The sequence below is a fragment of the Lissotriton helveticus genome, chromosome 11 (genome assembly GCF_964261635.1).
Source record: "Lissotriton helveticus chromosome 11, aLisHel1.1, whole genome shotgun sequence".
NCBI lineage: Eukaryota > Metazoa > Chordata > Amphibia > Caudata > Salamandridae > Lissotriton > Lissotriton helveticus.
Window position 1 is genome coordinate 814,842,556 of NC_136072.1, and position 72,089 is coordinate 814,914,644.

Below are 72,089 nucleotides of genomic sequence, written 5' to 3' on the forward strand. Positions count from 1 at the left end.
ACATCACACTCTATGTATTGTTGCCAAAACTGGATCCGCTGTTTTATGGGCTGTGAGGGCTGATGCTACCAAACACAAACTCCTTCGTAGAGCTGCAGGACTCCTTGGATAATTGGCGGGGAGGGAAAGAGCCGTTGCCTGTCCCTGCTTCAACAGTTCAAACAGCTTGTTCATCTTCTCTCTGAATAGGCTGGAGCCATCGAATGGCCTATCTGTCAAAAATATCCTGCACATCGCCTGAAAATTTGGTGGCCGTAGGAAGGCATGCTTGAGAGCGATGGAGGAGCCCATTGAATGTGCCACCAAGGCAAGTGTCCAGACCTGACCTGAGAATTTATTTAGCTGCATCCTGCCCATTTCTGACAACCATTGCGAATTGAGGATTGCAAATGAGCTGGCAGATTTTGCATGATCATCTGTACCATTTCCCACACCACATGGGATGGTAGACAGGTCACATTTTTCACTCAACCATCTAATCCACATTTGATAGGCGAAGGGCGAGGCTCCCTGATGAAAAACCTTTTTTTCCCATGGCCTGTGTCATTTTCAGGTCAGAGCCCGGTGGGAATGAACCAGGCTTCTCCTTGGAGCTGGGTGATGCCTGCATGTGGGATAGTAATAAGAACTTTGGGTCCCTGGGGACTGGGCGATCGTTACAAGCAAACTGATGGTTCACTTCCAAGGCAGAAGATGGCTTGCTCCACGCAACTTAAATGGGCTCCATCAATGCTTCATTGAAAGGAAACAAGGGATCCAAGGCTGAGGTTGCAGGCCACACAATGTCAATGAGAATGTTTGCTTTGTTGTCTTCCATGGATACGGCAATCTCCAGAACCATAGCTGCTAAGATGGATGTAAATGACACTACTTTACCTGAGGGAGGCACAAACGGACACTCTATGTAAACATCTGGGGAGGTATCTAGGTTATTCGCATTTTGCAGCCCCAGATAGTCGGCAACATCACTGTTTGTAGGAGGAGATGATTTCCCGCCTCACTGCTATGGCCATCTTGATCATCATATGCCACAATATCAGGCATCTGGATATGATTTGAGTCTGAGCCAAATAGGTTGTGTAATTTGTCACAATATTCATCCATTGGAAAGGGTCTTTATCAATACTCTTCCACAAGCCACTGAGCCTGGTGTCTAGAATGCATCAGGATTACTTTTGTCTTAGGAAATGTAGTTGCCAGATGCAGCGATTTAAAATACGGTGTCAGTACTTCTGAGACAGCGCTAATGCTAGTGGGGAGGGGGTGGGGGGCATCATCAAGGCATTTGGCGGAGGTACGGCTGAGGCTGGCGCCAGAAAAAATCTAGTGTAACCTGAGTGGACCAACTGTTGACTTCATGGGGCCCAAAGACACACCACCAGGAGTGTGGTGGAACTTCAGGGAGAATGGGGATGTTGCATGGCCGCTTGGGCCAGAGTCAGTGTCAGGACGACATCGACCAGTTCTGGCTCCAAAGACGAAGCCTGAGGTGCTGATTTGTATCACCAGTCCGAATGGTGCTGTCCCGCATCAAGACAGAGCCAAACACAACCTCTTGCGCATGAGAACTATTTCAAATTTTCCATATCTAGTCTGGTGCCTGAGAGATTCAAGGGGTGAGGAATCTGCAGGTATAGTTATCCATCAGTAATCTGCTACATCCTTAGCACCAGTGATAATCTGTTCCGAATCCATCACCAACATCTTTAAAATATTTACTCTTATCTTTAGTCAAACAATCTGAGAACTGATCTAGGTAACCCCAAGGGGATTTTATGAGGTGGATCAGCAATGCCTTAGGGCTAGCAGCAATGGGCATTGTAATGAAGATTGCATAATCTTTATTTCGTACATCTTCCATACTATTGGGATTCTTATCAGAAGGAGCAGAAAACAAAAAGGAAGATGGGTATATCTTACGGACAGCTGATACAATAATCATCCTTAAAGAAGGACTACGGGTTCTTGTGAGGTTCCCCATGTTTCAATAGGTTCTGCAACTAGATGGACCAGATACTCAGGTGAAGTATTGGATGGAGAGTTTCAAAGATAAATGAAGTCTGTGCTTGAGGGACTGTGCTGTTTGTGTTGAGTTTCTGGGAACCATGGGCCACATCTATGGCCTGGTGTGCACCGCTCTTGCACCACACAATGTGGTGTAAGAGCAACACAAACCGTAAGTCACATTTTGAAGCCATGGAAAGCCACTTTGCATGGCTTTGATTAGCTCCAAAAATCTGGAGTAAGTAAACGCAAATCGCTGTGTTGTGTTACTTTGCCCTGGGTAGGCATTCCATGGGTGTTGTGCGGGTGTTCCCACGCAACTCCCATGGTTTTTGACGCATTCACAGATTTACAAAGTCTTGTAAACCTGGGATTTTGCCAAAAAGAAATGCCTCCCAAAGAGAGGCGGAATGAGGAGAAATGTGTTTATTCCTCCTCGCTAATTCCTTTTGAATGCAGCACACATAGAAAAAGGAAAAAGCCTCTCAAGATTGTTTTTGTACAGGAAGGTGCCCCTTTCTCCACAAACAACATTCGGCCTACAACAGACACCCTTGCACCATGGTGCAAGGGTGCCTGCATTGGCGCTAGTCTGCCATAACAGTGCCAGCCCATGGAAAAAGGACAGGAATGTGCTTTGTTTTATAGATATGGCGCATTCCTGCTCTTTCCCTGTGACGCAGGGCAGTGCAGCAAGGTGACTTGCTATGCTGCTCTGCACTTCAAAATTCCTAAATATGGCCCTATGTTTGTCATTAAATCACAAGGAGAGGGACAGGGGGCTTGGAAGGTCCAGCATACGGGCCCGACTATAAGGTAAAGACAAAGAGCATGATGTTCCCGGGGGGTTGGAAGGAGGGAGGGGTACCAGGCCACATGGGTGAGAAGTTGTCAGTGGGTGCTTAGTAGGACCCAACCCCCTAGGAACAACATACTCTTTGGGGCAGATTTACAAGCCCCTTACACCAATTTTGCGTCACTTTTCCCATGTTAAAACTTACGCAAAAATAGAACAAGGGGCTTGTAAATAAGCCCCTTTGTCTTTAACCTATGCTTGTCATACCATTTATAGCACAGGCTGAAAATGTCATGAACTGCAAGGACCAGAATGCAATACGGCACCTCTGCTGGGGTTCCATCAGTGTGGTGCCACAGCATACTGTTAATGCTCCTCAGGGAGCAGAACTTGACCTGATGAGACAGCAGCAGCATTTCAAGCACCCCAAATATGAACTGCTGCCTCCTGTTGAAGATGGGCAATCGCCCAGAAATGTATGTCAAGAATTAATCGAAATGCTAGCAGTGCCTGCACCAACACATGGTGAACACTTCCAAACTTCTGGGTTACTGAAAATATTATACACTGTACAGTCGTGATGTGAACCTTGGCTACGATGCCTGCAGTGTGCTCCCTCCCCCACTGCACTGTTATAGCTCCTTTGGGACTGATAATGCTGCCAACACTTGGACGCACCTGCGCACTAGGGAGTGGTAATTAACCAAATTAAATACTAGCAATTTTTCAAGCACCACGAATCTAAACTGCTATTTTCTGTAGAAGATAAACAATCATCAGAAACACATGTTCAGGGATACAGGCACTGGCTTTGGTACCTAAGATTGAACACTTCCTAACTTGTAAGTTACTAAAAATATGAACTGCAATTACCAGAATGCAATGGGGAAAATTTGTTGGTAAGCCAGCAGTGTGCCCACCCCCTCTGTATTGTAAAATAGAATAGACATGCCTGCTGGCAATGCCACTGATGGAAAACATGACCCAGTAGCAAGTGATTTGCAATGCCTCAGAAGGGATTGTATACCAGGAGACTTTCTACCACCGTCTAACTAGGAGGACGATGCTCTGACTTCCTACTGCCTCGTCCAAAGTGAGTCTCCATCCAGGTGGGTGGACCCCAGATATGGCAGATGAGGGGCTGGAAGGTAAGACTGTTACCTATGCAGGGCGATTCTTACACTTCTGGCGCTTTGGAAGGGCCCTCCCAACATCAACACACACTTCCATATCTGAACAGTCAATGTTAAAGCACTTCGATGCCCACTCAGGGGTAGTAAGCGCTACATAAATACAATTACAATGTTGATACCTTAATTCTGGGAGACTCAAGAAGGTATAAGGTTGGATCCTAAGCCATCTTGCTGGGCTTAGACCAAGAGAACAAATAACTCTACTAAGGGAGGAGCATGTGAGTTTTACAAACAGGTCCAGCTAATGCAATAGGAGAGACCTTTGAATGCTCCTCATTGACCAGGAAAGCATGTCCTCCCAAATATCAGCCCTCAAATACCGGGAACACAATCGATATAAACAGTAGATGAAGATGCAAGCTTCAACAACCATGGTAGCTGCCATTTCAGAGATAGGGCAGGATGTCATGCCTGTGAAAACTCTCAACCAGCAAATCATATCATAAATTACATGGGACACCTCTGGTTATCATTGTGTATGCTTTTTAATGCTAATAGGTTGAAAGTATCCGTATATACACTTCAGAGATTTGTAAAAAGTGGTTTATTAGTTCCCTTTTTGTATACAAACAAATGGGATAATGTTAGTCAATAAAAATACACATATTTCTGCCAAATGGCTCAAGGGTCATTTTGTGTGACCCTAAAACATACAATAGACTCTTTTTCTGCAGTCATTTGCCTTTGAATGTGGTTTTTTTTTTAAAAATCCAGACAGGCGCACATCCCCATTGTTCTTGCATTCAGGTACAGCACAGTGGGGATGGAAGGAGGGAGCAAGAAGACAGATTTTCGGTGCACTCGCCAGGATCCTATGCTGTCTTCTGCTGTCCTTTCTTTGCGAGCAGAGCCTTGTGGATGTGAGGGATCACCCCTAGGAAAAAGAGAGAGCAATGCATTATAAACAAAAGTACAGAGAAATAGGCAGAGCAGAGCAGAGCCGTCCGACCTGTGCCAAGCAAAGATGTTCTGATGGCAAATGAGCCACAAATACTTTCAGACTTTTCTAAACCTCTAATTACAGTACAGCATGCAACCTCGGAAGACAATGTTGCACTCATTTCATAGCTGTGTTTCCGATGATCAATAGACGGGGAAACATTGGTCCAACCTTTACTAAGGGCCTAATTGTGAATTTGGCAGTCCAATGGACCGCCAAACCCACGGTGCAGTGTGGCTACTGCCGCTCCGGCGGACAGATCGCCGTATTCAGAGTTGGGCGGTCAGACCGCCATGGGTCCGCTGCTACCACCAGGGATCCACAATCCCTAGTGGTCTTGCATCAGTCTGAGGCCCACAATATGATGGCGGTGCCGTTGCGGCACGGCCAAGCGCATCACGAATTTCCTCACCACCACAGTTTTCATGGCGGTGAGCCTGTCATGAAAAGGGTGGCAGTGAGAAAACTAAGGGGGCCCTGTGCTTCAGTGCCCGGAAATGCATACAGAGGGGCACATGTTTTGCCCCCCGCCTGCATGCACCCCCCAGTTCCTGCATGGCATTGACTTCACAGTCCATGCCGTGCCGGAACACGCTTTGGTGGTTCCAAGATGATGCCTTTCTAAGGTTCACATATGAGCCTCAGCATGGCCCTGCCATGGGACCTCCAAGGCAGGACTGCTTGACCTGGATTCCGGTTGGAATCCAGCCGGCTGTCTCTGTACGGGTTTGGTGATGTAGCAGCGGGGCTCTGGCGTAGCGGCCGCTTCCACACTGCCAAACTCGTAATCAGGCCCCAGGTCCAAAAAAGCTAGCAAGAACATTTTAATATATGGCCAGTTATCTTAACAAAGCAATCAGGAATGTAGCAGCACATCCGGGGTAAGACCTGATGGCCAGGGCTGTGAGTGTTGCTAATTTCTCTGATCGAGTTCAATGGAAGAAAGACTAGGAATGGTTACTGTGAGAAGAAGAACCAACACCCTCTGTCCCAATGCTATGCATACTCCTTTTTGTTGCCTGTGGTAAATCTATTTTAATTTATATTATTATAAAATCGAAGGTGGGAAGAGGGTTAGAGAATGCAAAACACTTGGTGGTGTGTGCTTGCAAGGTGTGTCAGTAGGTGAGCAGAAAGCTGGAGCACCATGAAAAGGACCTTCCCACCGACCAATCAGATTCAATATTTTTCTCCCTCTGTTCTTCACCTTCCCGTCTTAGATTCAGGGGTGTATGGGGAGGCTGAAGGCCTGACGCTTAAAATGGATTCCTGAGCAACAATGAGTGTCGCTGATTGGTAGACGTCCAGAGCGGCACTGCAAAGACTCATTCTGGCAAATTCGGAAGTGACAGAAGGAAGTTTAACTTTCTTACAATGCTACCTCTCAATTGGAGGAAGCTTCAGGACACTCATGAATACTGAATAGCGTCAACTTCCAGCGACATGCCAGGATACTTTACAAGAGAAAGTTTGTTTTCTTTTTAAAGGAAAAAAAAAACAGCTAGAGCCAAAACGTGAAATGGCAGATGCCTCTCTAATTCTCCCTATCACCACTGCTACTTTTTTAATTAAACAAAATGAAAAGAGGCGTGCAAAAAAACGTGTTTTCTTTACATAGAGAGAAAAGCTGCATTGTGTCTTTAAGGACCAAAGCTAACCATGCTGATGCTGATCCTGAAGACAGAGTTTTGCATTTTACTCGTAGTTACTTGGAAGCTTTGTTCAGGTATCTAGATTAATTGTGGAGGACCAACTGTATTTGAAATTATTCATGTGGTTAACATTACCACTAAAATGTATAACAGAATATTAAATATACAGTAACATGATAATAACTCAAAAAAGTAAGTAATATTTTTCTAAAGAGCGTGAATGTCGAGGCGTCTTAGCGCTAATAAGTGCTATCACTAATCAAGGGACCAGGAAACATACTTCAAACCATGGAAACAAAGAGCCACCCCTTCAAGGATTTTCTAAAGACCAACCTGCTTGTTTGAGACCTCAGTGGGAATGGCATGGTGTTCCACAGCTTACAGGTCAAGTGGAAAAAACTTCTGCCCCCTCCTCCCCCAATTTGCCTTTTTGTCCTTGGGGATGACCACCAATCGGGCGGTGGATGATCTTAAGTCACATTGAGGGACAAGACACCTAAGTGACTTCTGAAAGATGTCAGGGCCCGCATCATGGAGGGCCTTGTGTACAATACATAAGGCCTTACATTTTACCTTTGCCTGGACAGGCAGCCAGTATAGGTCCCTAGTACTCTTTGATATGGGCTTAAAGTTTGGAATTTTTAATATTAAGCCGGTCACCCCATTCTGCAGAGACTGGAGCTTCAAATGCAAACACTTTTGTGCTCCCAGATAGAGAGCATTACAGTAGTCTATCTTTGACAGAACCAAGGCAACTATTACCGTTTTTTGCAAGTCTAATGGTATGGATAGAAAGATCTTTTTTTAAATCTTCAAGGTATAAAAACAAGAAGATGTAATATGATTGATCTGTTCTGAGAAACACAATTGATCATCGAACATAACTTCCAGATTTTTTACTTTTCGAACTGGGGATGGGTATGGCTCAGAGATGACCAGCCACCATGAATTGTTCCAAAAAGAGTTTACAAATGTGAGTAGTGAACAAGAAAAAGTCACTTACCTTTGATAAAGAGCTTTCTGGATACAATATCTACCTGCAGATTTCTCACCTGTTGAATATCCCCTGGCACCCGACTGGATCTGGGCACTTTTCAGAGCTCTCCATCAGCGGTAGGGGTGCAGGCTCTGTCTTGGCACTGCAAGTGACACCAGGATGACGTCACTAGAGTATTATAAATCCCACCCCTGCGCAGTCAGTTCACTACTTGCTTTACTGTACCCTTAGAGGCAGAGACGAGGAAGTGACATCAATTTTGAGGTAATCCACTGCTCCAAGCTAACATCAAATCTTATTTCTGTTGGCCAATGACCATCCTCTAGCAGGGGGAGGTGGGTAGGATGAGTTAGGAACCTGCAGGTAGATAGAACATTCACCAGAAAGATTACCAAAGGTGAGTAACTTTTTCTAGATTCCTCACCTGTTGAATAGATGCCAAAGCAGTCCCTCCTCCCAAGTGATGGGTCTGAAGAAATGGCCAGATGAAGAAATCCTGGAGCACAGAGAGTGCAAAATGGCCACCCTCTTCACCTCTGAATCCAAGCAATAAATCTTAGTGAAAGTGTGAAGAGATGCTCATGTCACCGCAAGGCAAATCTCAGCCACAGAGACACCTCCGGCAAGTACTGAGGTCGAAGACTTCGCTCTGGTGGAATGAGGGCAGATTCCCTCAGCTGATTGATTCTTGACAAGGGCGGAGTATATTTTGATGCACAAGAAATAATGAGCTGTCTTGGTACGTCTCAATAACACTAACGATGCACAGAGAGTGATATTGAGGACAGAGCTGTCTCCAAGAACTGTATGGAGCGGACTGCTGTCCTCTACCACTAGTGCACTACTGGCGTATTCTCCTGTAGGCTTGTGACTAACCTCAGGGCGCACTGCCCTCAGTGGAGAGACTGCATTGTGAGGAGTCAGGGAACTAAGTTGTCCCAAACTCCTGAGGCATGGCAGAATCCAAACCAATAGTTTTCAGATTATTCTCTTGTGTTATCATACTGAGGAACTCATCAGAATGGGTCCTAAAGAGGCAGTCTCAAGAAGGACTTTGTTGGGCATCTGGTTTCAAAACTCAAAGATGGAGCCAGGATGAACGACTCATGCATATTCTGTGTCAGTATTCATGACTGAAAATAACTGCTGCATCCATAGCTCCACTACAAATGTGTTCACCAATCACCATCACTATCATTAAAAACGTTATTAAAATTAGGACACAAAACCTATGTGAAAAAAGTAAGATGTAGATAACTCCTAAAAGGCCCTTGCACCATGTGCCTATCTCCAATGTTTTAGCATTGATGTTTTTGTTCGATTGAAGTGAATTCATTCAACCTTTTCCTACTCTTCATCACAAGAGAAAGCTAGCTTATCTGCCTGCTTTCATGACATTCCTGCCCTTCTACTTCATGTAACTATATTTCCATATATTGTACTTGCCATGTCCAACACTGAGGGCCTGTTTCAGATCCTAGAGGAAGGACTACAGTACATCTGGGTAGAAGAGGATTTTACGATCTCCACCATGATGGACGGTAGTCTGTCCTACTCAGAGGTGCCCGCCTGGGCAGTGGTCAGTGGTCATCTCTGTCTTTTGAAATCAAACACTGAAACCATACAAAAAGTACCAAACTTTGAACATCAAAGTGGGCATTAGTTATAGAAAAACACAAAACTGATGACCCACACACCCTGGAGTTTTCTTCCAGGGTGTTGGTGTCAGGATTTTCCTGGTGGTGGCGGACAGACAAAAAAAAAGTCAGACCATTGGTTCGTTATAGAGTGGGTGGTGCGTTACTACTCTGACAGGACCTACTTTGTCAGACTACTGGAAGCAGTTTTCTGTGGACAGAGACTGACAGAAAGCTTATGGTCCACCCATCTCTATATGATCCTGGCAAACAAGGTATGCCTTTGTAACCTGTCCTTTACACTTTAAATCTAACCTTAATATATTATCCAGAGTTACAAGGTTGCTTTCAGGAGCAACACGTTAATGGGTGGACAAAAAAAATCCTTCAACCTTCACTGCTCTATCTGCCTCTTCCAATTCAGCCTCAAGTTCATTACTGTGGCTGACCACATCTTTCACAGAAAAGTAGGGCGGCTCACAGTCATGTCACATGACATCAACCAGTTATTAACGGACAGATTGGTGTATGCCTTTTAGATAAGCCATAAATACAACAGGACAGATTTATTCAAACGAAACAAGAAGGGAGCACGTACCGCCACCGGCGATGGTGGCCTTAATGAGGGAATCCAACTCTTCATCACCACGGATGGCCAGCTGCAAGTGACGCGGAGTGATACGCTTCATCTTCAGATCCTTGCATGCATTTCCTGCAAGCTCCAGCACCTGGCAACAGAGGAGACAATGCATGATCTCTGGCTGTTCATATTTAACAATGCGGTTGAGGTGGGGCTCACAAAGAACAGCTCTCCTCCAACAATGCACCCTCACATCAACGTTCACCTGACAGGGAATAGCTATGGACCTCACTACTTGTCACCTGGGATGAAACTGTCTCAAACATATCTACATCAAAGTTAGGGAAACCTTCTGCACATCTTCAGGACACCTATAGGGCATGCAGTCACTGAAATGCTCACAACTCCAAAAACATCGCCAGTTCTAAGATAGTCAACTCTCCCTACTGGGACGCAGCTGCAGTTAGATATTTATCTTGCTTTAAGTAATGTAGCTTCAAGTACAAATCAACCTTTGAGCATATGCATTTGGTTACCTGTAGTGATCGCCTACAGTAGCAGATCAGTCTCAACGCATTTTGTCGGCATAGGTAATTTACATTTTTGAGCCCCTCTTTTCCATTTTTGTGTGTAACACACCAGACTTATTGAAAACCACCACAGGGATATATGTTGGTGGTGTCTGGACACCCCAGTCATAGAGCACTGTAGGTGACCTGTGTGGCCTTTGTATAGAAACAGCCATACTACAGATATACCACTTGAAACAGACCCATATGTAGAAAGAGGAGGCCCTATATACGCCCATCCACACTGTTTACCCAAACACCCTCCCCCTATTCCCAAATTAGTGAGGAAAATGTGGCACAAGACAGAAGAGCCTAATGTAGTCAAGCAACGGTGGGAGAAGTCGCCCTCCTGAAACATCCTTTCCCCCTTATATGGTGAAAACTGACTGTCTAGGCAAGATTAGCACCTGCATTCAATCAGGTGAGCATCATTACCATCTCCCCTTCTATCCCTCAATTTTCCAAATATCATTGAGATTTTTGCTTTTGCCTAGAGAAGCTTAGGAAGGAACAGTAACTTCCCAAAAGATAGCTGAGGCCATGGCACTGCACAGCAGAAACTAGAATGCTCATTTAAAGAGGGGAGGAGCTCCATCCTCAATGCAAAGTAGAGTATTGGTCACATACCTATAACTTCAGTTCTCCAGCATTGGAATCCTTCAAATAGTCATGTTTAAATCATTTTCAGCCATCAGGCTAGAAAACTCTGGTAACCTTAAATAACAGTAAACAATGTTAAAGTGCGCATCGGCCTCAACAACAGTGTGTGTTTAAGTAACACATCAACCTCATTTGAAACAACCCAACCTTCAGCCAATGAGGTGGAAGTGCTGAGCTCTCCTACTGATAGAAGTGAGCCTCTGACTTGGGAGGATCCCATTTGAACACATGAAAGGTACTATCCCGGGAGAACTGGAGTAACAGGAAACTCATTTATTCTCCAGCACTGCACCTTTCATATATTCACATGCATTAATCAGAATAGCAAGCAGGGCAAAGATGTAATAGATAAAGCGGGAAGCAGGCTCATCTTTACTGAAATATATTTGGGAGGACTGCCTTCCCCACTGCCCAATCGGCAGCTACCATGACATCTAGGCAGTAGTGCTTGGTGAACGTGTGCCTGCTCTTCCACTTGGCTGCATGGCAGATGTCTTCAGGGGCACAGCGGTATAGAGTGTAGCTGCCATCGCCATGTATCCCAGGAAATGCGCCCTCGCTCTGCCCTGGAGTGGACGCTTTGCCTTGTTGTGGCAGAAGGTGATGCAGGCTGACAGTCAATGTGCAATACTCTTCCTGAAATTGGGTCTTTCTCTTCCTGGATCGCCCATGGAACAGCTGGTCTGATGAGCATACGTCTTTGCCATGTAAAATCGAATGCCCTGGCCGTACATCAAGTGAGTGCAAAGATCTATCTGCTGATGTTGTAGGGTTAGGGAAAACAGACAGCAGAGTGACAGAATGTACAAAAACTTGTAAATGCTGGGCTAGAGCTTATGAATGCAACTGACAAAGACATTTTGGAGAATTATCTCCAATGTTGAGAATAGCTGCACGCCTATGTTGGATTGTCATATTGGTCCAAACAAATGGCTAAGACATTTTAAGCAGCTATATACAAGCTCACGATCTGATAATAACATATCTGTAGTGAACAGCAAGGTGAAAAACCGACTATATTATTCTGGCTCCTGAGGTTGAAAGACCTATACTCAGCATGAACAACAACAATGTACCAGGCCTGGATCTAGTTCCTCCAGATTTATATTGTGTAGAGCCCAAAGCATGGTCCTGGATTACCAAGGTGTTTAATGCTGTTATTATAGAGGATAGGTTTTCGACCTCGTGGTAATCAGCGATCCTGGTAGCCATCCACAAAAAAGGGAGGAAAAACAACGCTGCTAATTACCGCTTGATTTATTTTATGGATGGAGCAGGAGAGATCCTGGGTAAAGGACTAATAAACAGACTACAGGGCTGGCTGGACAACAATAACATATTGACAAAGGCGCAGACTGGCTTCCAGCCCAAGATCAGCATGCTGCATCAAGCTATGCGTCTATATCGGACTGTGATTAAGTATAGTGTAGTTAAGAATAGTGGCCTATATCTAATTTTTGTGGACCTAAAATCGGCCTTTGACTTTGTCAGTTGAACGCAGCTATGGTCATCTACGCATAGGATGGGCGTTGAACCTGTCTCTCTGAGTGCCATTATTGGTTTACATACCAATAATACGGCTAGAGTCCGCTATGTGCCCTCAGGCGAGTGTAGTGCTCTTTTCCTGATCGATCAAGGTGCCAGGCAGAGCTGTGTCATTGTGCTGGTCCTCTTTAGTTTGTTCCTGAATGACGAAGTGAAACATCTGCAAAAAGCTAATTTAGATGAACCCATTGTAGGCTCTAGTGTGGGGCCGCCCCACTTGACAAAGAAGTTGTTGACTTGCTCTTGGTGGAGCTTCCGCTCATGGCAGTCTGATGGAGCATGATTGAGTGCACCTACTGCACAGTCTTGCTTTCCCTGGCTACAGGATGTTGATGAGACCATCTTTTCTTTGTCCGACCAGACATCTGCATGTGGGCTCCCTAGTTCCCCAACGATGCATTGGTTTTTATCACTGTCCTTTATCTTGAGGTCTGAAATGTAAAGCCCACATTGATGTTCAATGGAAAAGGAATAAATGGACGCTACTTTATCCAAATAGAAATTGGCAAGGGCATTACATCTGTCCTCCGAAGGAGAAATGAGTGAAGAGACCCTGTCCAACGAGGTTAAAGACTTTACAATAGAAAAGATTTCTCTGGAAGAGTTTCGAGCCAGCGCAATTTTATTGGCAAAAACTCCCAACGCACCTGCTTCATGTGCCTATGATAAATCTTTACAGCTGAGCAATAGATGTCCTTGCTGGCTTCTGCAAAATCTTTACACCAGATATGCTCACAGCACTTACAGTTCTTTTTGAGTGTAGCTAGCTATTCGTTTAACCATTCCGCAGTGGGCCTAGTTCTCCGTGCTAACATGTCAAGTACTGGAGAAATTAAATCCAGAGACCCGGATATCCAGTCTTCTACCTGAGATTTGGCTACCGTAACAAATTTTCCAAGTTTGAGCCGATTCATGGCCAGGCACTAGTAAAATTAACTCTGGTGACCTCAGCCCATTTCCTAGCTATAACTCTTAATCCAAAGACAAAGATTAGCCCATAAGGACCTGAAAGGGAATCACCAAATTATATGACCATGGAAGGGGCACAGGAGGATCAGACTCTAGCACAATACAGTTGGAGAAAATAGGGTTGAATATATGTCCACACCAATGTGTTGGCCGAGAGACTAATTGTGATAACTGAAGGCCTTCCAAATCAGTGCCTGACCCTGCCATCATTGGACAGGACGCATTCTCAAAATGAAGGCTGAGGTCACAAACAATAATAAAACTAGAATAGTGTAAGACTAAAGGTGGTAAAACATCAACCAAGGATGCGATGAAAGTAGAGGCTGGCCCCGGCGTGCGATAGATTAGGATCCCAGAGAGAGAAAAATTCATGGAAAAGGCCAAAGTAAAGATGGCCGTTTCATGGCCAGCTACAGTCAGTTCAGTAAAAGTGCATGAAAAGGACTGTTAAAAAATAATGGTAATTCCACCCCCCCCCCATTGACCTTTCCTAACTAACTTGACTATTGCATACCCAGGTGGTATAGTTAACAAAATATCTGACTCCGAGCTTCTTGTAAGCCATGTTTCAGTTAAAATAAAACTGTACTTGGCATCTGATCAGAGATAAAATCAAAATGCATGCTTCTGTTTCACCAAGGAGCAACAATTAAGACAGAAACAACTGGCCATGGGAGGAGCCAGGGAGGACCCACTCACCTTACTATTGGCGGTGGATACACTCCAAGGCACACACTCGCAAGAATCCCATTTCAAAACTGAAAAAGTCAAGTCCAGTGCCTTACAGCAAAGCATGAGGGACCGACCTAGGTAAGTTCTTAAGCTCCACAATAAAGGATTCCAATTGTGGTGGCTTATTAAACATGATGGGACCGACTCCAGGGCCCTGTATTTTTCCCCAAGTGGGGCACCACTGTTTGCACTATACCCGGAGTTTGCATCAATTAGAGACCCTCTGACCACACAAAATCTTTAACTGGGACTGGCTGTCTTGTTTTCCGTGGCAATTCTTTAACGTCATAAAGAAAACAGTGATGACCACCAATGCCATAGGGAGGTTGAACTTTTTAGCTACCCTCTCCAACAACATAAGGAAACAGGCGTTTCTATAACTTTCTTTTTCTTCAGGAACTTCAACTTCCTCTTCTGCGTGAGAGAACTGTTCAAATATGTGGTACATTCCTAGCCCAGCTCCCTAGGTGTTGGTGGAATAGGGCAGTGTGGAGGAGAAGGAGAAGGAGAGACCTTCAATATTGATGGAGGTAGGACAGGCAGGCATAATTCGAGGAGGTGACAGTGCATCCGGAAGAGGTGGTGCTGCTGGTAGTCCAGTTAGTGGTTGAAGGATGGACAGCGGTGTTGCTGAGGGAGCTCCTTCTGAAAAGTGACCACCACTTTGTCGCAGAGTAGTCATTAAAGCAATGAGCACTTGCATCATCTTTTCACTTCTCTTAATAAAACAGAGTCCTCCCACCCTCTTCATGAGTTTGGTAATCAATCTCCTGGTATCCCTCTTCCTCCTAATAAGCCTCTTCAAATTCTGCCACAAGGGCATATCCAATTGTGCAAGGATACATCAGGTATCTGAGGTTTGATCACTGATGCTAGCTTCTAGTTCTGAATCTAGAATTTGAGAAGGTTGTTGAGTTGAAACCTTCAAGGGTAAATGCAGAAAAGAAGGCTGCTGTCTATGGTACATTGTATACGAGGCCCTGGTCATCAACAGTGCTGTCGTAATAGACAATGCTCTAGTCATCGACTGTGCCATCTTCGTGAAAAAGAGTCTGGTCATCGACGGTGCAGCCATTGACGATATCTTGGCTGAAGCAGTACTACTAGACTTCACTGGAGAGGTGTCGATTGATGATGGTGAGACAGAAAAATCAGAGGTCTTTACAAGAGCTGGATTTTTCTGAAATCATTAACAGTGGCTGATCTGTGCACTTTTAGAACCGTCTCTCAAAGGAGAATCCATGCTTATCTTTGGAGGATGTGGCTGTAGGTTGTTTTTTAGTAAATTCTAAATCCGGAAGTTCGAGATGCTTCCTTTTTTTGAACCACCTTCATGGAAGTTCTCTGTGCAGCACTTTTCACTAATTCATCCCCTGAGGAGGAGGTATCTTCTAAGGAAGGGGGAATTTTCTTCATTTCCATCAGATGAAGAATCAACCTCCTCTCCTTGTCTTTTTTTTTTTGATAATCAACTTTATTCGTTTTTTATAAGAACAAAGAAAATTCATTGGTTGCAGTGCAGTAGGCTTAGAAAAGGGAAATATAACAGAGTTGATTGATGACAATGATAGGGCAAGACCGTCAGAGTCCGACACAGCAGTTCGCACGTTAGTTATAGTGTAACATAGCTGAAGGGATAACAGATCTTCATGGTGGGAGCATGTTAAACCATTTACCCCACACTTTGTTGAATAAGTCCGGACATCCCCGGGCCTCGAATAGGGCCTCCTCCTGGATCCCACACCAGTCTACTCCCCTCCTCCATTTCTGCACTGTAGGTGCCCTGGCCTGCAACCAGTGCGCTGCTATGTCTCTCTTGGCCACCGCCACAGCTGTCCCCAAGAGACGCTTGTCCACCCTAGAGCCATCCAGACCATCAAAGACCCCCAGCAACATACGCACTGGGTCATGTGGAACCTCCCAGCCCAAGGCCTGCGTAAGCTCAAGCTCCACCACCCTCCAAAACCGCGCCAGCACAGGACAACACCATACCATGTGAAAGAAATCGGCAGGGGTTGAGGCACATCGTGGGCATGCTGACGCGGGCCTCAACCAGGCTTGGAATAGACGTGTCGGGGTGAGGTATGCCGCATGGAGGTAGTAGAATTGGACCAGGCGTAGCTTGGAGGACGTGGTCAAGGTTCTGGGCGCCATAGGGGCATCCCTCCAGTCTGCCTCTTCTAGGGGGCCCACCCAACCGTCCCAGCGAGCCCTGAGCCGGTCTAGGGAAGCAGGACCATTATTTACCAGGGAGCGATATATGCGGGATACTCCCCCTCTGCCCAGGTTCCCTATCATCAACTGAGCCTCCAGCGGGCTGAACTCTGGAAGGGAGACAGGAGGCGAGACATGCGTGTAAAGGGCATGTCTGAGTTGCAGGTATCGATAGAGTTGGAAATGAGGAAGAGCGTGGTGCCACTGCAGGTCTGCGGACGAACGGATGTGGTCCCCCACCCAAACATCTCTGAGCACCGAGACTCCAATGAGGTCCCACCTGCGGAACCCCTGCAGGGACAAGACCTCCCGCATCCAGGACACATGCCAGAGTGGCCTCTGCCAAGTGAGTTTCCGGTCCCACCCCAAGTGTCGTAAGGCCGTACGCCAGGCCTGAAACACCGTCCTGGTGACCGGGGCTATTGCCAGTGGCACTGGGCTCTCATACAGAAGCTCCTGGACCTATGTGAAGTCCAAAGCAGTGAGTTCAACACGATAGGCAGGGTCAGACCAGCCGCCCGCATACCAGTCGTGGATAACGATAAGCTTTGTGGCCAAATAGTAGAGATGAAGATGGGTCACTCCCAGACCCCCGTCAAAGGGGGGAATGCGACAGTGTGCCAGGGATACGAGTGGTCTCCCTCCCCCGCCAGAGAACCCAGGCGAAGAAGCCGTCAAGTTCGCGAAACCAACTACCCGGAAGGTGGACCGTGATGTTCTGCAGTGTATAAAGGAAATGGGGGAGGATCATCATTTTGAAGAGGGCACTCCTACCCAGGAGGTTCAGGGGAATGGTCTGCAGTCTCTTGAGGTCCGCCTTCATCCTGACAACCAAGAGCGTGATGTTCAGGGCCCACTCAAGCTCCGGTAGAAAAGCTACCCATACGGCGAGGTATTTGACCGAGTGCCTCCTAAGGGGGATAATCGACTGCCAATCGTAGCAATCCCTGGAGGGGTGCAGTGGGACCAGAGTGGACTTCGCCACGTTGAGACGAAGTCCAGAGACCTTCTCAAAATCCGAGAGGACGCTCAGGCACCTGGGGCCAGAACTGTCAGGGTCCGCCAGATAGAGCAGCACGTCGTCCGCATATAGGGCTATCGTGTCCACTTGGCTAGAGTCCCAGGCCCAACCCCGAATAAGTGGGTCTTGTCGGATAAGCGCCGTCAGGGGCTCCATCGCCAACGCAAATAGGAGTGGTGATAGAGGGCACCCCTGACGAGTACCCCTAACGCGTACCCCTTTGGATCGGGAAGGCCTCGGAGAGCTCACCGTTAATAAATACACGGGCTCTGGGATTGGTGTAGAGAACTTTGATGAGACGACGGAACGAGGGACCGAAACCCATCCTATCCAGCACCTCCTGCAGGTAATCCCAATTCACCGTGTCAAAGGCCTTTTCAAAGTCTATGAAAAGGAGGGCTAGGTGTGGGGTTAGCCGATCACGGTGGGCCAGGGCCAGGTGGAGGCGTCGGATGCAGTGGTGGGTGCCTTTCGCCGGCATAAACCCGCATTGATCGTGGTGGACCAATTCCTGCAGGAGGGATCCGAGCCTCTGAGCCAAGACGGTGGCGAAGAGCTTAAGCTCCGTGTTTATCAGCGAGATCGGGCAGTAGTCCGCACAACTCAGGGACGGCGGCTGCGTCTTCGGAATAACCACAATCGTGGGCAAATCCGACTCAGGTGGGAATGCGCCGGTCTCTGCCATGTGTCGGAAGAGATCTAGCAGGCGGGGGGCCAAGATATCTTGAAAGGCCGCATAGTACTCCTGAGAGTAACCGTCGGGACCAGGTGTTTTACCAGGATGCAGGAGGGAGATGGCGTCCCGGACCTCCTCCAAGGTGAAGGGGCGGTCCAGAGCGCCCGCAGCCTCCTGAGAGAGAGAAGGCAGTCGGGTGCCAGTTCCGTCCATTAGATCGGCCAGCGGAGCGCCCGAGAGTCGATCAGCATAGAGGTGCGCGTAGAAGGCAGCAAAGGTTTGTGCTATAGCCGCGGAGGTCACTTGAGGGGTCCCATCATCCGAGCGTACCTCAGGAATAATACGATTGACCTTGGGATAAGACACAAGGTTATGAAGGAGTTTGCCGTTCTTATCCCCCCACTCATAAACGCGAGCCACCTACGAGCGGCAGAGCATTTTGGCCGATTCCAGCGCGAGTCGGCGAATCTCTTCGCAAACTACCGCTAGTTGCCGGGAGGACTCCTCCAGCCCGCCAGAGAACTGGGCAGCTTCCAGCTATGTCACCCGGGATTCCAACTGTGCAAGTTGGGCCGTCTGTTCCGATCGTTTCGCGTGGACCAATCCTCTGGCCACTCCTCGGGCGACGGCCTTGCCTGCCTCCCACAGTGTCCCCGGAGAAGGAACCAAACCCGCATTGGTGGAGAAGTAATGATTGAGTTCTTGGCCAAGCGACTCCACGAACTCTGAGTCCTGCAAGAACCAGGCGTTCAACTGCCAGACCGCTCGGGGACCCGCCGGAGAAGACCCCATCCGGAGGGAGACGGGAGAATGATCTGATATCCCCCTGGGCAGGATCGCGGCGCCAGAAACCAGCCGGCAATCGGTGGCCGGCATCAGGAGAAGGTCAATGCGGGAGTGGGTATGGTGGGACGCCGACGTATGGGTGTACTGAGCTGCACGAGGGTTCCAAACCTGCCACACGTCACAGAGTCCCATGGCCGAGGTCCAACTTGTCAGGGATTTGGCGGAGATAACACGGGCCTCGGACGGGGTCCCCGTCATATCACGCAGGGGTTGCATAACAGCATAAAAGTCTCCCCCATCCACTGTAAGACCTTGCGGGAGGGAGGAAATCACCTATGTGAGATGGCGGAGTGTTGAAGACAAGAGGGCAGGGGGAATGTAGAGGCTCAAGAGGTTTAGGGGGCTCCCCTCTATAGAACCTGAGACCACAACATAACGGCCTTGTGTATCTGTCTCGGCAGCAACCAGGGTAAAGGGAAAACCTTTCCTAAGTAAGATAGCCACTCCCCGGGAACCCCGTGTGAAGTCGGAGTGCCAGACCCTGTCAAAGCCGTAGCGGGCGAGGAAGTTACATTGCGTACCCAGGAGGTGTGTCTCTTGAAGGAAGAGGATGTCTGGTGTGTGGCAGTGGGCAGCGCGGAGGACAGCCTTGCGTTTTATGCGGTCTAGGAGGCCATTGACATTCCAGGAAAGGATGTGGATCGGCCTAGTGATAGTACATGTCCTCTGAGGGGAAGGGATGGGAAGGGACGGGTAACCACAGGGGGCCACACCCAGCCGGAGAAGGGTGTCCACTCAAATGCAGGCTCAGAGAGGGAGCAGTGGAAATGGTGATCTGTTCGTAAGGGAGAGGTGTGGCGCCGCGGCCAGGGCGACTGACGCTGGAATCTGGGGATCAGGGTTCGATCCCCGGCTCCGGCGGCAGGTTAGCCCAGCACCATGCGACTCTGGGCAATAGCTTGCTTAATCTTCCAGACGGCCCCCCAGCGCCTAGAGACCCTAACGGGTGATTGTGCGCTATACAAATGTGGATTATTATTATTATTATTATTCGGCAATGGTGAAGGCCCAAGGAGAGGAAGGGGAACGACTGCCCGCAGCCGTTCCCCAAGGCGGCCCGTAGGCAGCCAAAAATAACAAACTGGTAGAGGCAATGAGCTGCGTGTCAGCTGCGGACCTGCCCGTGAGAGAAGGCTACTAAGGAGGACTGCAACCAGTGGCCCGTAGGCAGCGCAAACAGCAGCCCGTAGGCGGTGAAAAATGACAAACTGTTGGGAGACAACGGGCCTTCCTCCAACCCACACACCCCCAACTCCCCCCACCCTACACTTCTGAAGCGGAAGCATCTGTCACCCCACAAAAACCACCAACCGCTAACTACCCCTCTAAGAGGTTATTCACTAATCTAAAACGGTTAGCAAGAAAAACCAGACCAACAGGAGCATGGCTAAAGAGGACCCCCCTCCATGTATATGGATGAATGCCCACAGCTGAAAAAACAAATGCACAAAACGTTAACATAAGATGACCATGATGAAGCAGCCCGGCGCTGGATGCTGTTAAGACTGTTGCTGGTGGATTTGTAGAGTTTGACAAGACGATATCCGGTCGGGCCAGTCAGAGGAGCTAGGCAGAACTCGGCTCATAGGGTCAAGAGCAGACCCGTTGTGTGGGTGCCGCCTGTACCGGTTGCGCCGATGATCTCCGGGCAGGGGAGGGGGCCGCACCAGGCAGGAGTGGACGTTCTTCCGTGAGCCAAGTCCATGCCGCTTGTGGGGTGTCAAAGAAGAATGTCTTGTCCTGGAAGAACACCTTGAGACGTGCTGGGAAGAGGAGGCCGTAGCGAAACCCCATAGCCCTGAGTTTTTGCTTGACCTCATCGTAGGACCGGCGCTGAGTCTGTACCTCTCTGGAGTAGTCCGGGAAGACCATGATTTTAGAGTTCTGGAAGAGCAATAGACCCAGCTCCCTGGCCATCCCCAAAATTGCGTCCCTGTCACGCAAGTTGAAGATTCGAAGGATAATGGGACGAGCCGGGGCTTCAGGGGGGGGGTTTAGGAGCGAGAGAGCGATGGGCCCGCTCCACCACGAACCAGGGGGAGAGTTTCTCTTTGGGCATCCAGGAGCGGACCCATGCCTCAATGAAGGTGTCGGTGTGGCCCTTCTCCACCCCCTCCGGAAATCCCAGGAGGTGCAGGTTGTTCCTCCGGGCCCTGTTTTCGGCGTCCTCGGCTCTGCGATGCAATTCCGAAGTCTGCGTCTGTAGGCGGGCCACCTGGGACTTGAGGGCGCCCACGTCATCCTCCACCGTGGAGATATGGGATTCCGTTTCCGCAATACGCGCCATGGCATTCCGGAGGTCCTGCCGAATCAGGGCCACGTCCACCCTCACCTCCCCGATTTTACTTTCCACCGAGGCCTGGGAGGCGCTTATCGCTTGCAGGATAGTGGGGAGGTCTCCCTCGGTGGCCCGGGGGGCAGGCGGAGGCCAAGCCCCAGGATCCCGGCCGGACATGGTGAATTGGTCCATCTTCGTTTGGGTCGGGGGGACGGGGGTCTGCGTGGTGCGGGGTTTACCCATGGCTCCGAAGAAGAAGAGATGGCGGGGGAACAGCACGCATACACCACCCGACTCGGTTGCCGATCCGCCCCCACCCCAGCCACAGCAGAGGCCCCGGTCCACAGGCAGCTGGGAGATGCAGGTCCTCACAGCAGCGAGCTCGGGGCAGGACGGTGGGCTTCCATAACTATGAAGGCGGTGTGCCCCGCGGTTCAGGTAACCACGTAGGTGATGAGGGGGCCACACTGTGCCAGGGTCCCGCAACATACTCCAGGAGCAGCAATACAGCCACCTGCCTCGCTTGGCCCCGCGAGGGTATCGGTGCTGCACACTTCCAGCCCCACATGCTCTGAGGCACACAACAGCCGGGGGTCCACACAAGTGCGGGGGGAGGGGCTGGCACGCAGGCTGCCCCCCAGTCCGTGCAGGGCCTCCAATCTCAGGGAGTAGGACAGAGACAGCCGCCCGGGGGGGGGGCGCGGAACCCGCTAGGCCTTAGGTCAAATCAAGGGGCCAGTCCATCCACCGTCCCCCAAGCAGAGGAGCAAGCGTCGCAACCCCTTAAGAGAGTCCAGTTCTCTGTCACCACAGTTGTCTCCTCAGCCACACCAGGTGTTTCCACGCCGGCACCACCCCCAAGCAGAGGGGCAGGAGGCTCAACATCATGGGGGGACAAGCTTATTATCCCCCCATGATCGCTCTCCGGACTGCACCAGCAATGTCACACCGGCGACCAGGGGAGAGGAGGGGATGCAGCGGCTCAACCCGCCACCCGACGCGGTGGCCGATCCCCCCTCACACCACAGCTAGCGCGAAAAAACAGGAGCACCACTCACCGGTGCAACATCAAAGGTCCATCCCAAAGGACGTGCATGGACGAATGCCTGTGGCCAGTCAGAGGTCAGGACAGCTCCACGCCTGCCCTCGGGGAAACGCAGAATGGCCAAAGTCCACCCGGCCTTCACAGCCCATGAGGCAGGCAGCTCCTCGTGCCTCCACACCGTGATCTCAAGATGGCGGAGGGCGCAAAAGTTTACAGCAACCAAGAAGGGAGTGCAGCCTCCCGATGTAGCCCGTCACTGGTCAGGACACTGGCTCCCTGCCCCTAGGGGAAAGCACGCTTCTCAGGGCACCACAGCTTGGGCACCCCGGGGGAGCACACAAGCGCGGCCTCGGCAGTCACAGCAGGGTCCGGGTCCAACTCTGCGCTCACAGTGCCCCTCGCAGGGGGGGCAGGCCCCCAGTGCAGCCGTGGCCAGGCAGGGCCGACACCAAGCCCCCGCAGTTGGGGACTGTGTCTGCACCACGGACAGTCCCGGGAGCCGGCCCGGCAGCCTCCCACGGCCACCACTACCCCGGGGGATCAGCGCACTTCTTCGCTTCGCGGGACGTCCCTGCCGCCTGCAGGGACCGCCCCCACCGCACACCGTACTCGCCGATCCGGGGGAGCCTCCACAACAGTCCCAGGCTCCGGGGTGAGCCCGTCGGTCTTCAATTAGCCCTCCACTGCCAGGTGAGTCATGGGCAGCAGGCCAAGCAGGGCGCCGGGCCGTGCCAGAGGGGACCGCAGGGCCTGGGATGGGACAGCAGGGGGGCCGCCATTTTAAGCGAGCAGGGCCTTCCTAGGGAGAGAGGCTCAATGGAAGCAGCGGATGCACCGGGCAGTCTCCAGGGGGAATCAAAGCATGGCAGGGTGGATGAGGAGTCGGTGCAGGTCGGAGTAGGGACCCAATGGCAGCTGTAAGAGGCAGATGCGAGGCGGATGACGGAGGGGGTCCGGAGCACTCTTAAAGTGCGACCGCCATCTTGACGCCTCAAGCCACCTTCCTCTCCTTGTCTTTTAAAATGTTTTGAGGGAAATGACTTACAATTGGAGTAAACTGCAGGAGTGGGGGTTGCCAGACGACCTACTGAGAGCAATATTACAGTAGCACACGAACAGCTGGGTTCCAATAAAATGATGAGAGTGTTCTTGCATCTCAAGAAAGAGCCCCACGAGCCCTGGATTGAAACAAGGCTGCATGCTGGCCTCCCTGCTATTTAACTTATATATAGCTGACAAGTCGTAGCAACTTGATGAAACAAACTGCCACCCGCCTAAGCTAGGAAATCAAAGTATGGCACATCTGCTAAACGCAGACAATCTGTTGCTTATCAGTCAGACAAAGGTCGGCCTTCAATGGCTCCTGACCACCTTACACGACTACACAGATGAGAACATGCTGGAAATCAATCAAGCAAAGACAAAAACGGTTGTATTGAGCCAAACCAGGCCGACCGGTGGTTGCTCAAGGGCACCAGGCTCTAGCACAGTAAGCACTACAAATACCTAGGCATTCTGCTAGACGGCAATTGGTCACTTACTTCACACATATGCACCATAAAGAACAAGGGCTCTAGCCTAATGTTTGCCTTGTCATCTATCGTGTTAAAGCTACAAGGCCCCAGCCTTGACCCCCTCCTCCAGGTGATAAAAGCCAAAATCATCTGAACTCTAACATATGGGAGTAAAGTCACCCTGGGTAAGGAAGCAGGGACAGTAGACACACTGGTCATCAGGATATACAAATCCACTCTGCAACTTCCTAAAAGAGCATCACTGGTGCAAGTGAGACTTGAGCACAACATCACAAGACTTTTCTTAAATTCTTCCACAGGCTCAGACAGGCATTACCCAATACCATGCATGGCCTAAACTGGCATGAACTTGAGCATTGTGACCCAAGATCATCATCATATAAACAACACCTTGAGGCTAAACTGTCTGAATTCTCACTAACCTAAGCTTGGAATCAACAACTCTCACAACAGGTCTACAAGGGCTTAGCAGCCTGCACGGACAAATAATTCTCAAAACTGGAAGACATGACAACTTTATCTAAGCGCTCTCACATGTGGTATATTATATAGAACACGATACGTGGCTGGGTTAACCTTGCTCAACGCCAAGGGAACAGGGAAAAACAGCCACTTACGTCCCCAAAACTCCTCTGTGTAAACACAAGGAATACAAGAAAAAATAATTATTGTCCCGAGCACAACACAGCAAATATTAGGTCTTAAGAGAAAAGAGAAACCAAATCATATTCTTTCCATGTCATAAGTTCATTAAATCAGTTCCTTTTTTTCTTTTCTTTTTTCTTCACAAACGTTTGATTCCCATCACCATGTCAGTCTTCATACAATATTCATTGGAATCGTACAAAATGTAGCCAGAAAAGCAAAGCCGACACGTGTTTCATCACGGGAAACAGTCGCCCAATTACTTCTTCAGGGCATAAGAGACTCTTCACAAAGTCAAACACCACATTCCAGGTATGACCTGTCTATGGTCCAATGCTATATACGACTAGCTAAAGCCGTATTCTCTTCAAATGGTCAGGTCTCCATCCATCATAAATATGTTCAATACCTCCATATAGTTCAAGAATCCGTAATGATTCAAAAGGAATTGTATAGAAATTTCTGGGAGATTACTCCCGCCATCATCTATTGAGTTTCTATAATTGTGGCCATACAATTTTAGAAACTCAATAGTATGAAGACTGACATTGTGATGGAAATCTCATGTTTGTGAAGAGAAAATAAAATTAAAATAAAAGGAACTGATTTAATGAATTTATGACATGGAAAGAATATGATTTGGTTTCTCTTTTCTCTTAAGACCTAATATTTACAGTGTTGTGCTCGGGGACAATAATTATTTTTTCGCTCTCACATGTGGTCAAGTGATAAATTCATACTTTTCTTTTAAACAGCAGTGCTACATCACCTGCACCTATCCTATACTGATTAAACGGCTGCTTGTGGCATTTAGAATGGGAGAGTGGAATTTTCATGTTCACTTTCCGCCCTTGCACTGCCTAGCCACCTACGATACTAGCTGCCGCCTATGCAGACATGGTTAAGAAACTCTAAGCCACATTCTATGCGCTTGTCCTCAACCTATGCAGCAAAGGCTTCATCCGGCTAGTGGTGTGCACATGACGACAAACAGTCATTGCCAACCTGAACCCAGCAAATTCATCATGAAACATTAAAATTGTCAAATTCCTTCAAACTGCAGCAAGCAAACTGGACTCATCCAATTGTACTAATACTGAAGCACTTTCCTCTCAAACACCAAAAACACCTCCCTCCGTAGCGGCCGCCATTACTATCTGCATATAGGGGGCCAGCTGAACTCGTCACATTTCTGGAACTTATTTTTTATTTTTTTTAGACTGCACACGGCACACCTTGAGCAAGAGAACCCGCCCACTGTCCATCTCAGCTTAGCCGATTGCTGCACATTAAGGGCCGATTATGATGGCGGACGGACCTGAGTCCGTCCGCCACCATAGAGCAGGAGGAAACCTTCGCATTGCCTGCGGAGTTCCCTCCTGTGCAATTAGGATGTGACCGCCACCCTGGCGGTCACATCCTTTATTTTTACCATTGCGTGGGGTGCGGCTTCAAGCTGCATCCGCCGCAATGGTAAAAATGCATACATTGCATTTGTATGCAGAAAGCGGCAGGCACCATGCGGTGCCTGCCGATTTCTGCATACAAATGCAGGGGGTACCATAGGTACCCCTCATGTGCACCCCCCTTCACCTAGGGGGCCCGCAACGGGCCCCCGCAGTGAATTTACACATGCTTTTCCGCGGCGGAAAACCCGCCGCGGAAAAGCATTTTCTAAAGCCCTTCCTAATATGGCGGACGGTGTCTGAGAGACACCGCCACCATATTAGAGCTTTTCCGCCACGGTTGTAAGCCATCCGCGGAGGAAAAGCTGCGGATGGCAACCAGGACCCACCAGCCATCCTAATGTGGCGGTGGGTCTTTGGTGGGTCCGCTGTGGTTTTTCCGCATCCTCCGGGCCGGCGGTGGCTTCCGCCGGCCCGGAAGATGCGGAAAAACCGCAATCATAATAGGCCCCTAAGTTCTGTGTTACGTGACTTTTGAATACTGTTTTCAGCGTCTTAGTCAAGTCGGACCCACTTTGTCTGCTGTCTGCTGCTTTAACTATTTTTAATGAACTTTGTCCTCCATTTTTTAAACGTTTTTAAAGAATGTTGTCCACCTTCCTTAGTTATTTTTCATGCTCTTTTCGGTATAAGGTTAGATGCCTCTTTCTCTGTTTGCCACTTAATCTCTCTCCTTAAGAGCCTGCTGCAAAAAAGGCATTAAGACCGATCAGAATTAGAGTCATTTGCATCTGTGATATCTATACATGGTTTTATCTGCATTCTGGTTATTTTCTTCAAATCTTTTTGTAAAGGTATTAACTATACAATTCATTTCTACTACAAATGTCGAATTGTGACACTTTCTGAACAGATTAAGACAGTAAATACATTGGTCATGAGGGTCGTCTTTTGACCATAGCCAAAGGAGGATTTGAAAAGAGACCTCCTTTCCTAGTGACAGTTGTTGACAGCTGACTGGCTGTCCCCCTTGGGCCAGTGTTGAGCTGAAAATCTCAGAAATTCCCTAAAAAGAAGGTAAAGTTTGAGAAAAGCTGAAGATAGTGCTAGCTGAAGTCCAGGAATAATGAAGTAAGTGTTGAGAAGTAACAGTTTTAAGGTCAAACACAGGTTAGAGCAGAGCTCTTTTCAGGGACTCCCTCACACATGACGTGTGGCACCTAAGGGGGTTAGGAGAGCTCTGCTCTTCCACCTCATTGGCTGACGTTTGGGTTGTTTCAAATTAGAAGGATTTGCTACGAAACAGACAGTTTTGTTAAGGCCTGTGGCCCTTTTCAACCTGTTTACTGCTTTTTAAAGTTTCTGAAGATTCCCAGCCTGACGACGGAGAGTGATTCAAGCATGTTACTAAGTGAAAGATACAATGCTGGAGAAGACAAATATTTTCCAGGATAGATCAGGGTAAGAGTTATTCTGACATTTCCACTGTAGCCTGCAAGCAAGGGGCTCTTTTAAGGCTGGATGAGCAGCAATGATGCACCTCTGAAAGTACACAAGCCTCACACAAACCACAGCTTCCTGCCAGCGCCGGATCTGGCGGAGTGGCCCACTTGCTCCAAAGACTCAAAGCAAAACCCTTTTATATGAAGATTGTTTTTTCAGGTTGAAAGAAGAAACATCCTGTAAAACGGTGGCACTGTGCAAGTGAAAGAGCAACAATGGAACTAATGGAAAAAGAATGAAGGAAGCCCTGGCTATGGTCTATCAATGAAACTCCATACTGAGTGGTGTGCATACAGGTCAGGTGGGGTGGACAGCCCCTGTGGCTTCAAGTCCATGGAGCTGCAGCACAGCAGTCCCTGGAACCAATGCATCCCAGAGCCTGGAGAGTGGAAGGGAAAGGAAAGAAGAATGAGGAGTGTGTTTTTGGGTTCTGAAACATGCTGGCAATGGGGTTAATATACTTGAGCCATATGACAACGATGCCGTCCATTCCTATATAATTGGGACATGTCTTGTGTATACTTGCATTGCGCTGGGGCTTCATGTATAGGCATAATCGGGTGTCTGGCAGAGTCATAGAGCTTTACACATTGGGGAGCTGTGGTTTCTGGCATGGCAGTGGTGCACTACTTACTAGGGTAAAATGGATTCCCTTCAAGAAGATTTGCTTAAAGGGACATACGGATTCTGGGACAGAAGTTGTACTTTACATCACACCACAATGTAGTTTCTGGCACCATAGAGTTTGTGAGCATGGTGGAAATGGGGCTTGCACTGAAAAAGGGGCAGTCTGGTTTTTGACCCAACAATGGTGCAGTCCAGTTCTGAGCAGTGTAGATCCTGGCATGGCAATGGTGACGGACAAACAAAGGTATTGTGAGTTTTCGCACTGTAAAGGAGCCTTACATATTTTGGTTTCTGCCATTTGCATGTGTATTTCACTTACTGGGGTAAAATGTTTTTGAGTAGGGTCAGGATACTTGACATAGTTAGGCAATAAGGACTTTTGCACAGCAGTGGTGCTTTACATACAAACCAATATGATGATTCTAGAACAAAGGTGCTTTAAAATATGGGTTGGTATAGATTATGGCATACCCCACAATATGGCATCTGGAATAGTTGCACGGTTTTACATACTGAATTACTATAAAGGACGTCATCACATATGCACTAAGAAGACAGTGGCGCCTGTGGAATAGACATGCATGTCCATATTAGAGGAGAGGTTCCTCTTCTCGCCCCACAACCGAGTAGAGTGACATTGCGGAGGAGACCATAGCATCTGCTTGTAAGCAGACTGCACATGAAGGGAACACAAGGTAGAAACTTTTGGGTTTTTTCTTTAGGAAACAGATTTTTCTTTGGCTTGCAGTTCAATTGTGAAATTCCATCTTTACAAGTGGCTTCTTTTAGTTGAGATATTGTTTCACACACCTCCAAAGACCCTGATAGCCTAGTCACCACCATTCTCAAAATAGGTATATAACTACTGAACACTGGGAAAACGAGTTCTACAATTACACCAAAGTGTCACTTTTGAATACGCAAAGTGTAGGCCCTTGAAATAACTTCCAATAAGCAAGTGGCTGTGGGAAAAAATGAAAAGAGAGCAAGGTAAACTTTGCAAAACCAGATATGGGGACAGAGGGACACAGGAGACCCTCGCCGCCACACCCTATGCATCAGCTTCCACACATTCTCCCATACAAATCACATATTGGCTCTGTTGCAACATGTTTGGAGTATAGTAAGGCGAGATGGGTGTTACCTGGGGAAGATTCTGATTACTCACCTCAGCAGTGAGATACTCCAGGGCTGCTGCACAGTAGACTGCAGCATTAGCACCAACACGACCGTGTCTTTTCGTACGAGTCTTCAAGTGTCTGTGGATTCGACCTACTGGAAACTGAATGAGAGAAAAGGTAATCTGGTGCAGATTCGCAATATGCATCACGTCAACCTTACAAACAACTTCCTATATGCCCCCACATATCTTTCCTAGGCCTTTCTGCAACATAATAGAAAAGTTACTCTTATAAAAAATACTTTCCACAGGATTTTATCAGAGTATCCCCTACAAATGTGTTTTTGAAGAATGTTGCAGCTCAGGTGATATTGTATGTGTGCTGTGTGAGTGGGCGTGAAGGTGAGGTAGAGTGTGGAAATGTTCTACATGATGGACAGTCGAGTTCTACCTCCAATGAAAGTTGGCAAAGGAGTCAGTTAACTAGGGGTGTTGCTGAGGGAGAATGTGAATGAGGTGCTGCACTGAGGTTTTGGAAAAAAGCAAAACCTGCTTCCCCTGGAACCAATCGTTAAACAGGGATATTATGGAACAGTCAAGCACAGGAAGGTCTGTTCGTGAATGATCAAGCAGTTCCTGTTCATCAATCTTACTTTCATGAGTATGCAGACAAGCTATGGTTAGAGGATGAGGGAAGGCGTGGTTAATGGTAGGAGAGGGGAGCATGAGTGGGAAGAATGGCGAACAGAGTTAATAAATGTACTGTTGACTTCATTTCCTGACAGATTTGATCCCTAGCATCACAGATGTCACAGCTACAGGCTTGGACGTGGTTTTAATGCAGGTAACTAATGAATAGCAAGAAACATACAATGGAGTTTGCCCAAATGACAACTGAGCGGGGCAGAAGAAAAATATCCTGCGGTTACGAAGGAGGCTTTAGCATTGCATTGGGTTACCAAAAAAAACCAGACCAAGGTGGGCCTCATTTATGAAAAGTGTTGCATCGCTGAGTGAAAGCAGCGATGCAAAACTTTTCAGTGCACCCTCCTTACGGCACGAAGGATGCGCCGTGTTTATTCTACAGCGCACCATGTCACAAGGAATGACAGATACGGCAGGAATCCTGATGTATCTGTCGGCCCAAAATCCACGCATTGCTGGAGTTGTGTCATAAGCATAACACAACTCCAGCAATGTATGGGGGTGGCCTATTCCCATTACATAGCGTCACCTTTATGCCTGCTGTGAGGCATAAGATTGTGATGCCGTAGCTTCCTAGAAGTGGCGCAGTGAAATCTGATAGATTTCACCAAGCTACTTCTACAAGGCTTTTTCACGTGGGAACGCCAATCCTGCATACATTATACCTGACACAAGTATAATGTAGCGCAGGCATTTACAAAGTGACACATCTGCTTAAGTAAGTCACTTTGCAGATATGGCGCATCGTGGCGCATTATTTACGCCGCCTCTGTGTCACAAAAAGTGGCACAACGGCGGCGTAAAAGTGTCGCAAGCCTTCATAAATAAGTCCCCAAGTTTTAAATGAGGAACAATGCTTGTGGTCAGGACCGATCATAAGCCTTGGAGGTAGGTAAGGTAGAACTTGGCAGAATTTCGAGTCGCAATGCAAATGGGTAATGAATACTGAAGAACCTGCATTAGTGTAGAGTATTTGCCAGTGGTGATTTCCCCACCATGTGGACACATTTACAAGTGGCATTGCCACACAAAGATTAGCTGCTGAAAGGCAGTAAAATATACTCCTCAGTGATTTGCTAAGCAAAGGGAACCCTAAGGCCATCTCCTGACATAGAACTTTAGACCACCTTTTTAAAAAAAACTCATCTTCATTAAAGTTTTAAAGCATCAACAGCAGCAGTCGAATCTTGGTATACGTCATACAGTACATACTCAACAGTTCGCTGCAAATCTATCCACAGCCAGACATAACATAGTAGTGTGATAGTAAGACATTTCAAACTTCAATAACCCAATCAAAAAAATAGATAACATGAGCCTATAACTTCAGTCTCCCCAGTCAAGATGCAAGAAACTGAGGCACATTATAGAAACGCCCGATACACCCCGGCGGGGGGAGGCGTAGTGGGTGAGAAGCATATATTATTCAGGTTGTGTTGAGGTATCTCCGCTCAGGATGGAGCAGAAGAAGAGGTGTTTCTTCACTATTGTGTGTTAAGCACTAAGGTGGAGAAAGTGTGTGAATCCTGTGCGTGAGTTGCACCCATCTATCTGGGCACCCGTCATTCTTTATACTTCTCCTTCTGCGACAGGGAAGCTTTATAAATTCAATTCTCAATATGGCACCCAGCCATATCTGTTTCTTTTAGAAATGTAGAAGTGTTTTTGTGGGCTGAAATCAGAATGGAAGCACTTGTATGAAATATGTCATGTCACTATAGTACACCTAACGCAAAACTAGGAAGCGTGTCCATCTTTTGCAGGTTAGTATCAACCTGACCCAAACACGAAGGACTTTCAATTGAAGAAGTTTCATAGTGCCCCGATGGGGAAATGAAGAAGTAGAGATGCAATACTGAACATCTCAGTGGTCTGGGTCTCCAGCCACAGATAATAGCCAACTGTTACCCTAAATAACTCACTACCCAAGCAACAAGTGGCCCAATCAATGTAGTAAAACGTGTCCACCACTCACACAACAATAGTCTTTCTCAATGTAGTAAACAGTGTAGTTCAGGGTTCTTTCAATGTCTAGGTGTCCACATAAAATGTCTGGGCACCCAGTTACAGGAGTCCTGTCAGTACAAACGTAATTTGTTTTTGAAACCAGGTAATGTCCAATATATGTTTTTAATTTTAACAAAGGAAACAGAGCTAATAGTAGTACAGTATGAACTTTGAAGTTTCCGGAGGGAACCTATCCTTAGGGATCTGTATTGCAAAAGCTACCACTTGCAATAAAAGTTTTCTGATGGTGAGGAAACCCACAGGAATGGGTACCATTCAGTTCACCCCCAGGCTTCAGCAGTTTCCATTTGGAACTGGACTTGAAGACTAGGGATCAAACAATATTGAATGTTGCAATATTTCAAGTGATATAAGGACTACAGAGATGGTGCGACGTTTACAGAATAAAGTGAGCTGATGCCAACTAGTGGGACCAAAGCCATGTAAGGGTGGGGGTGAAGGCAAATAGCCCTCAGTAGCCTCTGGGCCTTGGGCTGTTGGAAACAAGTGAGACGGGAATGGCGCAGACTTACTAGTGAAGCTCCACCAAGCTTCTCTGCTGCTCCATGGCCAATGTGTCTCTGTTCTGTGGTCTTACTTCTTCAAGGTCAGCTGAGCAGCTACAGTGAAATGATGGGTCCTGTGTGATATTGCACTGGTCCTCAGTTAATTCGGTATTGTGTATATTTCTAGTGCTTAGGGGCAGCTCCTTGTAGTCCTTGTATCCCGCAGATCAAACAAAGAATGTGTTCCAGGAATCTAGGCTTGTCCCCACCCAGGAGGAGAACTACAATTAGCAAAGTTAAGCGACTGGTAATATATCTGCCCAACAATCATGTGCACAGCTTCCTTGGTGTTGGGATTATCTATAACTTGTGGGGGCCGAGGTGATATATTGATGACATTTTGGGAGTATCTGAGTCAATGGACCTGTTGCCTTTTTTTTAATAATTGAAGCACTATAACCAATCCTGAAGAAGTTCATCTTCCACTTTATCCTATTGGTTTCACAGGTTCCAGAAGAGAGTACCAGTTTAGGCCACATTCACCTGATCAAAGTTTGGTTGTGGACTGCCTTTAGACAAATTCCTTTATTTACAACAAGGGGTGGTGATGGACAGAGTCTCTGAATTAAGCAGAGTACTCTCACCCAGTCAAGAGATCAGGGCTAGATCCAACACCGTTTTTCAGCTCATTGCACCATCCCAGTTTCAGAACCTGGCTGTATGCAAATTAGTCTGTCCCTGGCCCAGTGCATCATGGGAACAGGGCAGACCAGACTACAAAAGCCAATTCTTACACTGGGAAGGAAACAAGCTTCCGGGGACCGGTTTCTGCCATTTCAGGCGTCTTCGGCCCGGCTTGCTTGAATCCTGATGGTGCAATGAGCAAGGGACTCACATCTGAGTATACCCTTCCACGCTTAGGGTGGACAAATTTATTTACAACAAGGGGTGGTGATGGACAGAGTCTCTGAATTAAGCAGAGTACTCTCACCCAGTCAAGAGATCAGGGCTAGATCCAACACCGTTTTTCAGCTCATTGCACCATCCCAGTTTCAGAACCTGGCTGTATGCAAATTAGTCTGTCCCTGGCCCAGTGCATCATGGGAACAGGGCAGACCAGACTACAAAAGCCAATTCTTACACTGGGAAGGAAACAAGCTTCCGGGGACCGGTTTCTGCCATTTCAGGCGTCTTCGGCCCGGCTTGCTTGAATCCTGATGGTGCAATGAGCAAGGGACTCACATCTGAGTATACCCTTCCACGCTTAGGGTGGACAAATTTATTTACAACAAGGGGTGGTGATGGACAGAGTCTCTGAATTAAGCAGAGTACTCTCACCCAGTCAAGAGATCAGGGCTAGATCCAACACCGTTTTTCAGCTCATTGCACCATCCCAGTTTCAGAACCTGGCTGTATGCAGATTAGTCTGTCCCTGGCCCAGTGCATCATGGGAACAGGGCAGACCAGACTACAAAAGCCAATTCTTACACTGGGAAGGAAACAAGCTTCCGGGGACCGGTTTCTGCCATGAGAGTATTCTGCTTAATTCAGAGACTCTGTCCCTCACCACCCCTTGTTGTAAATATTTTTGTCCACCCTAAGCGTGGAAGGGTATACTCAGACATGAGTCCCTTGCTCATTGCACCATCAGGATTCAAGCAAGCCGGGCCGAAGACGGCTGTAATGCCAGAAACCGGTCCCCGGAAGCTTGTTTCCTTCCCAGTGTAAGAATTGGCTTTTGTAGTCTGGTCTGCCCTGTTCCCATGATGCACTGGGCCAGGGACAGACTAATTTGCATACAGCCAGGTTCTGAAACTGGGATGGTGCAATGAGCTAAAAAACGGTGTTGGATCTAGCCCTGATCTCTTGACTGGGTGAGAGTATTCTGCTTAATTCAGAGACTCTGTCCCTCACCACCCCTTGTTGTAAATATTTAGACAAATTTCAACAGAAGGCCACCAGTGTAAGCAACAGCCTATTTTTAGAAGGAACAAATCAGCAGAGCATTCAATTCTGCTGGGCTGTATCTTTTATGTATAGGAAATGCAAGCACTACTTCTGTATCTAACAGATGTCTGCATTAACAGGGAATGAACTGTACCTGTATGCATGTGAGAAACACTTGCTGTGCTGCTTTGTGTGCTGTAGTTTGACTTATGTGTTATCTGGGGTAGGTATCTTTTTATTGCTTGTGCAATACATCTCATGCATATTTAAGGAAGCTTGCAGTGCTCCTGCCACGTAACATGTGGCTATTCTTCTGGTGAGAGACAGTATTATTGTACACCCACCTGTCCAGTTTGTGTAATAAAGCTGGCATTTGTAGTGCTACTGCCCCTACTGCCCATGATAAATCCGTTGAGTTCTCCATGTTGGAGAACCTTATACTGCTACCACCGTTGCTTTAGCTGTTCTATGTTTATGAGGGAAGCGTATGTAGCTGCTGCTTGTGTTGTAATATTGCAGCGCATTAGGGAAGTCTGAATTGCTGTTGTTCTGTGCTGCACCAGCGCTGAGACCAATATCAGCTGCTACCAGAAGGGGGTGGGAAGCGGGGGTTGGAGGGAGTGGATGGAAAAAAAAATACCTGAAACGCTGCAATGTAGGTTTGTGATTGGTCTGAGCACTGTGGTTCGGCGCTCAGACGGGTACAGGGAGGCTCTGCATATTTCTCACCAGGCTGTATAATGCAGCCTGGTGGGGAACATGCAAAGTTCACAGGACTGCTTGGCCGACCCAAGAGGGCCGGACAAGCAGTCATGCGCACTTAGGGAGTACAAACCACTCCTACCCCTGCGCTGCACAGCACCGCTCCATGAGCCACTGACTTCCATTGGAAAAATACAATGATAATAACGATACGTTATTATCAATGTATTTTTCCTTTGGAGCAGTGGGGCGACGCTCCTCTGCCTTAGCGGAGGAGCTGCCACTGGCTGAGACTTGTGTTGCATCTGTTCTGTCTCACCTAAGGAGGCCTACACTGCTGCTGCCTGCCCTGCAGCTCTGTGCCTGAAGGTGACAAGCACCACTGTCTGTGCCATACTTCCTGTGTATGTTAGGAAAGCTTGCACTGCTATTATCTGTGTTGCAACTGTTTTAAGTGTGTGTGTGTGTAAGGGAAGCAGCACTGTTGCCATCTATTGTGGGTGTGCAGAAAGCATTCAGTGGTTCAGTATATGTGGAAGGAAGCTTTTATTGGTGAGGTGACATGTTCTCCACCTGCTCTGTGTATGAGTGAAGCTTGCTCAGATGGTGTTCATGTAAAGTGTCAGTTAGACAAGATTACACTCTTGCTGACAGTGCGTGGGGAGTGGTAGTGAAACTTATTTTGGTGCCATGTATGCTGCACCTCTTCTAAATGAAGGAAGCGATTCTTCTTTTAATGTAAGGTATGTGTTATGTAGCCACGGCCGGCAGTGGGAGTACCTGCAGGGCGGTGACGTGGGGAGGGGGAGTGGCAGGGTGGGGGGTAGTGATGTATGGATTACAGAGTTTTACAGGTAAGTAAACATTTAAATAAATAAAACGAATTTCGTTACGCGCACTGCATCGCATTTGGGGATGCAGTGCACTCAACGAAATTAGTTTTATTTATTTAAATGTTTACTTACCTGGGAAGCTCCGTAATCCATACATTACTACCCCCCACCCTGCCTCTCCCCCTCCCCACGTCACCGCCCTGCAGGTACTCCCACTGCCGGCTGCGGCTGGTGTAATGTATATGGGGTCCTTGCTTTATCACTGCCTGCAGTGTATCTACTTTGTTTCTATAAAGGAAGTTTGTATGGCACTGCCTGTGCTGTACCTGCCTGTTTGTTTTAGGGATGCTTAGAATGCTGTGCCTCTACTATTCCTGTGTTATTAGGTGTCCGTGGTAGTTTGCAAAACAGACACGAATCATATTCATGCCTTGCATTACATCCAGTGGCAGCTATCAACCAATTAAACTGGTAGGGCGAACATATGAGTCAATGACAGGCTCTGAAAAAACGGCTTAACGCCAAAGCTCTCAATCGTGGTCCGCTTTAAGCAATGTTTATAATGGGCGATGATTGAGAGGTATGGAGTTGAGGCTGACGTCACTGTGAGTTTTTCACTGTGTCTGTCAGGGGTTTAAAATAAATGAAATAATAAAAGACTCACTTACCCTCTGCCTCTGCCCTCAGTGCTCGCAGCTCCTCCATCTTCTCGTCAGTGGCTCCAACTCCCCTCTTCCCATCAATGCGCTGCTCTCATGCTGCACAGGCAGCATGACAGAAGCACCAGGATTGGCTGGAGCGGACTAACTCTACGCTCACTGAGGCCTTTGCTTGCTCTCCACCCGGCTGTCTTAGCCAGCTGGGCGGAAAGGTTTACACTGCGCATGTCAGGCTGTTCGACGCAAGAGCAGTTGGCCCGCCCCCAAACACGGCTCAGGCTGGGGAAAGGGAAAAATAAAATGGTAATAAATTCTTTTTATTATCATTTTATTTTTTACTTTTTGTGGCAATGGCAGCAGGGGGGGCAGCAGGAGGGCAACACTTGTCTACCCTAATAGAGGGACCGCCGCTGATTAAATTGGACAGCAGAATACATTACTCTGTAGAGCTTGTCAAAGTCTGGTGTGTTTATAGATGCCAAGTTTCCAAGGTCCATGGATGACCAGCTGCCCAAGTCTGGGTTTTTTCTTTGGATTTTGAGAAATGTAGTCCTGTTTTTATGATGGGATACACAAGACTGCAAATGTCAGATTTAAAATTTTTGATCCATTATTCACGTATAGGCAATGGAAGCTTGGCAGGCCTGAATGAAATAACCAGGCATTTATTTGATGAAGGTCCCACCAATGGATGTCTGAAACAGATACGTGAAAGGAGGCCATTCAGTGCTTAATTTGAGCCAATGGTTTCCGGTGCTCGGCACCGACACTTAATTGTCAGCAGCAGTACCTATGACAGTACACCACATAGTGCACTGTCTGTCTAATTATGAAATGAGGACAGCAGTTGTTTAATTATTATTTAAGCATTAAAAATGACTAATACCAGCTCCCAAGCATTCTTATAGGTTTGGGCAGCCTGGAATAGTCCAAATTGTCACCATTGTAAACGTATCATGGTCAGTAGTTGCTATTGCAGCACAAGCAGGAGCAATTGGTGGTGCAAGCTGCAGTGACCTCCTGATAAGGGCCCTAATACTTATTTGTTTTACACATTAAACACTGAGGCCACTGCATGTTCTCTGTTTCTTTTCAGAGAACGGTAACGTGTACCGCAACAACCAGAAAAGAGAAACTGTCATGAAGGCCGAGAACATTACCTGAAGTCCAGCCCTCTGAGAATGAGAAACAGCCTTTGCTTTCGTTTTCCAACTGTTTTTTACCGCCTTACCGCCTGCCTACAAAAAGAGCAAGAGCACATGTTAAACAGCATTTTACAGAAGTAAGGAAAGATTATGTGATAATGGAACTGAATGAAAACATACCATTTATTAAATAAAAAAGCGTATTCTCTCTAAAGAAATTAAAACTGCTGTGAGCGCCAACTGTCCCCACAATCTGAGCTCTCTTGTCTGGGAGAGTCAAATCATCTTGTTTATTGTCAGAAAGCAACAACAGAGCAGCAACACAGCAATGGCTTGTGTAACTCGCTAACTTTGCATCTACCATACAAGTTTAAGAAACATTTACAGAGACTAAACTTACATAAGGTTAGTACTGTGGTGAGAAACTCGACAAAAATAATTTAAATACAATATGGAAGAGTGCAGGCATGAGAGGTGGTTCTTAAGAGAAGACTGAAAAGGACAAATACACCAGGTAGGTGGAAGAGCATCTTTATTACAGCTGTCATCGCCAAGACCCAGGAAGCAACTGCAGTACTTAGAATTATCCCACTTTCAAGATTCCCCAACTCCAATACATTCCAACCACCCACAAGACCCAACATACACCCTTCCTTCAAAACAAAAAAAAACAAAAGCAAACCCCAACAATATAATACAAGAATGTCCAGACCTAAAAGAATTGGGCGAGAGTTGGAACTAAGATCCAGGGATCAGCGTGAATACAAGGATTTAGGATGAATGACAATAAGCGAGCATTAAATACAAACAAGATCCTCATACCAAAACACCCCAACATTGGAAATACAAAATTTCAGATAAATTGCAATGAACGATAATCTATTCACATAACATATTAATTTAGTTTGATTGGTAAGGACTTAGATCACATTAGTTCATACACAGTAAATAAAATATTTCAAATAAATCACAGCTAACGATAATCTGTTTACATAACATCATCTTTTAGTTTGATTGGTAAGGACTTAGATCACACCAATTTGTCATAATACCCTTGTCACTTACTGACGTGTGGGCATTTCCTTTGCATTCAAACTTTTCTACACACAGCCAGAGTTGCAATCTGGAACAACCACTAACTTGCTGGTATCCCAGAATTTGCCACCATCCAACACTACTACATGGTCTTTAACTTCCTTTACCTTCAACTAGTGCAGAAAATCTTGACGAAACCTTCATCACATAACAAGGATTTTTTTATTCTCATCCAGTGTCCAACCTTAACCAGAAGTTCTCTTTCGATTTTCCCACAGTATTATACTTCACTTGCATCACACCTCTCACATCCATCACGTGTTCAACTTTAACAACATCCATCACTTCTCTACCCATCCATTATTCATTTAACCATAAACCCGCCACCTTTCCTCTTAACAATGAAAAGGGTGACACTCCTCTGCTAATGTCAGGAGTTCTTCTGACAGCCCACAGGATGTTCGCCTTCCACTTCAGGCCATTTACCACAACCAACTGTAACTGACACTTGATGGGGTGATTAAACCTTTCAACCAATCCATTATTGTGGGGGTGTTCTAGAGAGGTTCTGATTTGCTTAACACCTGCAAATTCCCCAAACTCAAACATCTCCCTTGATACAAACTGGCTTTCATTATCAGTCACCGATTGCTCTGGATAACCTTCCCTCACTAACACATCCTGAAAGAATTCCTTAACTACAGTAGCATTCACTTTCTTAACAAATTTTACTTAGAGCCAAATAGACATGCAGTCCACTAGAATTAAAGTATACTTGGAACTACCACCTAGCACACCAAACGGCCCAGAGATGTCAAATACAATTTGCTCCATGGTAAATTAGGACATTCAACAGACGTAACAGGACCAGGAACAGTTATCTGCATTTTGACACTCAAAATGCACGTGTAACGTTCTCTCACAGACTGTTCAACGTCTTTCCCACCTGTGGCCACCAAAAATCCACCCTTAATCTCTGCTTCATGGCATATATGCCAACATGACCTTCATGGGTGAGGCTTAACACCTTATTCTGCAGACTAAAAGGAACCACAAGAAATTCACATCTGTGCAACAATCCATTCATAATGGATAACTCTCCTAAAACTCTCCAAAAGGGAATTACACTAGCATGCATGTCCTTAGACGGATGCCATTGTCCAGTTAAATATTTCATGACTTCATGCCGCTTCTCTCCACTCATCCTACTACACTGTGCCATGCTTTGTGGATTATTCTGCAGCATTCGATGGCGTCAACAGGAATTTGCTTAGGAGGAAATTACAAGATTGGGGGATTCCGATTACCCTGTTGAAAGCAATCACTGCTCTCTACACCGGAACTTGGGTACGAGTGAAAGTAACTACGAACTCGGTGACCAAAAAAATCTATACAGACCGTGGTCTAAAACAAGGGTGCGTACTGGCACCCTTGTTTTTTATCCTCTATACTGCAGACCTCGGCAAAACAATTTCCAAAGCCAATTTGTTATCTCCGAAAATTGGGTCTACCAGACTGTTTTTACTGCAGTATGCCGACGACATGGTGCTTATGAACCATACCAAAACAGGCATGCAACGAATACTGGATGCATTAAACATCTATAACAATGAAAATGACCTAAGAGCAAATGTAGGGAAAACAAAGGTTGTAATCTTTGGGAAGTATACAAATAAACAAAAAAAACTGTGGAGAATGGGTAATCTGAAAATAGAAACAACAACTAAATACAATTACTTAGGGGTTTGGATCATGAGCAGTGGGAAGTCTGTAGCACACACTGCATCCATTGCAGCAAAAGCCAAATCAGTGACATATGCCCTCTGCAAACTGAATTCCAAACTAAGCAGTTCGACAACGGGACCCATTAGAAAAGTTATAAGAGTCAAGTTACTCCCCTCGATTACATACGGCCAACTAGCATTTCCCGCGGCATCAATCAACATCATGGAACGCGCCAATTGCCGGGCATTTAAACAGATCTTCCATATACCTGCCCATGCCCTGAACACCTTGGTACGCCTTGAATTTGGGCTAAACAAACAGCGCTATGAACATTGGGCATCGTTTGTGCGGTACTACCGAGGGGTTTGTGCTGCCCCCCCAAACACAATGAAGGCAATCTTGAAGGAAATCTTTGTGAAAAGTAACAACTCGTGGGCCAACGGCCTTCTAACTGCTTGCACTGAATTGCACCTAGACTTGTCCAACTGGCAGGATATTATTTATCAACCTGGAACCTTAAAAAACATTCTAAAGAAACAAGTTAGATTGCTATCCAAGGAAGAGGACCTGAAGGAACTGGAGTCCTCCAGCAGCAACATCAGGCTATTAGCCAGTTCCTTCCACGATAAACTGAGCCAGCCATACCTTGACTCTGCCCTGAATAACTCAATTTTAAAGCAAATTCTGTCAGTGAGATTGATGGTACTACCGATAAAAGACATCAACAGCCGTTGGAAAACATTAGAGGTTGTCACTACTTGCAGATTGTGTCACCAGTATGAGGAATCCATGGCCCACATGGTCTGTATATGTCGCCGTTCGAATTATGCACGTCACACTTTACTGAAACCCTTGTTTTTAAAATATGGGATACACACCTGTGTAGATGCCATGAAACTTCTCTTTAAGCTGGAGATCCCAATGGAACTAGCAAGATTAGCGAAATTTGCCCACAAGGTGAAAGAACTATTGCATAATGACTCAGTCAAAGACTAGAGACAAACTGTAGTTTTAAACTTGTGGTTCCCTTTTTTTCTTTTTTCCTTAAATTAGTAACTACCAGATGTTTTAAATAAATGATTATGTCTTATATATTACTAACAGTTCCGTTAAATGAAATGATCATGTTTTATCTATGCTCAAAAAGTGTCTGGATGGAGTGTTCTCCAACCAGCCTTTTTTCTTTTGTTAACAATTTTAATTAATTGAAACAATAAACAAATACTATACTATACTATACTATACTATACTATGCACTGTGCTACTCAGCATAGTATCAATAGAACACACAAACTCTACCTCTTCCACCCTGTGATCTTCCTCATCACATTGGTCTACCAAAGGCAATCTCAATAAGCAATCCGCAGCAAAATTGCGTACTCCCACAACATACTGCAACATGTACCGGATTTCCTGTAATCGGTATTGACACTTGGGAATACAAGGCATCATTCTACCCACACAACTAGTTAGGAATAAATCTACCAATGGTTTATGGCCTGTACGTAACACAAATTAATTTCCCACACAAAATTCCTAAAGTATTAAACTCCCCACTATATACCAAGGGCATCCTTCTCAATCGTGGAATTGTGAGTTCTGCATTCAACAAGGCTCTTGACGCACACACCACAATCTCCTCAGTACCATTACTCATATTTTGCTTAAACACAGCCCCTAGCACTTGATTACTGGCATCGGTAGTAATGATGCACCAATCAGCAGTGTCGAAAGACAGTGGCCCGGGGAGCTGGCGGTTCCCGGTTCTTTCATAAGCCCTAGGAGGGGGGCCCGTGCGCCCCACTCCTTTTTATGATTCTACATGTAACTGGGATCTGGCCTACCTGGCGGCTAAAGATTACAGAAGCACAGGAGCCCATGCTTTTTTTTTTTCTTCAGTGGGAGCCGTGGATTGAGCGCTGCTACCTCCGTCGGGCAAAAAAATGCTTTTTGTCCCAGGCAGGGACTCCTCAGGAAACCCCCCAGGCTTAGTTGGAGGAACTCGGCTGAAGCCGAGTACCAAGATGGCTGCCAACACTTCCTGCTTGAAGTGTTGGCCGCCAATCACATTTCAGCACAGGGATTGTTGGATCCTCGGAGGATCCGCACCCCTATATAAACACATTTACATTCCCTTTAATATCTCAAACAATACTGAATGGATATACACCAAATAACAAACAGGGATCCTTCTGGACCAAGAGCTACCTTTCTGCTAAATTTGGTGTTATTCCGTCCAACGGTTCGGGCTGTAGTCGTGGCTAAAATACTATGTTATGCTAAGGACATTTGTAATGCGCGCAGCTGCTCCAGCAAAGGAGCGTCCCGGCGCAGAACAAGGTAGAGCACAGCAACACTAAAAGCAAAACCGCAGGGGGATAACTGGAGGGAGAAAATTTAAAACAGAAGAGTTTTTATGGCTTTACGAAACAACATAAGGTCCTCCAGCAGGCGGACCTCAACCGGTAAGGAGTTCCAGATGGCCGCAGCCCTCACTCGAAAAGAACGACCCCCGGCCCGGCAAAGTTTGAACCGGGGAACCACGGCGAGAGCCTGGCCGGCGGATCTGAGAGAACGTGACGGGACATAGGAAAACAAAAGGTTGGTGAGAATCTTGGGGGCAGAGCCTTTCAAGATTTTAAAGGCCAGACATAACACCTTAAAGTGAATTTTCATCTTGACCGGCAGCCAGTGCAAGGAGCGTAGAGTGTTAGAGATGGGGCAAAACCTGGGCAAGCCAACTATCGCTCTGGCTGCAGCATTTTGGACGCGCTGCAGGCGGGCGATATCAGCCTGATTGGCCCCGACCAGGAGGGAACAGGCATAGTCAAGCCGGGACAACACCGTCGCCTGAATCACCAGCTGCCTGGTCGGGGCATCAAAAAATTTGAGGACAGGTCTTAGTCCCCGAAGGACACCAAAACAGCAGGCCGCAGTTAACTTTGTGTGGCCAGCAAAATTAACGGAGGGGTCCAGCCAAACTCCCAGATTTCTCACTTCTGCGACCGGAGTTGGAAGTGGCCCCAATTCAGGAGGCCACCACCTGTCCCCCCAAAGCTCCGCTCTCTTACCGACAATCATGATTTCAGTTTTCTTTGCATTGAGTTGGAGACAGCTGGCCGTCATCCAACTGGCCACTGCCCTCAGTCCACTCTGAAACCTAGGGGCATCCCGTTCCGCATCCCCGCTGATAGTAACCGCTAGCTGAGTATCGTCGGCATATGAGACCATAGTCATGCCCCACTGCTTAACGACCTCAGCCAGCGGTCTCACGTATAGATTAAATAACGTGGGACTCAGCGAGGATCCCTGCGGAACCCCCATGGCCAGAGGATGGAATTTGGACTGATGAGGAGGGATGGCTACGCAAAAAGAGCGATTGTCGAGAAAGGAGCGGAACCACTGCAGAGCAAGCCCACCAATGCCAATCTCCTCTAGGCGGTGTAGCAAAATGCGGTGAGAGACGGTGTCAAAGGCGGCGCTGAGATCTAAAAGTACAAGCGCCGCCGTCTGACCGTTATCCAACACCATACGCAAGTGCTCCACCATGGCGACTATCGCAGTTAACATGGAAAACATACTTTATTTGCCCCCCCTTTTTCTCAACTCCCGCTTGATGGATCACCCGGAAACTTTCCACGCGCAATACGAATCACCTGGGCACTCTTTTGGGAAAAGTTTGTGAAGAATCATCAACCGGCACCAAAGATATAGGCCAGACAAAAAAAGCTTTTCCTATGGAAACTATGTACTAACTATAACTACCTACTGGCGATATATGAAACCTAAAGTCCCAGTTTCAACCAGGCTAACACGCGGCGGTCTGAGAAGGTCTCCCAAATATTGCAAAGTGATCATTCACTTTTGATTGAAGAACACTCAGACACCCAAGTGTGCAACAGAAATACGATTTAATGGCTCCTCCATTAAATCGTATTTCTGTGGCATACTTGGGTGTCTGAGTGTTCTTCATTCAAAAGCGAAGGATCGCTTTGCAATATATAAGGGGTTGCCATGGGGGTCACACCATACAGGACTGCAAAAGACATTGAAAGGGATTTTTCCTAATTCTTCCCGCCCCCCATACCACCGGCCCGGCATCATGGACACACTGCATGCTGGGAGTTGGAGTTCTCTTACTCATGAGATCTCCCACAGGTGAGCCCACGCTATAAGGGGAGGAGTCTGATGTCGTCTGCAGCACTTAGCAAAGCAGCCCTGATGGAACACTGCGTGACTCGTTTTCGGTGCATGGGTACTGAGGAAGGCTTCTGTGAAAGCCGAAATGCATTTGCCGTACCGACTGCTAAACCTGCTAAACCTGTGAAATAAAGCGCTTGCAAAGGACCCCCCTCTGGCCTCCGCGCTATTCTTCTTGAATGAAGTGTTTTTTTCACACATATATATATATATTATATATATATATATATATATATATATATATATATATATATATATATATATATATATATATATATATATATATATATTCCAGCGAAAACTCATGCACTTTGCCAGCATGAGAGTCAAGCCCTCCACACGAGATTAGTTTCAAACCTCCTTATTCATGCAGGTACACCAACAGCATCATAGCCTGGATAACGCTTTTCAGTCCCAACGGTCCTTAATCATATGCAAACTCGAGGGCCAGGTTCTTGGGGAACTTAAATACTTAGAAAAGTCAGACAGGGAGGAAGGACAAACGTGCGGGTGCTTATTTCATTTTGTGAATTACACTAGCATTCAAAATGTGCCCAGTGTCTCTCTTCTTTTCTAGGACATGACTTGCCAAAAATAACAATCCATACTCTTAATAGTGTCCTGCTATTGCACTCTTACACATAGTTTTTGAGTCAGAAAAGACCATGTCCTCATTTTCGAATTTCTCAGGACTCCAATGTCCATAATGCATTGCACCTGTGACTCGAAATCACTGCATTCTTCCCCCAAGTCCAGAGTACTTCTTTACATAATTTAATATACTGACGAAACCAATACCATCAGATGCCTTGTGTAAAATAACTTCTGTGTATGGCTAGAGGGCAAAGTTAAGTTCAGATCATTTCCCAAACACATTAACCTTGTGCGTTTCTTTCTTTCAAAAAAATGTTTGTACCTGTTCGGTTTCAAGATGTTGGTTTTCTGCTCTCGATGTGCAAGAGTTAATACTCCTGCAAACCCTGGCTGTTTCCTAAACTCTTGTCAAAAAATCTGCAGGCAGGCCTCCTCAAATATATATATATGTAACGAGATCAAGGGCAAGTGTTGACCAAAATGTGACGTTCTGAGGAGCAAATAAAAAGATCCATATGCCAAAGATTTCCAGTGGTTCGTGGTTTCTCTGTTCGCCCGTCTTGGATGTGGAAGTGTGGAGAAATTGTGTTTGTTCGTTGATGGTGGTGTAGGCACTGGGTAAAGAGCAGCAGCTGGTCTGCTGATATTTATTTATTTATGCGCTTTTCTATAGTGCGAACTTTACTCGAAGGTGTCAGAGCGCTTTACATGAGGATCAGTTGAAAAACATAAGGATTTAGGATTACATGCGTTACGGAAAAAAATTGCAAATGTACAAGATGTAAAGTCACACAAGGAGGAGATACACGTGGATAAACTCTAAGAGTCACACAGGAATGGTAGATAGTATAAAGGTCTACTGCATATACTAGTGATTAGAATTATCTCTATATACATAGGGAAGGGATATGACTGGATATACTCTAAGAGTCACATAGGAACGGTAGATGGTACAAAAGTCTACTGCATAAACTAGTGATTAGAGTTATCTCTATATACATAGGGAAGGGATACGAATGGATATACTCTAAGAGTCACGTAGGAATGGTAGATAGTATAAAGGGTCTACTGCATATACTAGTGATTAGAGTTATCTCTATATACATAGGGAAGGGATACGAATGGATATACTCTAAGAGTCACATAGAAATGGAAGAGAGCACAACGGTCTACTGCATATACTAGTGATTAGAGTTCTCTATATACATAGGGAAGGGATATGACTGGATATACTCTATGAGTCACATAGGAATGGTAGAGAGTACAATGGTCTACTGCATATACTAGTGATTAGAGTTATCTCTATATACATAGGGAAGGGATATTACTGGATATACTCTAAGAGTCACATAGGAACGGTAGATGGTAGAAAGGTCTACTGCATATACTAGTGATTAGAGTTATCCCTATATACAAATATATACACACATAGTAGATATCCTCAGGCAGAGTTCCCTTAAGTGGGGTCGTAGGGGGGACGTGGTCACAACACCAAGGGAGGGAATCAAGGGTAAGGAGAGAAGGCAATGCAGAAAAGGGAAGAAACATTGAGGAACATCAAGGGGGAAACAAGGGAAAAGGGTAAAGGACGAAGGATAGAGGTGCTCAGCAGTGACGAAGTCCGCCATCGTCCACGCCGATGTGAAGGAACGAACAGGACAAAGGTTGACGATGTGAGGGCACAATTGTATGCACGGGCAGGTTAATATACCGCGCTCGCAATTTTGGACCGGCTTTGTTCCTTCTGGCGAGATCGTCGCACTGGGCTCATTGGAGGAACCTTGGTTGACATATTGGGAGAGGAAAAGTACTTACTTTTCGGAACTTTCACTGTCCTCGCTCGATAGCCACATCTGTCAGCCAATGAGATCCCTCCCTACAGACATTTAAACACCACCCCGCCAAAATATTCACTTTTGGACTATCCAGCTGATACCCGGAATTGATAAAGGCACCCGCCGAAATACGTCTTCCAGGAGCTGTTAAATGAGGACAATGCGTTGTTTTTAAAGTGCAAATGGTGGCATTAAAACTTACTGCAGAGCATCTCCAGCATATGTCTGACCCGTTTTTTAAAGGTAAAAGTCGGACTGGTGTTGGATTTATATATATATATATATATATATTTCCACAACACTCCTCCTGATAGAAAGAGCAGAGGCCCCGTAGGGGAGTAGAAGAAACATCCTTTATTTTCATATCATTTCTCGGCAAATGCATTTCGGCCTGTTCTGGCCTTCGTCAGTGCCTTTAGATGTTTCAGGAAGCTTAGCGCTATGCTGTTTAAATACCATCATGCCACACTACAATTGGTGAATGTCCGCTCCACCCCTTTGATGTTTGAGCCCACCATTCACAGTTCACGACATGCCTGTGGACTGCGATACCCAGGATGCATTTGGTCACTTCCAGGTAGGTGATGCATGGAGTGTACTTTGCACAGTGTCAGAGTTTTAGGCGGAATGCAGGATGATTTGCATAGCATTTAAAAGTCCGATCTCCTGCTGATTCAAATTCGGGTTGCCTCCTCGGGTCCCCAAAACCGTCTCAGCCTAACTGTTCAGGATTTCCTTAAGTGGGGGCAGGTATGTCAGTGCATCCCGCCCAACCGAGGTAGTGATCCTCGCTGTACCACCAATATTCCTCCCAAACAAGCAGGCGGGCCCGGATCTTTTCAATACCTTGAAAGAAGAAAGCCGAAGCTGGAGCCAGGAACGTCCGGGCCTGCTTTAGGAAACGGGGGCCTCTGTAGCACGCTTCTGGCCGGCGCGCACAATATTTCCACAACACTCCTCCTGATAGAAAGAGCAGAGGCCACGTAGGGGAGTAGAAGAAACATCCTTTATTTTCATATCATTTCTCGGCAAATGCATTTCGGCCTGTTCTGGCCTTCGTCAGTGCCTTTAGATGTTTCAGGAAGCTTAGCGCTATGCTGTTTAAATACCATCATGCCACACTACAATTGGTGAATGTCCGCTCCACCCCTTTGATGTTTGAGCCCACCATTCACAGTTCACGACATGCCTGTGGACTGCGATACCCAGGATGCATTTGGTCACTTCCAGGTAGGTGATGCATGGAGTGTACTTTGCACAGTGTCAGAGTTTTAGGCGGAATGCAGGATGATTTGCATAGCATTTAAAAGTCCGATCTCCTGCTGATTCAAATTCGGGTTGCCTCCTCGGGTCCCCAAAACCGTCTCAGCCTAACTGTTCAGGATTTCCTTAAGTGGGGGCAGGTATGTCAGTGCATCCCGCCCAACCGAGGTAGTGATCCTCGCTGTACCACCAATATTCCTCCCAAACAAGCAGGCGGGCCCGGATCTTTTCAATACCTTGAAAGAAGAAAGCCGAAGCTGGAGCCAGGAACGTCCGGGCCTGCTTTAGGAAACGGGGGCCTCTGTAGCACGCTTCTGGCCGGCGCGCACAATATTTCCACAACACTCCTCCTGATAGAAAGAGCAGAGGCCCCGTAGGGGAGTAGAAGAAACATCCTTTATTTTCATATCATTTCTCGGCAAATGCATTTCGGCCTGTTCTGGCCTTCGTCAGTGCCTTTAGATGTTTCAGGAAGCTTAGCGCTATGCTGTTTAAATACCATCATGCCACACTACAATTGGTGAATGTCCGCTCCACCCCTTTGATGTTTGAGCCCACCATTCACAGTTCACGACATGCCTGTGGACTGCGATACCCAGGATGCATTTGGTCACTTCCAGGTAGGTGATGCATGGAGTGTACTTTGCACAGTGTCAGAGTTTTAGGCGGAATGCAGGATGATTTGCATAGCATTTAAAAGTCCGATCTCCTGCTGATTCAAATTCGGGTTGCCTCCTCGGGTCCCCAAAACCGTCTCAGCCTAACTGTTCAGGATTTCCTTAAGTGGGGGCAGGTATGTCAGTGCATCCCGCCCAACCGAGGTAGTGATCCTCGCTGTACCACCAATATTCCTCCCAAACAAGCAGGCGGGCCCGGATCTTTTCAATACCTTGAAAGAAGAAAGCCGAAGCTGGAGCCAGGAACGTCCGGGCCTGCTTTAGGAAACGGGGGCCTCTGTAGCACGCTTCTGGCCGGCGCGCACAATATTTCCACAACACTCCTCCTGATAGAAAGAGCAGAGGCCACGTAGGGGAGTAGAAGAAACATCCTTTATTTTCATATCATTTCTCGGCAAATGCATTTCGGCCTGTTCTGGCCTTCGTCAGTGCCTTTAGATGTTTCAGGAAGCTTAGCGCTATGCTGTTTAAATACCATCATGCCACACTACAATTGGTGAATGTCCGCTCCACCCCTTTGATGTTTGAGCCCACCATTCACAGTTCACGACATGCCTGTGGACTGCGATACCCAGGATGCATTTGGTCACTTCCAGGTAGGTGATGCATGGAGTGTACTTTGCACAGTGTCAGAGTTTTAGGCGGAATGCAGGATGATTTGCATAGCATTTAAAAGTCCGATCTCCTGCTGATTCAAATTCGGGTTGCCTCCTCGGGTCCCCAAAACCGTCTCAGCCTAACTGTTCAGGATTTCCTTAAGTGGGGGCAGGTATGTCAGTGCATCCCGCCCAACCGAGGTAGTGATCCTCGCTGTACCACCAATATTCCTCCCAAACAAGCAGGCGGGCCCGGATCTTTTCAATACCTTGAAAGAAGAAAGCCGAAGCTGGAGCCAGGAACGTCCGGGCCTGCTTTAGGAAACGGGGGCCTCTGTAGCACGCTTCTGGCCGGCGCGCACAATATTTCCACAACACTCCTCCTGATAGAAAGAGCAGAGGCCACGTAGGGGAGTAGAAGAAACATCCTTTATTTTCATATCATTTCTCGGCAAATGCATTTCGGCCTGTTCTGGCCTTCGTCAGTGCCTTTAGATGTTTCAGGAAGCTTAGCGCTATGCTGTTTAAATACCATCATGCCACACTACAATTGGTGAATGTCCGCTCCACCCCTTTGATGTTTGAGCCCACCATTCACAGTTCACGACATGCCTGTGGACTGCGATACCCAGGATGCATTTGGTCACTTCCAGGTAGGTGATGCATGGAGTGTACTTTGCACAGTGTCAGAGTTTTAGGCGGAATGCAGGATGATTTGCATAGCATTTAAAAGTCCGATCTCCTGCTGATTCAAATTCGGGTTGCCTCCTCGGGTCCCCAAAACCGTCTCAGCCTAACTGTTCAGGATTTCCTTAAGTGGGGGCAGGTATGTCAGTGCATCCCGCCCAACCGAGGTAGTGATCCTCGCTGTACCACCAATATTCCTCCCAAACAAGCAGGCGGGCCCGGATCTTTTCAATACCTTGAAAGAAGAAAGCCGAAGCTGGAGCCAGGAACGTCCGGGCCTGCTTTAGGAAACGGGGGCCTCTGTAGCACGCTTCTGGCCGGCGCGCACAATATTTCCACAACACTCCTCCTGATAGAAAGAGCAGAGGCCACGTAGGGGAGTAGAAGAAACATCCTTTATTTTCATATCATTTCTCGGCAAATGCATTTCGGCCTGTTCTGGCCTTCGTCAGTGCCTTTAGATGTTTCAGGAAGCTTAGCGCTATGCTGTTTAAATACCATCATGCCACACTACAATTGGTGAATGTCCGCTCCACCCCTTTGATGTTTGAGCCCACCATTCACAGTTCACGACATGCCTGTGGACTGCGATACCCAGGATGCATTTGGTCACTTCCAGGTAGGTGATGCATGGAGTGTACTTTGCACAGTGTCAGAGTTTTAGGCGGAATGCAGGATGATTTGCATAGCATTTAAAAGTCCGATCTCCTGCTGATTCAAATTCGGGTTGCCTCCTCGGGTCCCCAAAACCGTCTCAGCCTAACTGTTCAGGATTTCCTTAAGTGGGGGCAGGTATGTCAGTGCATCCCGCCCAACCGAGGTAGTGATCCTCGCTGTACCACCAATATTCCTCCCAAACAAGCAGGCGGGCCCGGATCTTTTCAATACCTTGAAAGAAGAAAGCCGAAGCTGGAGCCAGGAACGTCCGGGCCTGCTTTAGGAAACGGGGGCCTCTGTAGCACGCTTCTGGCCGGCGCGCACAATATTTCCACAACACTCCTCCTGATAGAAAGAGCAGAGGCCACGTAGGGGAGTAGAAGAAACATCCTTTATTTTCTTATCATTTCTCGGCAAATGCATTTCGGCCTGTTCTGGCCTTCGTCAGTGCCTTTAGATGTTTCAGGAAGCTTAGCGCTATGCTGTTTAAATACCATCATGCCACACTACAATTGGTGAATGTCCGCTCCACCCCTTTGATGTTTGAGCCCACCATTCACAGTTCACGACATGCCTGTGGACTGCGATACCCAGGATGCATTTGGTCACTTCCAGGTAGGTGATGCATGGAGTGTACTTTGCACAGTGTCAGAGTTTTAGGCGGAATGCAGGATGATTTGTGTAGGAAGGGGGAGTCTCTGGTTGGCGCCGTGCAACACTGGCGACAAGCAGGGCCTCTCTCTTCCTCGTCAGGGCTGAGGGTTACCTTCAAGACAACCTCTGCTTACCCTCTAGGTAGTGTGGCTTAAGCAGTCTTAGGCTAATCTCTGGGGCATGTAGGGTTAAACATTTGCAATATTACACCAACACCACCAACCCACCACACAATGACACCAAACTGTATTTGTAAAAATATATGTTCTTTATATAAATCTCAAGCAGGCTTGTAAATACAGTCTTGGTTACTTCAAATGCAGGTTCCAGTTACTCTTTATGAAAAAGGCACAGTTCTTGAATAAATGCGGTCTTTTGGGCCTTCTGCCCAGCTTTAGAAAGGTTCCAGTGTCTTATAGCGCTTCAAGGCGCTTCCCGCGGTCTCCGCTTTTGAAATGAGTCACCCTTCGGGGCTCGACTCGGGGAGAGGGGGCCGCGGGCCTCGGAAAGCGTCAGGCGGGGCCTCGGGGGCCAAGAGCAGAGCGCGCCTCTGACTCTGGGGCGGCTCGCGCTGCCTAGCAAACAGCAGCTGCGAGGCTCCCGGGGTGCCTGAGATCAGACCGCGCGGTGCGAGCTCAGATTGCAGGACGCTCGCGCCGCGGAGGGGGGCAAAGACAGTACCTTTCACTTCTTGTGGTGATCCTCGGAGAGGGCGGCTGAAGGGGGAGCTGTCCCACGTCGCGATGCTTCCTTGACGGGCGATGCGAGCTGCGGCTCGAGGCAGCAGGTCATGGGTCACCCAGGGCGGCGGTGCTCGATGGGGGCACAGGTCCTTTTCACTCAGTCTTCTCGTCCGTCCTGACGGCGGCGGCTGGGTGTGGCGCAGTGGCAGTACGGTCCCCAAGTGCGGGACGTACCCAGCCAAAGTGCCGATCGCGGTGATGTCCCTTCAGCGGGGCAGCAGGCCAGACGCTGATAGCGAGGGAGATGACAAGGGCGGCAGTCCGTCTTTGCGGGGGAATCTACGGCGCTTGTGCCCAGTAGACTCCGGTGCTTGGACCGGACGGGTCCTCCGTTACTTTGCTCTCGTGGGGCCAGGTGCAGATGCCGTCACGGTGTTCAGGCCAGCGGCGGCTGGGCTTCACGTTGTTATGGCGATCTGCTCACCCACGGTCACGGTGTGCAGGGGGCTTGATGCTCTCGTCTTCCTCAGACAGCGCTGCAGCGATAAGCAGCACACACAGCAGATGCTTTGGTCAGGGGGTAGCGCTCACTGTTCCTGGAGCGCTGGTCAGGGGGCAAGTTCAGCAGCAAGCCCTTGGAGATCTTTTAGCAGAGTTTGGCACAAAGTTCAAAATAAAGCAAAAGTCTCTTGTAGTCTTTTCTTCTCCTCTCCTTTGGCAGCAAGGCACCAGACACAGGCCAGAGTCAGCACTCCTCCTTGTAGTCCTTCCAGGTCCTTCTCTTCGGGCAGAGTTTCTCTTGTAGCACAAACAGGATCTAATTTACAAGGAGCAGGGCTCCTACTTTTATACCCAGTTTCTTTTGTTCTAGCAAGCCAGGGGGGCCTCTGCATAACTGCTCCAGTCTCTGAGTACTTGTTGTGGGTACTTATGACTTCTGCATTCAGTGTGAGGGCAGGCACATCAGCCGCTCCCCAGGGGGGCGGAGCCGGCATTGAGAGGGCAGGAGTGGCCTGAGCACTTTGTTTACAAGCTTCGGTCCTTCCTGGGCCAGGTGCAGGCTGAGTCATCAGTCGCTCCCCAGGAGGGCGGAGCCAGTATTGTGGTGGCAGGGGCACAGCCTGATGCATCATTCAGGGGAAACTCCCACCACCCATTAAGGGGTCCTCCTGCTAATCACTACCTGTCAACTCCCAGCCCTGTCACTCACACACACCAGACAGTCAGATCCACATCCAAGCAGAGGCGGGCTGAAATGGTTAGGCAAGCAAATGCTAACTTTCTAAAAGTAGCATTTGCAAACACAGGATATTAAAATAAACTTTACTAAAAGAAGTATTTTATTATTCTGAGTTCAGGCATACTAAACACGAATTTCTACCATGTTCCCTGAGCCTGCTGGGATTATAGAGTGTAATAATTCCAGCAGCCCATCTGGCCTAGAAGGGAACAGGTAGCCTTACAATAGTGAAAAACGAATTTGGTAGTAATTCACTATTAGAACATGCCACACACATCAGGGCATGTTCTACCTTACACTACAATGCACCCTGCCCTCAGGCCTACTATAGGGGTGACTAATATGAAGTTAAGGGAAGGTTCAGGGGCTGGCAGGTGTGTGCACTTGCCCAGCCAGGGTGACAGTACCAGACTGCACGCAGGTTCTGCAATGGCAGACCCTAGACACATTTTAAGGCTGCTTCTGTGGGTGGCGCAACCAGCGCTGCAGGCCCACTAGCAGTATTGGCATTCGCAAGCCCTGGCACTCCTGGTGCACTTTACTAGGGACTAACAGTGAATCCAATGAACCAATCATGGACATCAATCATATGTACACTTTACAGTAGGGAGCACTTGCACTGCGGCACGGGTTGGCCGTGGCGCAGTGCCCCGAGTAGCAGACACCATCAAAACATTGGAGGCACAACAGCAAAAAGTGGAAGGGAAACTCACGCCAAGGTGCCTGGTCTAACACGTGTCCCCTCCAGCTGAAATGTGGGGAGAACTACCCTTCCCCAGGGAGTTCCTCATCACTAAGGCGGAAAAATCTGGACAGACCATCAGCGTTGGCGTGATCTGTGCCAGGGCGGTGTTCCACCGTGAAGTCCATACCCTGTAGGGAGATGGACCACCTCAACAGTTTTGGGTTCTCACCCCTCATTTGCATCAACCATCTGAGGGGCCTGTGGTCCGTCTGAACCCGGAAGTGAGACCCAAACAAGTAGGGTCTTAGCTTCTTCAGCGCCCAGACCACAGCAAATGCTTCTCGCTCTATTGCACTCCACCTACTTTCCCGTGGAAGTAACCTCCTACTGATGAAGGCTACGGGTTGGTCCCAGCCCTCCTCAGTCATCTGTGAGAGAACAGCCCCTACACCATGCTCTGAAGCGTCTGTTTGCACTATGAATTCCTTGGAGAAATCAGGAGCCAGGAGCACGGGCGCCGTGCACATGGCAGTCTTCAGGGTGTCAAAAGCCTTCTGACAGGTGCCAGTCCAAATCACATTCCTGGGCTGCTTCTTAGAAGTCAGTTCTGTCAAGGGGGTCACAATAGTGCCATAGCCCTTGACAAACCTCCTGTAATACCCAGTGAGCCCCAGGAAGGCTCTCACTGCAGTCTGGGTCTTGGGGGGTTCCCAAGCCAGGATGGTCTCAATTTTGGGTTGCAAGGGTGCCACCTTGCCACTCCCCACTTGGTGTCCCAAGTACACCACTGAACCCTGCCCAATCTGGCACTTGCTTGCCTTGATTGTGAGGCCTGCCTTGCGCAGCGCCATCAACACTTCCCAGAGGTGCCGCAGGTGTTCTGGCCAGGTGCCACTGAACACTGCGATGTCATCCAGGTAGGCGGCACTGAACTCATCCAGCCCGACCAACACCTGGTTGACCAACCTCTGAAAGGTGGCAGGGGCATTCTTCATCCCAAATGGCATAACCCGGAACTGGAAATGCCCATCTGGTGTGGAGAATGCTGACCTCTCCTTTGCCCCATCGGTCAAGGCGATCTGCCAGTACCCAGACGTTAAATCAAACGTGCTGAGGAACCGGGCAGCCCCTAGCCGATCAATGAGCTCATCAGCTCTGGGGATAGGGTGCGCGTCAGTCTTGGTGACTGAATTGAGCCCTCTGTAGTCCACACAGAACCGGAGTTCAGGTGTGGCTCCCGGCGCAGCAGCCTTTGGGACCAAGACCACGGGGCTGGACCAAGGACTGCTGGAAGACTCAACCACCCTAAGAGCAAGCATCTTGGAGACCTCCTCCTTGATGCAGGCCCGGACCCTGTCAGTTACCCTGTAAGCCTTATGCTTCACAGGTAAGCTGTCTCCTGTGTCCACATCATGGACGCACCAATCTGTGACACTAGGAACCAGGGAGAACAGGTCTGGAAACTGCCCCAGCAACTGGCGGCAGTCTTCCTGTTGCTCAGGGGTCAGGGTGGGTGAGAGGTTAACTCCATCCACTGACCCATCTTTCTCACAGGCCACTAAGAGGTCAGGAAGAGGCTCAGACTCCTCTTCCATTCCATCATCAGTGGCCAACAGCATGCCCACTTCGGACCTTTTCAAGTGGGGCTTGAGGCGGTTGACATGTAAGACCCTTAAAGGATTCCTGGGCGTCTTCATGTCCACCAAGTATGTCACTGAGCTCTTGCGCTCCACAACCTCAAATGGGCCTGTCCACTTATCCTGAAGTGCACAGGGTTCCACTGGGGCCAAGACATACACCTCCTGTCCAGGCTGAAGCTCTACCAGAGTGGCATTCTGGTCGTACCACCGCTTCATCTCCTCCTGGCTTGCTTCCAGATTTGCCTCAGCAAGTTGTCTGAAGCGCCTGGTTTGGTTTCTGAAGGCCAGCATGTAGCTATATACATTCTGGGGAGGTTTCCTGGGAGATTGCTCCCAGCCTTCCTTTACCAAACTCAGTGGTCCTCTCACGGGGTGGCCATACAGCAGCTCAAAGGGGCTGAACCCTAGAGACTTCTGTGGCACCTCGCGGTATGCAAAGAGCAGGCATGGTAAGAGGACGTCCCACTTACGCCTCATTGGACCTTCCAGGCCCATGATCATGCCCTTCAGGGTTCGGTTGAATCTTTCAACCAACCCATTTCCTTGGGGATGGTAAGGTGTGGTGAACTTGTAGGTTACACCACACTCTTGCCAAAGGGACTTCATATACTTGGATATAAAGTTGGTCCCCCTGTCGCTCACCACCTCTAGAGGGAACCCCACTCTGGAGAAAATTCCCATTAGTGCACGCCCCACCACGGGGGCCGTCACTGTCCTCAGAGGGAGGGCTTCAGGGTACCGGGTGGCATGATCCACCAAGACCAGGATGAACCTGTTGCCCATGGCTGTCTTGGGGTCCAGAGGCCCAACAATATCAATACCCACTCGTTGGAATGGCGTACTGACCACAGGGAAGGGTTGGAGGGGAGCCTTGTTCTTCCCTCCGCTCTTCCCACTTGCCTGGCAAGTTGGACAGGTCCTACAATGAGCATCTGAGCTCTTGTGCATTTGGGGCCAGTAGAAGTGGGTGACAAGCCTGTCATAGGTCTTGTCCATCCCCAAATGTCCTGCTAAAGGCACATCATGAGCCAGTCCCAGTAGGAAGGCTCTGAACTTCTGGGGTACCACCAGCACACGGGCTGACCCAGGTTCAGCAGCCTTAGGCTCTGAGTACAGGAGGTCATTCTCCCAGTACACATAATGTGTTTTGGCCTGAACACCATTGGCCTGGTCTGCAGCCTGCTGCCGCATACCCACGAGAGAAGGGCATTCTTTCTGCTCCCTGCAGAATTCCTCCCTGGAGGGGCCTCCTTCTTGCTGCCAATGGGTCAGCTCAGGCAGGTCCCCCAGTTCGGCAATCTGTTCCCCAGTAGGCTCCAGGGCATCCCCCTCAAGGTCTGCTTCCTCCTGGACCGTGGGAACTTCAGGGGCCGGTTTCCCGCGCGCCCTGCGCCTTCTCCCTAAGGCCGGTTCCTGGGCCTCTCCGTCAGGCCCCAGGACCTCTTGATCACCCCTACTGGCTGCCATGGACCGGGTGGTCACGCACGCCCAGTCAGGTAGACCCACCATCTTCAGGTGAGTCGTTTTCTCCACCTTTTCCCAAGGGGAGTCCTCCAAGTCATTCCCTAGCAAACAGTCAACAGGCATGGCTTTCCTCACACAGACCTGCAGAGTACCAGAGACCCCCCCCCACTCGAAGGGAACTTGAGCCATCGGACACTGACTCTCTGAATTGTCAGCGTTGACAACCCTACAGTAGGCATGGGGTACAACCTGCTCCTGAGACACCAGGTGATGCCTCACTGCAGTCACACTGGCTCCTGTGTCTCTAAGAGCCTCAGCTTTCTTACCATTGATGGTAACCACCTGCCCATATTTTTTAGTGTTAGAGGGCAGGTAGCTTGTAGGGACCATCTCACTGTCTCCTAGTGAGACTAGGGTCATCTGAACAGGATCTCCACCCCCCGGGACCATCACTTCTTCTCCTAAGTGAACACTGGTCACTTGTCGGGGCGGAGCACCAGTGGGGGCTGGTTTTCCAAACAGGCGACACTTGGGGTCACTGGCTATGTGCCCCGGGTCACCACATTTGTAACAATTGAAGGGCCCCTTTGGAACAGGTCGACCTGTCGGGGCCCCATTCTGCTTAGGGGGTGGGGGAGGCTGAGAACCTTTCTGCTGGTCCCCTTGGGGATTACTTTGGGGGCCTTTTTGGAACCCTTTCTGTTTTCCCTTGTCCCCCCCACTCTTCTGCTGGGGACCCTGCCCACCCTTGGCGGAGTCTCCCACTGGACCCTTGTGGACCCTGGTGCTGAGCCAGCGGTCCGCCTCCTCAGCAAGTTTCCTCGGGTTGGACAACTTGCTATCAATCAGGTGCTGGCGTAACTCAGGAAAACATTGATCAGACAAGTGCTCCCATGCAATTAAATCAAAGAGACCTTGAAAATCATTCACTTTGTTACCCTTCACCCAACCATCCAGTGCTCTGCAAAAAAAAGTCACAAACTCCACATACGTATTCCCAGGCCGCTTATTACACCCCCTAAACTTCTGCCTATACATTTCAGGGGTAAGCCCATACCTGGTCATTAAAGCTTCTTTCATATGGGGATAGGATCTCTGGTCTTCAGTGGGCAAATCTAGCAGGGTGTCCCTTCCTTCGCTAAGGAACCTTCCCCATAACCCCGCTCCCCAATCCTTCTCAGGGACCCGGTGGGAAAGCATGGCTACCTCATATGCCCTAAACCACTGTCCTATGTCATCCCCCTTAAAGAACTCTTTAACTACATCTTTGGGGATGTGCACTCTTGACTCTACCTGCACCGGCGTTGTGCTGCCACCAGAGGGAGGATGATCCAAGGCTTTCTCTTTTAGACTCATCTCCCTCATTTTCATATCATACTCAAACTGGAGTTTTCTTTCTTCCAGAGCCATCTTTTTGCTTTCAAGCTCCATTTGGCCCTTCAAATTCAATTCTGCCATCTTGATCTCATGATCCCTGGTTGCCTGTCTGTCTGCCAGCTCCTCTGGCGACAGGCCTCTGCCAAAGCTAAGAACGCTGTCTGGTTTTTCCAGACCCACAGGATCCACAGGTGCATTCTGATCCTCAGGTGCCTTCCTAGATTCAATCCAGGCTCTCATGGCCTTGTAGAACTCAGGTTTGTTTCTGCATCCTGCGTGTGGAACCTTGAGTTTCCTGCAAAAATAACTCAACTGCTTCTTTGTGTAGTCATCCAGCTTTGATGCATCCCATTCTAGCCCCTGCGCACTAGAGGCTATGGACTCTCCTCCATCAATGCTGTTTGTGCCAGGCATGTTTGCAACACTAGGGATCTTCTTCTTTAGCAAAATCAAAAAATCAAAAAGTCTGTGGCTAAGTTACTGGACTGTAATCACTATGCAATGGTCAGTAGCCAAGGTAAAACACTGCAAATGTAAATTCGCGAATCCTCACCGCTGCGTCCAATGTAGGAAGGGGGAGTCTCTGGTTGGCGCCGTGCAACACTGGCGACAAGCAGGGCCTCTCTCTTCCTCGTCAGGGCTGAGGGTTACCTTCAAGACAACCTCTGCTTACCCTCTAGGTAGTGTGGCTTAAGCAGTCTTAGGCTAATCTCTGGGGCATGTAGGGTTAAACATTTGCAATATTACACCAACACCACCAACCCACCACACAATGACACCAAACTGTATTTGTAAAAATATATGTTCTTTATATAAATCTCAAGCAGGCTTGTAAATACAGTCTTGGTTACTTCAAATGCAGGTTCCAGTTACTCTTTATGAAAAAGGCACAGTTCTTGAATAAATGCGGTCTTTTGGGCCTTCTGCCCAGCTTTAGAAAGGTTCCAGTGTCTTATAGCGCTTCAAGGCGCTTCCCGCGGTCTCCGCTTTTGAAATGAGTCACCCTTCGGGGCTCGACTCGGGGAGAGGGGGCCGCGGGCCTCGGAAAGCGTCAGGCGGGGCCTCGGGGGCCAAGAGCAGAGCGCGCCTCTGACTCTGGGGCGGCTCGCGCTGCCTAGCAAACAGCAGCTGCGAGGCTCCCGGGGTGCCTGAGATCAGACCGCGCGGTGCGAGCTCAGATTGCAGGACGCTCGCGCCGCGGAGGGGGGCAAAGACAGTACCTTTCACTTCTTGTGGTGATCCTCGGAGAGGGCGGCTGAAGGGGGAGCTGTCCCACGTCGCGATGCTTCCTTGACGGGCGATGCGAGCTGCGGCTCGAGGCAGCAGGTCATGGGTCACCCAGGGCGGCGGTGCTCGATGGGGGCACAGGTCCTTTTCACTCAGTCTTCTCGTCCGTCCTGACGGCGGCGGCTGGGTGTGGCGCAGTGGCAGTACGGTCCCCAAGTGCGGGACGTACCCAGCCAAAGTGCCGATCGCGGTGATGTCCCTTCAGCGGGGCAGCAGGCCAGACGCTGATAGCGAGGGAGATGACAAGGGCGGCAGTCCGTCTTTGCGGGGGAATCTACGGCGCTTGTGCCCAGTAGACTCCGGTGCTTGGACCGGACGGGTCCTCCGTTACTTTGCTCTCGTGGGGCCAGGTGCAGATGCCGTCACGGTGTTCAGGCCAGCGGCGGCTGGGCTTCACGTTGTTATGGCGATCTGCTCACCCACGGTCACGGTGTGCAGGGGGCTTGATGCTCTCGTCTTCCTCAGACAGCGCTGCAGCGATAAGCAGCACACACAGCAGATGCTTTGGTCAGGGGGTAGCGCTCACTGTTCCTGGAGCGCTGGTCAGGGGGCAAGTTCAGCAGCAAGCCCTTGGAGATCTTTTAGCAGAGTTTGGCACAAAGTTCAAAATAAAGCAAAAGTCTCTTGTAGTCTTTTCTTCTCCTCTCCTTTGGCAGCAAGGCACCAGACACAGGCCAGAGTCAGCACTCCTCCTTGTAGTCCTTCCAGGTCCTTCTCTTCGGGCAGAGTTTCTCTTGTAGCACAAACAGGATCTAATTTACAAGGAGCAGGGCTCCTACTTTTATACCCAGTTTCTTTTGTTCTAGCAAGCCAGGGGGGCCTCTGCATAACTGCTCCAGTCTCTGAGTACTTGTTGTGGGTACTTATGACTTCTGCATTCAGTGTGAGGGCAGGCACATCAGCCGCTCCCCAGGGGGGCGGAGCCGGCATTGAGAGGGCAGGAGTGGCCTGAGCACTTTGTTTACAAGCTTCGGTCCTTCCTGGGCCAGGTGCAGGCTGAGTCATCAGTCGCTCCCCAGGAGGGCGGAGCCAGTATTGTGGTGGCAGGGGCACAGCCTGATGCATCATTCAGGGGAAACTCCCACCACCCATTAAGGGGTCCTCCTGCTAATCACTACCTGTCAACTCCCAGCCCTGTCACTCACACACACCAGACAGTCAGATCCACATCCAAGCAGAGGCGGGCTGAAATGGTTAGGCAAGCAAATGCTAACTTTCTAAAAGTAGCATTTGCAAACACAGGATATTAAAATAAACTTTACTAAAAGAAGTATTTTATTATTCTGAGTTCAGGCATACTAAACACGAATTTCTACCATGTTCCCTGAGCCTGCTGGGATTATAGAGTGTAATAATTCCAGCAGCCCATCTGGCCTAGAAGGGAACAGGTAGCCTTACAATAGTGAAAAACGAATTTGGTAGTAATTCACTATTAGAACATGCCACACACATCAGGGCATGTTCTACCTTACACTACAATGCACCCTGCCCTCAGGCCTACTATAGGGGTGACTAATATGAAGTTAAGGGAAGGTTCAGGGGCTGGCAGGTGTGTGCACTTGCCCAGCCAGGGTGACAGTACCAGACTGCACGCAGGTTCTGCAATGGCAGACCCTAGACACATTTTAAGGCTGCTTCTGTGGGTGGCGCAACCAGCGCTGCAGGCCCACTAGCAGTATTGGCATTCGCAAGCCCTGGCACTCCTGGTGCACTTTACTAGGGACTAACAGTGAATCCAATGAACCAATCATGGACATCAATCATATGTACACTTTACAGTAGGGAGCACTTGCACTGCGGCACGGGTTGGCCGTGGCGCAGTGCCCCGAGTAGCAGACACCATCAAAACATTGGAGGCACAACAGCAAAAAGTGGAAGGGAAACTCACGCCAAGGTGCCTGGTCTAACAATTTGCATAGCATTTAAAAGTCCGATCTCCTGCTGATTCAAATTCGGGTTGCCTCCTCGGGTCCCCAAAACCGTCTCAGCCTAACTGTTCAGGATTTCCTTAAGTGGGGGCAGGTATGTCAGTGCATCCCGCCCAACCGAGGTAGTGATCCTCGCTGTACCACCAATATTCCTCCCAAACAAGCAGGCGGGCCCGGATCTTTTCAATACCTTGAAAGAAGAAAGCCGAAGCTGGAGCCAGGAACGTCCGGGCCTGCTTTAGGAAACGGGGGCCTCTGTAGCACGCTTCTGGCCGGCGCGCACAATATTTCCACAACACTCCTCCTGATAGAAAGAGCAGAGGCCACGTAGGGGAGTAGAAGAAACATCCTTTATTTTCATATCATTTCTCGGCAAATGCATTTCGGCCTGTTCTGGCCTTCGTCAGTGCCTTTAGATGTTTCAGGAAGCTTAGCGCTATGCTGTTTAAATACCATCATGCCACACTACAATTGGTGAATGTCCGCTCCACCCCTTTGATGTTTGAGCCCACCATTCACAGTTCACGACATGCCTGTGGACTGCGATACCCAGGATGCATTTGGTCACTTCCAGGTAGGTGATGCATGGAGTGTACTTTGCACAGTGTCAGAGTTTTAGGCGGAATGCAGGATGATTTGCATAGCATTTAAAAGTACACACACACACCAACAATAGGCTCCATTACAGCGCGCAACACAGCTGTTGCAGGCGTTCAGGGCGGAATCAAGCCCTGCAACAATTTACCACCAGAAGAAAGGTATACGCTGCACTCCAGGAATTTGAATTCATCAAGGTCAGCAGACTACAACTAAAATTAGTGCTCGTGATTGGGGACAGCTGGACCCCAAGCAAGGAGGAGCCAGAGAGTTTTAAATAAGGGGAGAGACCCATGTCCGGTTTACAAGGCATCTGACGAAGACGGCGATGTCGAAATGCATTATGCCTGTTTAAATTTAAAAATGAAGTAAAATGATTTTCTCGCATCATCCCACGTGTGTCCTTTGGTTGCTTGCGCTGCGAGCGGCCGTTTGAATTGGAGATTTCAGCACGCATACCAGGAGCGTGTGAAAAGGACCCGTTTCCAAAGTGTCCGAGGGAGTTCTGGCAAAAACGAAGTTACCCAAGGTATTGTAGATAACTCGGACCACCTCAGAAAACCTACCCAACAAGAAGGTCATGTGCACGAATGGCAACCCGGAGTGAACGGAGGAAGACAGGCACTGCTCGATGTCTTCCGTGACCAAAATGGAAGAAGTTTCGGATGAGGTGAAGCGTTTGTGGGGTGATGTGCGAAATGACATGAAACACGTATCGGAAGATTGGGAATGCATTACCTACCTCGAGAAGGCACTAAATCAGCTGTTCAAAGGCCCCAGCGACAGTGAGTACCTATCCAGAGACTTCTGGGAATTGTAGTCAAAAGACTTTAGTAGCAGACTACAACTAAAATTAGTGCTCGTGATTGGGGACAGCTGGACTCCAAGCAAGGAGGAGCCAGAGAGTTTTAAATAAGGGGAGAGACCCATGTCCGGTTTACAAGGCATCTGACGAAGACGGCGATGTCGAAATGCATTATGCCTGTTTAAATTTAAAAATGAAGTAAAATGATTTTCTCGCATCATCCCACGTGTGTCCTTTGATTGCTTGCGCTGCGAGCGGCCGTTTGAATTGGAGATTTCAGCACGCATACCAGGAGCGTGTGAAAAGGACCCGTTTCCAAAGTGTCCGAGGGAGTTCTGGCAAAAACGAAGTTACCCAAGGTATTGGAGATAACTCGGACCACCTCAGAAAACCTACCCAACAAGAAGGTCATGTGCACGAATGGCAACCCGGAATGAACGGAGGAAGACAGGCACTGCTCGATGTCTTCCGTGACCAAAATGGAAGAAGTTTCGGATGAGGTGAAGCGTTTGTGGGGTGATGTGCGAAATGACATGAAACACGTATCGGAAGATTGGGAATGCATTACCCACCTCAAGAAGGCACTAAATCAGCTGTTCAAAGGCCCCAGCGACAGTGAGTACCTATCCAGAGACTTCTGGGAATTGTAGTCAAAAGACTTTAGTAGCAGACTACAACTAAAATTAGTGCTCGTGATTGGGGACAGCTGGACTCCAAGCAAGGAGGAGTCAGAGAGTTTTAAATAAGGGGAGAGACCCATGTCCGGTTTACAAGGCATCTGACGAAGACGGCGATGTCGAAATGCATTATGCCTGTTTAAATTTAAAAATGAAGTAAAATGATTTTCTCGCATCATCCCACGTGTGTCCTTTGGTTGCTTGCGCTGCGAGCGGCCGTTTGAATTGGAGATTTCAGCACGCATACCAGGAGCGTGTGAAAAGGACCCGTTTCCAAAGTGTCCGAGGGAGTTCTGGCAAAAACGAAGTTACCCAAGGTATTGGAGATAACTCGGACCACCTCAGAAAACCTACCCAACAAGAAGGTCATGTGCACGAATGGCAACCCGGAATGAACGGAGGAAGACAGGCACTGCTCGATGTCTTCCGTGACCAAAATGGAAGAAGTTTCGGATGAGGTGAAGCGTTTGTGGGGTGATGTGCGAAATGACATGAAACACGTATCGGAAGATTGGGAATGCATTACCCACCTCGAGACGGCACTAAATCAGCTGTTCAAAGGCCCCAGCGACAGTGAGTACCTATCCAGAGACTTCTGGGAATTGTAGTCAAAAGACTTTAGTAGCAGACTACAACTAAAATTAGTGCTCGTGATTGGGGACAGCTGGACTCCAAGCAAGGAGGAGCCAGAGAGTTTTAAATAAGGGGAGAGACTCATGTCCGGTTTACAAGGCATCTGACGAAGACGGCGATGTCGAAATGCATTATGCCTGTTTAAATTTAAAAATGAAGTAAAATGATTTTCTCGCATCATCCCACGTGTGTCCTTTGGTTGCTTGCGCTGCGAGCGGCCGTTTGAATTGGAGATTTCAGCACGCATACCAGGAGCGTGTGAAAAGGACCCGTTTCCAAAGTGTCCGAGGGAGTTCTGGCAAAAACGAAGTTACCCAAGGTATTGTAGATAACTCGGACCACCTCAGAAAACCTACCCAACAAGAAGGTCATGTGCACGAATGGCAACCCGGAGTGAACGGAGGAAGACAGGCACTGCTCGATGTCTTCCGTGACCAAAATGGAAGAAGTTTCGGATGAGGTGAAGCGTTTGTGGGGTGATGTGCGAAATGACATGAAACACGTATCGGAAGATTGGGAATGCATTACCTACCTCGAGAAGGCACTAAATCAGCTGTTCAAAGGCCCCAGCGACAGTGAGTACCTATCCAGAGACTTCTGGGAATTGTAGTCAAAAGACTTTAGTAGCAGACTACAACTAAAATTAGTGCTCGTGATTGGGGACAGCTGGACTCCAAGCAAGGAGGAGCCAGAGAGTTTTAAATAAGGGGAGAGACCCATGTCCGGTTTACAAGGCATCTGACGAAGACGGCGATGTCGAAATGCATTATGCCTGTTTAAATTTAAAAATGAAGTAAAATGATTTTCTCGCATCATCCCACGTGTGTCCTTTGATTGCTTGCGCTGCGAGCGGCCGTTTGAATTGGAGATTTCAGCACGCATACCAGGAGCGTGTGAAAAGGACCCGTTTCCAAAGTGTCCGAGGGAGTTCTGGCAAAAACGAAGTTACCCAAGGTATTGGAGATAACTCGGACCACCTCAGAAAACCTACCCAACAAGAAGGTCATGTGCACGAATGGCAACCCGGAATGAACGGAGGAAGACAGGCACTGCTCGATGTCTTCCGTGACCAAAATGGAAGAAGTTTCGGATGAGGTGAAGCGTTTGTGGGGTGATGTGCGAAATGACATGAAACACGTATCGGAAGATTGGGAATGCATTACCCACCTCAAGAAGGCACTAAATCAGCTGTTCAAAGGCCCCAGCGACAGTGAGTACCTATCCAGAGACTTCTGGGAATTGTAGTCAAAAGACTTTAGTAGCAGACTACAACTAAAATTAGTGCTCGTGATTGGGGACAGCTGGACTCCAAGCAAGGAGGAGTCAGAGAGTTTTAAATAAGGGGAGAGACCCATGTCCGGTTTACAAGGCATCTGACGAAGACGGCGATGTCGAAATGCATTATGCCTGTTTAAATTTAAAAATGAAGTAAAATGATTTTCTCGCATCATCCCACGTGTGTCCTTTGGTTGCTTGCGCTGCGAGCGGCCGTTTGAATTGGAGATTTCAGCACGCATACCAGGAGCGTGTGAAAAGGACCCGTTTCCAAAGTGTCCGAGGGAGTTCTGGCAAAAACGAAGTTACCCAAGGTATTGGAGATAACTCGGACCACCTCAGAAAACCTACCCAACAAGAAGGTCATGTGCACGAATGGCAACCCGGAATGAACGGAGGAAGACAGGCACTGCTCGATGTCTTCCGTGACCAAAATGGAAGAAGTTTCGGATGAGGTGAAGCGTTTGTGGGGTGATGTGCGAAATGACATGAAACACGTATCGGAAGATTGGGAATGCATTACCCACCTCGAGACGGCACTAAATCAGCTGTTCAAAGGCCCCAGCGACAGTGAGTACCTATCCAGAGACTTCTGGGAATTGTAGTCAAAAGACTTTAGTAGCAGACTACAACTAAAATTAGTGCTCGTGATTGGGGACAGCTGGACTCCAAGCAAGGAGGAGCCAGAGAGTTTTAAATAAGGGGAGAGACTCATGTCCGGTTTACAAGGCATCTGACGAAGACGGCGATGTCGAAATGCATTATGCCTGTTTACATTTAAAAATGAAGTAAAATGATTTTCTCGCATCATCCCACGTGTGTCCTTTGGTTGCTTGCGCTGCGAGCGGCCGTTTGAATTGGAGATTTCAGCACGCATACCAGGAGCGTGTGAAAAGGACCCGTTTCCAAAGTGTCCGAGGGAGTTCTGGCAAAAACGAAGTTACCCAAGGTATTGGAGATAACTCGGACCACCTCAGAAAACCTACCCAACAAGAAGGTCATGTGCACGAATGGCAACCCGGAATGAACGGAGGAAGACAGGCACTGCTCGATGTCTTCCGTGACCAAAATGGAAGAAGTTTCGGATGAGGTGAAGCGTTTGTGGGGTGATGTGCGAAATGACATGAAACACGTATCGGAAGATTGGGAATGCATTACCCACCTCAAGAAGGCACTAAATCAGCTGTTCAAAGGCCCCAGCGACAGTGAGTACCTATCCAGAGACTTCTGGGAATTGTAGTCAAAAGACTTTAGTAGCAGACTACAACTAAAATTAGTGCTCGTGATTGGGGACAGCTGGACTCCAAGCAAGGAGGAGCCAGAGAGTTTTAAATAAGGGGAGAGACCCATGTCCGGTTTACAAGGCATCTGACGAAGACGGCGATGTCGAAATGCATTATGCCTGTTTAAATTTAAAAATGAAGTAAAATGATTTTCTCGCATCATCCCACGTGTGTCCTTTGGTTGCTTGCGCTGCGAGCGGCCGTTTGAATTGGATATATATATATATATATATATATATATATATATATATATATATATATATATATATATATATACACACACACACCAACAATAGGCTCCATTACAGCGCGCAACACAGCTGTTGCAGGCGTTCAGGGCGGAATAAAGCCCTGCAACAATTTACCACCAGAAGAAAGGTATACGCTGCACTCCAGGAATTTGAATTCATCAAGGTCAGTGCTTTATTTCACCATCACCAACGCGTTTCGACCCCCAAGGTCTTGATCACGGTTAAGGGAGTCCTTCTACTATTTCCATATATATACACAACTGCCCATTAAGCCCATTAGGAGGCATTCTGGGATGTGTGGGATTTCAGGAAATACGATTCTTTAAAAACATTACTAAGCATACCATTTCACACAAATTGTCCACATGATCTTTCCCGTGTTTTATCGGTCATCTTTAAGTGTGTAACCACTCAATTTGAAATTGTTATTATAGATTAATTTTTTTATTACCAGTTTGTATAGGCTCAGTACCCACTACATTCTCCTCTATGAATTAATATATAATGCATTCTATTTGACACATTTTCATAATTAATTAGGTCCCCATTCATTTCTATTTGTAGATGATTATCTATGACTTAGTGTCCCCTTTCCCTATTGAAGCAATTTATCCCATCTGAATATATTTGTATAGAAAGGATTAGGATGTCCTATTTTTAACTTTATATTAGGCTCAGTGCCATCCATTGTCATCTATGATACTTTCATATTATATTAATCTTTCTTGTAATTTCTTATTTTTTCCACACCCCATATCCTATGGCCCTCAAACATCTATATTCTATGAAGGTCTCAATCATGTTGATCAGAAATAATGTTAATCTACATAAAATTGTTCAATTTTCATTATAGGTGGACATGCAAGTCTTCATCCCCGTTCAGTCTACAAGGTTGTTTCGTTCTGAATCTTATAATTAGAGGTAATTCCAGAAATCTCAGTTTCAAAGTTCTATCCCCATCTCTCTCATGCATATCGCATAATATTTCATATGTTCCCAACAGTATTTTTGATGTCTTTCCATATGTCTTGTCATGCCGTAGTCCATGTCTTTATTCTGTATCGCCAGAACGTGCTCTAAAATACTCTTTCTAATGCGCAAATCGTGCTACCTATATATCTCAGGCCATACTGACATTCGAGCATATAAAACACGAAGTTGGTTTCACAGGTTATATTTTCATCTATGGTGAAGGTTCTTTTTTAAAATCACTTAACTCTTGAATGTTTTTTCCTAGGCGGCATGCCTTACATCTAAATCTGAGAGAGTACCCAACCCTTTGTTACTGGCATCCATAGTGCTCACATTACGCAAATCAGGGTCGAAACATTTCTAAATAGGTGCTTCCATGATAGCCTTTTCTTCATCTATCCAAATACATTTTACCTTACACTTCAACAATTGTCTAATATTGAAAACTCTATTGGAAAAGCCTTAAAGGAATTTTGCAAAAAACTCCACTAACCCGAGAAAGGATCTAACCTCATCCTTATTGCTCAGGTGTGGAGCATTTTGAATGGCTTCAACCAGAGATGGTTTGGTGATGACCCCTTCACTACATAAGTTATGACCAAGGTATGTCACAGATTGTACCCCAAATTTGCATTTAGAGTGCTCCACTGTTAGACCACTTTCTTTCAAAATAGTTAAGACCTCATCCAAAATCTTATCATGCCCACTATGGTCCTTTCCAAGCACCAAAATGTTATCTGAAAGCATCTGACATTCATATGTTTACCAAACAGTTAAAACATATTTCTTTGGAAAATAGCAGCAGTGCATGCTAGTCCAAAGGCATCTTTTTATATTGGAAGCAACCAACAGGTGTTAAATGCAGTCAAACATTTACTCTTTTCACTTAACACTATCTGGTGATATGTTGCTGAAAGATCAATCGTAGAAAACCATCCAGCACCCTCCACCAGAGCTAACATTTCTGAATTTTTTGGAAGGGTAAATTTGTCTACCACAACGTTGTTATTTAAGTTGCGCAAGTCAATGCATAATCTTATTTTTGCATTACTTTGTCTTGCAACCACAATCGGAGAAAACCATTCGGAGTACTAAATAGATTCAATTATGTCAACCTTAAACAACTTCTCCAATTCTTTTTCTACTTTATTCCTCACTTTATGTATTTTATGTATTTTTAAAATAATGCTATGCTCAAAATTCTTGAGATTCCCTATAGCACCGGAAAACACCTCTGGGAAATGCTTTAATACTTCTGCACCGATTATTTGACCCTTACCCATAATCATAACCGGAACAGGATTCTTGGGATTTAAAATTATATTTAGCTCTCCCTAGTCTTTCCAACCCAAAACAGAGGGCCCTTTCTTAGAGCTGTATAGCTTCCTACAAGACACCCTATTCTTGATTCTGAAAACTAAAGGTCTATACCCAATATCTATTTTTTCTCTAGAAAATCCTTCTGGGTAAATATCCGTATGCAACAATTTCTCTCCTAACGACTTTAAAAACGTTGTGCTCCATATATTTTCATTGGCAATGGTATTAGGAGAACAAGAGTCCTCAAACATTTACACCTCCAAACGTCATCAAATATAAGGTTTTTTTCCTTCCCCCAAACTACTAGCAGTAACATTTAAAATTAACAACTCCTTGGACTCAAAATTATTTTCGTTTTAATCTGAATCACAGTATGCCTTTTTACCTTTCATTCTTCATCACTGAAGCTACAATCATCCACACACTTAAACTGACTACCCTTCTTTTATTTACAAACTTTAGCAAAATGCCCCACAGTGCCACTTGACACACACTTTTGTTTGAGTGCAGGGCAAAATGTACTGGATGCAAGATGTGAGCTGCTGGTACAGCGATAGCACCTGAAATTCACTTTCTTTTTCGGGTACTCTTGAATTTTTACACCCTTTTTTCTAAATGTATGAAAAGACCTGGCTCTAACTTTAGTAACAACCTCCTCAGAAAACTCCTTACATTCACTTTTTAATAATCTAGCACAGCAGCTGCAAAGCTCTGCCTTTCTTGCTATAGCTAAAATATCCTCTAGCTCAGCATCTCCCTTTATCCATAGCCTTTCCTGTATAGCTGTATCTTTTGTATGCATAACTACCTGATCTCTAATGAGTTGTTCCTGTAAATGATCAAATTTAACATCATTCTCAAATTGTCTTAACGCCATAACATACGGATCCACAGTTTCATTAGTATCCTGTTTTCTTTTTAAAAAATAAGTATATCTCACAATGCCTATGCATACTTTGGGTGCAAAGTGGTTGTCAAAATCCTTAAGTATTTCATCAAAAACAATTCCATCTTCACAACCTGGTGTCTTAGACATTTTGATGATCCAAACAATAAGAGAGAAAGGGCTGAAAAGATCGCTCCTAGGCCCCTTAAATATCTATTACAAACAACCAAAGAGCGACAAAAAACCAGTAAAACTGAAATGCCAACCCCTCTAACCCACAGTCAGTATTAATGAAGGGAAAAATAGAGGGGAAGGGAAATGAATGTAAAACAAAGTTAGCTAAAGTGAAGAGCTGTGAATTGGAAAATGAACCCTCAAACACCAAACAAGTAGGTGTCCAATTTCATCATTGGGTTCTTTTTTCCGAAGGGCCTATGAATTTGTGCGCAAAAAGGAATAGTGAGATTAAAAAAAGATACAGCAGTTCCCTACACCAATTTTAATCCAGGGATAGCCAAACTTCAATAAAACATTAGTAAAAAAGGGGACACCAATTGGATGATTCAATTTGAACCATAGTGTCCTAACTATACAAACGTGGTCGACATGTTTCTGCTGTAATGAGCACCTTCCACTCAGCATTCATCAGGACCAAAACCTATCCCACAGCGGTATACGCACCCTAAAGCGTACCCGAATTGTGGCGATAGACAAAAACAATCATAAACTCACGGAACTTCCGTGTGGTAACTCCTTAGATTTGCTAAGGGTCTTCAATCTGAAACAGAAAAAATCATTCCAGCATAACATATTATCACCATAGGTATACATTAAAATTGAGCAGTAAGTACATTAAACACTTTGGTTTATGAATGTATTACCAACAGTATTAACAAACACCCTGTGATGGAGGGCCCTCTGCAATTCTATGGAGTGAGAGCTAATAGGAATATACGTTCTGAATAATTTCAGGACTGATACAATCATGCATTCCACAACCAAACATGGCGGGTGATATGTAGGACGTCCTTCTGAATATGGGTTCTCTTAATGATTCACTTGCCTATGGAATTCTGGGTTAATACGCATGATATAGTATGATATAGAATCACTATTTGTTACTGTTTGGGGAACTATATATCTTTTTTGAAGAACTATTGCACGAACACTACATCACAGGGTGTTTGTTAATACTGTTGGTAATACATTCATAAACCAAAGTGTTTTATGTACTTACTGCTCAATTTTAATGTATACCGATGGTGATAATATATTATGCTGGAATGATTTTTTCTGTTTCAGATTGAAGACCCTTAGCAAATCTAAGGAGTTACCACACGGAAGTTCCGTGAGTTTATGATTGTTTTTGTCTATCGCCACAATTCGGGTACGCTTTAGGGTGCGTATACCGCTGTGGGATAGGTTTTGGTCCTGATGAATGCTGAGTGGAAGGTGCTCATTACAGCAGA

General features: G+C 47.4%; 1 protein-coding gene across 1 annotated transcript; it reads right to left on the reverse strand.

Moving 5' to 3' along the window:
• Positions 1 to 4,659: 4,659 nt before the first annotated feature.
• Positions 4,660 to 40,273, reverse strand: LOC144790900 (histone H2A.V-like). The gene is made up of 5 exons (XM_078665542.1): positions 40,241 to 40,273; positions 37,710 to 37,787; positions 29,239 to 29,352; positions 9,818 to 9,947; positions 4,660 to 4,867 (listed from the first exon to the last, which is right to left on the reverse strand). Exons 1-5 carry the CDS (start codon positions 40,271 to 40,273, stop codon positions 4,806 to 4,808), a joined length of 417 nt encoding a protein of 138 aa, XP_078521668.1. The 3' UTR covers positions 4,660 to 4,805.
• Positions 40,274 to 72,089: the final 31,816 nt, after the last annotated feature.

What these genes read in the sequence shown, in the direction of transcription:
- LOC144790900 (XM_078665542.1), bottom strand. Translation starts at nt 40,273, where the DNA reads ATGTCGTCGGCATACTGCAGTAAAAACAGTCTG. An exon ending in ACTGCAGTAAAAACAGTCTG is followed by an intron (nt 37,788 to 40,240) that starts GTAGACCCAATT and finishes CTCTTTTTGTAG; the next exon opens with GCAGGCGGTAAGGCGGTAAA. An exon ending in CTCAGAGGGCTGGACTTCAG is followed by an intron (nt 29,353 to 37,709) that starts GTAATGTTCTCG and finishes TCTCTCATTCAG; the next exon opens with TTTCCAGTAGGTCGAATCCA.